We start from the raw sequence: 65,093 nt of genomic DNA on the forward strand, positions 1-65,093 counted from the left end.
CATGGGAGGTGTTCCCTAATGGCAGTGGTTTGGTCAGAGTTGAGCCTTATACTGTGGCTATAAGAAAGTCCTAATCTGTCTCCACTGGCAGAGCACATTCTTGATTCAATTTCCAGTAAGGCAGGCATATGGGTCATTGTTCCAGATCCTTGTAGATAAGGAAGCACAAAAAGTAAAAAAAAAAAAAAAAGCAACGCAAATGGAGAATTTCCATTTATGGCTTTGGTGACAAGTAATGGCCTCATCACTGCCCTATGTATAAACCATGCACTGTTTTTGTACCTTGTTTTTCATCCAGACCAGGCATAATTGTAAACACAGCGTTGTATCTATTTTGCAAAGATGTTCCTCATTAGTTATAGCTGGGGCAGCTGTGTAAAGAAAGGAAGAAAAAAAAGACACAGTTGTTTTTTATTGATCAGTACAAGGTGAACAGGAAATACTCCGAGGTGTTTATGAGGGTGAGTTACAAGTTATGAGGAGGCCTGGACCTGCAGAATACAGGACAGAGACAGACGCTCCGCCATTGAGCTCATGGCTCCTCACACATAAGCTAAAGTGTTTGTACCCAGCTATTTTAAGATCTAAAACCAGCTCCACAGACAGATTGCTTCCATATACTTACCCTGATGTGAAGGCTATTACAGTCCTGTTTCGGAAAATGTTCCCTTCAGAGCTCACAATATATAGCATAGCGCGCTATGCTGTACGATTTGATGATAGGCCTATTATAACCTTATTTTCTTTGTTACAAAATAAGGTATAGTGGAGTTATTGAATGGACAAATGTGGGCAATAGTGTGCGATTAAATATTACTACAGTTATTTCTCAGGCTACTCAGCAGCTCTCTCCCTTTTCTTTTCTTTTTTCATCCCAGTGATTTGCGGGAACTTGTAGACTCCTATGACGTGAAGGGGTCTTGGTACAAGTAGGTTCTCACACGGGGAGGCACGGGGGAGGTGGTAAACGTGCGTGTGTGTGTGGGGGGGGGGGAGGGGCATTGTAATTGAATTGTGAATCAACTGGCAAGTCAGTCCCAAACACCGCCCCTTTCAGCTGTCGTCGCACTCCGGCTCCGTGCGTTGCAACGCCCCTAGCCAGAGAGATAGAGGGGAAGGAGTGAGTGAGTGTGTGAGTGAGTGAGAAAGAACGAGGAAAAGAGGGAGTGTGTGTACATGTAGCGGAGAGGGAGAGAGGGAAAGAACAAGATAAGTTGGTAGTAAGAGAAACTGAATTGGGTTTTTTTGTGTGGAGGTGTGAGAGGACAGATTTCAATTAGAAATCAGCCAGTAGAATTGACCGGGGGCTCCAGGAGGAAGAGAAGATTTTCCCCTTTATATTGTGTTTTTTTGTGTGTGTGGAGCTGTTAGAATAAACGAGGGACGCGGCTTTATTAAGTCACACTGGTCCGATGATCATGACGGCAGCTGTCGATATGAAACCGACGTTAACAATCATAAAGGCTGAAAAAATGGACGGTGAGTAAATATGCAACTGTTTCTGCGAGAGCTTTGACAGCTAACACGATACTAACGTTACTCCTAAATGTTCCCTTGTAACATATCCAGCTGGTGGGTGGGGGGGATTACGTTGATGTTAACCACAGTGATGATACTAATTAGATGCGCTAAGTGTGGGACATAACGTTCTGAACGACGAACGTGTTGGTTGCTCAATATTGGACAACACGCAACCCTTGAGAAAGAAAATACTGGAAAATCACGCCGGAGGCTCTACAGTCATGAAATAGCCTATAAAACAAGAATGGGATTCGTACTCATGTTGAATGAGTCAGACTCTGACCGGCATGCCTTTGCAATGTAGGCTAGTCTACTATTAGATGTAGCGTTCTTGAAACAAGGGCCAGCAAGAAAGAACAGGAATTCTTACATTAGTAGACTTTTATCAGAAAAGTATTTAATGATGTCATGTGGGTAACATCAATTGACTCATGAAACTGTTTAGCTCGCAGCCTACAACTATTATTGTGACATGTTCAATGTTGTGATATTCTTTCATGTAGATTGGATACTTTCAGAGGCTATGCATGCTTTAAACTCATCATGGTGTAGTCTAATTGCCTTGTTTTCCCCTCCAAACTTACTTTTTCCCTTTAATCAGTTATATGTTGTCACATTCTGTTTTGGATGTGTGTTGGCCTCACATTGACCATTGACACACACTTTGACATTTGATACTGTAGCTTTGATGTACATGTTTCTTCTTAAATAACTGCTTTGGTGTCAGTTGGGGACCTCCATCCTCTCTCTCTCTCTGACCCTATACTCACTCACAGTGCAGTATACTGGGGGAGCCAGGGCATTGTGCCCAGCCGGCCGGCATTGGGAGACGGGCAGCAGCAGTGCCTAATCATTCCCCCTCTCCACCAACCCCTATACTGTCTCCTCTACCTCCCTCTCCTTCCTCTCCGACTCCCCCCTCCTCCGCAGTGGTTTGAAAACTGACTTTTCCAGAGGGAAGGAGAGGCAGGGCTGAGGTGATGAATCTGCAGTGCTGAGGCTTGCCTCTCTGACCCCATTGCCTGGAAGACTTGGCACGCTCCAGGGGTAGTCCATGGGCACGTACTGTACAGGGAAGCCCACACAACCGTAAGCTGTGTTTGTGTTTGGCTTTCAAAACCTTGTGTGTGGTTTCACTTCTCATTTTATTTTGTATTACACAGAGTGATTTTACACGCGGTGGCATGTTTTGGACGATTTGCATTTAGCAGCTATTTACGTGAACTAATCCCCCTGTGCTTTTGCAGCTCAGGTGGCATTGAGAGATGCACTTATGCATCATGGAAATGTGACACTAATTTGCTAGTGTTGACCCACTAAGGGGGCTGTGACTCACCACATTAACCACCTTCGCCTTGCTGTCAGTACCTGCAGAGGGCCTAGATTTGCACATACACATCTCGCAAAACTCGCACAAAAAAAGTGCTGACAGCTGCAGTTACGTTGCCAAAGCGTAGCACTATCTTGCAAAACCATTTTGCAATGCTCGCTCCTGCTTACGCTCACTTGGGCGCACTCGGGTCAAATCCAGGCTGCCAAGAAGCAGTTCACAAACTTCAACATATCTTTTCTCTCTCTCTCTCTCTCTCTCTCTCTCTCTCTCTCTCTCTCTCTCTCGCACAAACACACCGAAACACAGACACACACTGTTCACTATTTGGTAGAACCATGCTTACATGATATGTTTACTGCCGATGTCCATGGCTGTTCCTAATTCTAATAAGGCACAACAGTGATGTTCTATGTTGCAGGCATGTACATGACCATGACAGGCCATTTTTACTTACAACTTGCTGGAAGAGATTTAAGTGCTCCATACAAAGCCAGTATACATTTTTATTTTATGTGTTGCATTATGAAAGTATAGCAGCTGTCCCAGTGGACTTGGCTGTCCTGGCTTTCCACCAGCATACACAGAGCTATGGTATTGGGGGAACCATCTTTAGTTATTTTTTTCCTTTTCTCCAAACACCTGCGAGAACATGCATACATAATCCACCAACGGGCTTCAGTGGCTTCTAACCCACCTTACTATATATTGTTTGTTTTCCTTTGCCACAAAAGTGCAGCCAGTGTCAGCTTACCCAAAGCCGGTCCCTTCTCTCTCCAACAGAGGCCATTCCTATAGAAGCCCTCGCACACTGCCAGGGTCAGAGAGGTGCACCCAAAAAAGGCATCTAAAGTCCCATGCAGATTTTATTCTTCCGTTCGGTTATCGTATTCAAGGTCTGGTACGCCACAATTACTTGAATGTAACTCAGATTATTGTGGTTTCTTCCACTTGTTCACCGGTACAGGTTTTTGGGGGGTGTTCTTAGATTGTGAAATTGAGGGCATGAAAGCACAAGTGTCTTATTTTTTTCTCCTTCTCTTGCATTGCTTAAGTTCCTATTGAGTGTTAACATTAAACTCAAGTAACACTGTCCGGTGGTTTATCCAAGCATAGATTTAATATTCAAGAAAGTTGTCAATCATTTACAATACACAGAGTTTGCCTGTCCTTGACTTGATTGAGTCGACCCTCTTTCACTTTTCCTCCTCCGTTCATCAGGCCTGTGGGGTCAGGGTTCAGTGACTGACTGGAATGTTTGTGAGCATGCCCTGCTGGGTGGCATGCATGGAGGCATAGAAGGAGCATGAGTGGGAGGCTCGCTTTTATCTGATCAAAAACGCTGCTTGCTTGTTGTAGCTGGCAGGCCTCCTGATGCTTCTTGCTGAGAGCCCTTATAAGGTGTCTCCTTCCACGCCCCCGCCACGTACAGAATGCACACAAGCACACACAGGCCAATGCCAGAAAGGCTTCACTGACTTCCCTTTGCCTCACCATGTTGGTATATTGTGGAGAGGGGTCACTTGTGCTAGAACGGAGGGTGTTACATAAGCCTCTGGGTTTTTTCTTTTTTGCTTCGGTGTGTTTGTGTCAGCACTCCTTCAGTAGCGCACTCTAATATATGCCAATGTTTGAGGGTGTGCGTGGCTTGCCTGGCAGCTGTGCAAACACTGTTTGGGTGATCCAGGCTTTCACTTGATGTGGTCTGTCAATGGATCAGCCAAACAGAACAGGCCGGTCACTACTCAGTTTTCATTCATCTGGTGTGCACCTTCTTTACCAATCTGCGGACGATACGGTTTGCCAGATCAAAAAGACCTGATTAGTCCAGTCCAGTGTTCAGTGAATCACCCGTATGCCATTAGGGATGGGTTTGACCAGGCCATGTCTGTGCCTAGAGGGGCAACAGATACCGGCTTCCTTAATGGGCCTCCCTGTGCTGGTCAGGCATGTCAACAGACTGGGGCGGACACCAGTGAGGTAGCTGTCTGTCTTGTGATGTTCCCCCAATTAGCTTGTCTTTTTTTCACTGATGCCACTGTGTTACAGTCAATGAGATATTCCCCCCCATTCAGTCAGCGTTTCATTCATGGCTCCTTCATTCATTCAGCACGTCATCTGCTGTGTTGCCCATATAAACATAAAACCATTATACTGCGTGGGTCCTATCTCGGCGCTTCCCTTGTGACTACACACGCCTTAATCTCTGCTTATAAAGCTTAGTCATAAAGTAAGGCGTGTTAGCACTAGATACAGCGGGCTGCCAGATAGAAAGCATATGGCGGAGAGAGAGAGAAAGACAAAGGGTTCAAGAGGGTTGGAGGGATGGAGAGAGAGAGACCTTCCAAAAAGGTGTGGTCTGAATGATGGTAGTGAATAGTCCTAGATGTGCTCAAAAATAACTAGCAATCAAAATAATCAGAGTACCTATCCTTGTAAAAAAAAAAAAAACACCATCAACCAAAACAGAGGAAAATAAGTTCCCTGGTTGGAGAAAGTTGTTTACGTAACGTACAACTCTTTTTTTTCAATCATTAATCCACCCACTCGCACCATTCCTACTCTAGTCTTCCTCCACCTCTGTTCCATTTGTTTCTTCCTTTGTTTCCAATGTGTTTCTATTGGCCACATGAGCTTCTCTCGTGGCTCCTTGATGTGGTCTGAAATAGTGAGTTCCTGGTGAGTGCACGTTATCCCTTCCCCAGTCATTCCTTGTTTGTAATGCCTGAGTCACGGCACTAGACGCCTGCTGCACCACACGGCACTGGCTGTCTGCTTGGCTGGAGTACTGGTGTCTGCTACCAGAACAGTTAGGCCTCTCCTCTCCCCTTTCCTACATCATCACCACCACTCTGACTGAACCCTAACTGGCTTGACTGCTGCTCCTGCCCCAAAATGGCTCCAGAACCACCCACGCATCTCAACATGGTCCTGAGTGCTTTATAGCTTTTTTTTACTCTATTCTCTTGTTGCTGTTTCTGATTTTTTATGGTTTCACATTTTAGGAGCTGTGTTTCCCATAGTGGAATGGAAACTGGGCTATAGTTTAGAAAACACACACGGCTGCTTTGAGAATCAGTCCGCTGTCCTGAAAGGCAGGTTTGCAGGTCTGTTTCAAACCACAGACTTTTTCAGCTGTCCTCAATGAGGCCATGTCACTCATTCTTTTTTGTTCAGTGTATGTTCCAGATTTTTCTTCCCCTGTTTTTTATCTTTTGTCTGCCTTTTTCTGCACGCCACCTGTTTTTGGAGTCAGCAAACTGTTTTTGTAATCAAGCGAACAAATGGGTCACAGCAGCAGCCACAGACTTTGTGTGTATTAGACCTGTGTCATCGGAGTTGTACTGATTGATTTGGCCGGCCAAAGCAAATAATGATAAATAAGGGTGTGTTTGGCTGGCTCTCCTGTATAGGTGTGACTGTATGGCGATTATGAAGAATTTGGCGGATGACAGTCAAATGGGAGGCACTTGTGTTCTGGCAGACATGGAGTAGGATGAGGTGTACGTTTCCTAGGCTGCCTTTGGAGTTTGGCTATGAGAGTAAAATAATCTAGATTATTTTGTCTGCCCACATGTCCAGAACATAGTGAAAACTAGACTATGACAATGTTTGGGTTTTAGAAATGGAATTCAGTTGATGGAAAATTATCGTTTGGCTTCACATAAATTCACGCTGACTGTGATGATGGGTTTGCCACCTTGATAATGTTTCTTTTCTGCATAGTTACAAGGTAGCAATGACACATATTGAGTCATTTTGAGCAGGAATTTTAAAAGATATGGTCATTGCTTTCATCATGACCAGTCACATTATGAAGCAGCATGATATCCCCACGAAGGCCAGTCATTCATTGATGGAGTGAGTCACAGCCTGTCTGTGTGTGCGTATGTGTGCGTTAAAGAGAGAGAAATAGAAACGGACAGAGCGGGAAGATAGAGAAGAGAAGGTGAGTATTAGTACACACATCTGCAATGATATGCACATGTTTTGGAAATCACTTCCATCTCTTGTTGCAAAACACTGAGTTGTAACTTTCCAGTTACCAAGTTCCAATTTGACATCTTTTAATCAGCAAAGTCAGCCAAAACTGAGGTGTTTCACATCATCATTAAGAATAACACACATATCTTAAACAAGATAAAGGAAGAGAGATGTGGCCAGATGTTTGATGTGTAATGTTCCTAGTAGCCATGGAGCTTAAAATAGAAGGGTAATTCATCATCTCAGGCTGAAACCATTTTGCCACTTAGACCACGAGTCATTTTTTGGTCACATAAGAGGAAAACAAGAAAGCTGTGAGAAGCACATTAGCGATTGTAAAACAGAGGTGGAATGTGAGGCACGCAACATGAAAAACAGTGCGGTCTGTGGGGAATGTATTTATCAAGTATCCATCTGTCGCCCTTAGCTTGCCTTCAAACAAGCAACAAGCTCTTATAGAAGATGTGTGATGTGTAATTAGACCCAGCCACTACAACGCTTATTGCACAAAAAGAATGGTGAGAGTAGCATACAATTCCATCAATGTGTGTGTGTGGGTGTGAACGTGGGGGCTGTGTAACGTCCCGGCTGTGTAACGTCCCACGGAACTCACACTCATCCAAAGGAACTTGGTTGCGGAATGCATCAGTTTGGACTCAAAATGGGGCAGGCTCCATGTTTTGTGGAAAAAATGCAACATGGAGAGTAAACTGTTTGTCAGATATGTTGTGTGTTTGGTTTAAGGCCTAAACAGTTCCCCCAGAGCATCCCCTGTCTGTTTACAACATGGATGGAGCCTGGGAAGGCAGCTATAGCCTGGATACAGCTATGGTAACACCACCTGCACTCTCCACTACAGTGCACTCGCCTGTTTCCTCCTCATGCCGAGCACTGATGGATAAAACCAGGCAGTCAAATCCCTTTTTGGACTGAGTAGTGCTTTCATTATAAATATTTAACATATATGGACGTTGAGGAAAACTATAAAGTTTTGGGAGATTTGTCAGATCTTTAAGCCTTTTCCCTCAATATTATTCACGTTTTCCGTCTGAAAGGAATACAGAACTCGGAGATTGTGCAATAGGTTGTTGTGAGAACTGCATTGCTGTTGCTCAACCTTTTAATGCTTGAGACATACCTAAAAAAACACGCCTTTTTGCCCCAACTGTTAAAGATCACAGAGCAACAAAGCAGTTAAATGAGCAAACAAGTAGCCAAATCTTGCTGAAACGGCCTTCTCCTCTGTTTCCCTCGTTTCGCAAGAATTTCCATAGAGCTTTTAGCAAAGAAATATGCTTAGCGTCTGTGGGCGATGGCGCGTATCATCTCAAACTCGGAGGTAATGTCGTATCAAGCGCCCGAGACTTTGGCATAAACAGAAGAGTTAATGCGCTTTTACATCACAAGCTAATATGATTTGGGAGATGGAGGGAGTGGAAGAAAAAAAGACAGCAAGGCATGCTACGGGGGTATTAGTCTCACTTATTGTCTGCTCCAGTAGCCGCTATGTCTGTGGTGGTGATGATCCCGGACAACTTTAGCTCCACGGGCTAAAGACAGATGTCAGCAGTAGTGGTCTCGTCTTGTACAACTGCTGCTTTACACCACCGCAGGCTTGTGCTTCAGGAGGGCAGCCAGAAGCCAGTGGTGAAGGCCTAAGAATAAAACTAGTGTTTCAGCACCATTTCCCCAGGATTGTGGGATGGTCCTCCTTGTTTGCCTGATAGATATCTTCGTAAGGGTACAACTGTGCTGCGCTGGAGCAAGCTTATGGGTCTATAGGTCTGAGCTTGCTTCTTCAAATTCAAATTCAAACCACTTTGGCGCAATTTGTTTGAGCAGCAGGTTGTCTTATACACAGAACACATGACACACAAGAACAATTAAACAGATTGAACACCAAGGAGCTTAGATGTATGAAGAAATCTATGAATATATGAACATAGTGTTAACCCTCTGCGTGCGCGCATATCTTTATTAATATCTCCCTGAAGATGTGGCTGAAAAATAAAATTAAAACATCATCTCAAACTAGAGGTCCTCCTGTTTCCGGGGAATGTTCTCGTGATACTGTCAGTCCCTTACAGGCTTAGAAAACACCGTGAGAAGCAAGACCCAGAAGCTCCCCAGCTACCACTTAGCTTGTAAATTGTGCATAGAGTATATACATAGTGTGAAAGTGGTTTGTTATTATTGTTTTTATATGTACTTAATGGTTTGTTTGAAACATATTTTGTGATGCTTCCTCTTTTATTAGTATAGCCTACATCCCATGAATCATTATATGTGGTTCAAAGTCTTCATTCAGTCTAATTTCCAAATGTTTTTTGAAATAAGTAGCCAATTATTTATATACACAATGGTCTAGGACATAAGTAGACCTCAGAAAACAAAGGCCTAATGTGTTCTGAACATTTCCATATAAAACACTTTGGTATAATGTATCTTCTTGCACATTTGAAATAGGTATTTATAGAAGTATGTAAAATCGGAGAAAATACCCCTAGACCTCAGAGGGTACTATATAAGTTAAATGTATAAAACCACGCTCACGTTAGCCTGAGCCACGGCCTACACATCTCTTTCTGGTCCTTGGCTTTGAGATGGAAATCAAAACAGTGGAGTGGCTGTCTGAACAAGCAGCCCTCTCAAAGCCAGACTGCCACCCTGCCCTCCTCCTCTTGCTCCACTGTAGCCCCTCAGCCACCACTTTATCACCCAGTGGCGCTGAATGGGCCCCCTTCATGTCGACCAGGTTTATGACCCCGCGTTCTCAGACCAAGGGTCCAGATACGCATCTCCATCAAAGGAACTCTCAGATACCGCCGTCACCTCTGGTCTGCCCTAAAGAGGCGATTATAAGCCCCCCTGGCAAGTAGCCAAGACCTCCTCTCATTTTATTCCCTGCACTGTGTTGTGATCCCGATGATATGTACCTGTATGCATGTAGGGGTATTCAGGAAGGGTGTGTGAGTGTGTGTGTGAGGCCTTTGTGGTATAGTTCTGAAATGTTTGACCCTTACCTGAACCCACAACTCACCTCGCTTTCCTCAGGAAGTGGCAACTTAGCCCCAGGAAATTATTTGGCTGCAATTGAACCCCCACCCCCCCTCCCCCCCATACACTCAGCTAGAAGGGCATAGAGAAGGATGCATGGAATACAAAGTGCTTTGACACTGATATAAATAAATGACTCTGAATTTGACTGAAGTATTTCACGTCTTTTCTACAGCTTTGTATAGCTTTTACAATGTCATCCACACAGCCGCGTCTCTCACTTCCCCTCACCAACACACACCCACTCATTGGATACACTCTATAGAGCTATATATAGCTCAATGGCATGATAGAAAGCATATTGTCCCCTTATTTGCCGGGTCTGGTTGCCTGCTCCGCTCGTCTGGTTGCATCACTTCTACTGCGAGGAAGCTGCAGCCCGGCAGCTTTATGAATGAAGCGAGTCTCTAACAGAGGCTGGGAGATGGCACTGATCCCACTGTGATGTCACTCCTGATGGGACAACGGGGAAGAGAAGGGATCTTTATGACAGACCTTCCCATTCATTCTTCCGTCTCACTCTTTTTCTCCGCTGTGCCCACCCCCGGGTTCTCTTCTCTCTGTGATGGGCTCATGTTACAGGCTGGTGGTGAGTCATCCCCTCCCTCCATCCCTCCCTCCGCCTCTCAGTCTCTCCCCTCACCCACGAGAGATGCTCCATTGCTTATCGTCCCCTTCCCAGCCCAACCCTGCCCTGCCTGTCCCAGCCCCGTAGACTTTGGCCCATGCAGAGTCGCAAAAATCCCAATTTCACGCCAACGCTCTGGCTAACTGGCTAACTGGCTGTGTGTGTGTATATGTGTGTTTATTTGGTGTGTCAGTTAAATAACCAAATAGAGCCTTCTTCTTGGTATAATGTTGGATTCCAATCACAAGGGGCAGGGCAGTGGAGGTGCACAGTCTGTCGGAGAGATTCCCTAGGGGAACATATCATCATCCCACTAAGCAGCAGCAGCAGCAGCAGCAGTATGTCCATTACTCATATCATGGCAAGAGAAGGAGTGGCTGATCAATACCTTTTACTGTACATTCCAGACTAAACATTAGTCTCACTTTATCACTGGGATTCTTAGAATAGATGCGCTTATTATTCCTTGGGCGTCATTAATAGAAATCTGTTGAATTTTTCTACTTTTCACTCTAGGGCGCTTTTTATATTACTCCGAGTCCTATTTGGTGAAATGCAAAAGCCATAATGTTGCCATGTGATTTACACCCACTCCCACATATCGTGAGCTAAGTGGATGGGACTCATCTTGTGGACAGGCCCGCACCGTCTTAATGTGGAAAGTGATGACTTGTGGATGCTCTAACTCTCGGCACACACTGACCATTCTCTATGTAATGGGACTCGAAGGCATTGAAATCCTATCAGGACTTCATCATTTACTAGAGATCGTCTAGAGATCCGAGCTCGCCTCTCTCGCTAATGGATGCACGCTGTACATTAGCTTCTGCCGCAGATAACTTTCATATGGATCATTCACTATGGAAACTGACCTATTATCGTCACACGTCTGCCTTTCAGCCTTTCTTTGTATCTTAACATTTGTAAGAATTTGATTCGGTAAAAAGAAAAAAAAAACAATGTGAATACATATCACATACCATTAATAAAGTTGACTTGTATGACTTGTCTTTGTAAAAACTCTTGCACTGTCACCTAACAGTCTAAACGTAGAATACTTTTGCTTTGAGTTGCTGCCCAACGTCCCACTTTGAACTATAGAGACAATTAATTCAATATAAAAACAAAAGATATTATGTGAATTGTTTAGATTTTAATTTAACCCTAACCCTAACCCCATAACCATGGCTCACATATTTGCCTCTTTAGAGTGCCTATAATGGTGATTCTCATGCACAATGGTTTTGAGTGTCTTTCTTTGATGGAGGTTTTAGTGCTAAAGTGGGTTTGAGTCTGTGTCGGCAAGTACAGGCGGGGCCTGGCTGATAAAAGCGATGGAGAGGGAGTGGCGTTAACGGTTCGAAAGTGCAGACAAACTCCACTCGATCCAGCTTAAATAAACCGCTGCATTTGGCCCTCCGCCTTCACATCAAAGCGCAGACTGTCTGAGCCCCAGTCCCATCTCAGTTTGCAACACGGGTGTGTTTTCGCTTGCACTATCGACACCGCTTAAAAGAAAAACGAGCCCAGCAGAGGCTTACACAACCTTACCATCAGTAGCAACTTGTAAACAAAGATGGCACACACAGTTCTCATTTTCATTGTGAAACTGTGTGGTTTATTTTAATGTGTGAACTGAGCTGTCTCTGACAATAGTTTTAATAGAGGTCTTAGGTGAGAATTTAAAACCAGTGTTTATTCTCAGCTCCTCCACCTTTCCTTGTGCTTCTGACTTGAATGGAAATCTTTTCTGTTTGTTCACCAGTGTGACACGGAGCAATATTTTATTACAGTCCTAATTGAATCACATGAAGAAGCAAAGAGCTTTTGTCTGCCCTCTGTCTCTGGCCTGTTAGGAGGTTGATTTCTTTCGGGGAGAGAGAAAATAGAGGGAAAAAAAAGAGAGGCAAAGAAGAAAAAAAAAGAAACTGCAAGACCTAATTTTACAAACAGCCAGACAGACATTGGTTACATGGGCGAAGGAGGGACAGCTGCTGTGCATTCCAGACAAGGTCGGCACGTCAGCGAGTGGTGAAAACAAGCATGAACTGTATGTTGCCCTCAGTGTACTGCTGGCAGATAAAAACCACCAAGCAAGTGGAGATGCCAGAACATCTGGGGTTTGACCAATGGTGGTGCTGTGAGAGGAGTGACACAACTTTTCCTCGTTGCCAGTTAGTTTGCCTGCAGGCCAAGCCTTTTGTGATCTGTGTTATAGAGAATTGTATTGGCACGCAATATTGGAGACATGACAGACAAGAAGAATGAGCGTAAAGAGAATGACGTTCTGCCAAAATCCAATCCTGTTTGAACCACTCGATTGTGCACCTTAACATGTTGAAACCCCCTCCAAAGAAACCCTGATGTGATCCTTTGAAGTTTAGCCTTACGCAGTTAACCCACCCAAGTTGATTAGACAAGATAATGCTCTTACAGATCATGATATATGTCTGTCTTTGTTGTGTAGATGAGTGCGGGCCCTATGCAGATTGAATGATAGAGGCATATCAGTCAATTGGAACTCTATGGGGCCCTTTTTTCTGTCTTTTTTTACAAGTCATTTGTTGAGCTTTGTCTGGATTAGCTTGTAGCAGTCTATTCTAGCATAGTGTCAGTGGCCCGGGGGTCTTTCCCCTTTCTCCCCTTTTATCGTCCCCTCCTGCCATGCCCCCCTTTACCCCCATACTTCTGCAGCCTGGTCAATCTAATTAGATGAGTGCGAGTCATCAGGCACTGTTTAAAGCCATCAAAGAGAGCTCTGTTCCGCACTGGGTTGCCCACTGGCTGTGAGCGGAGAACAGTAGGCCTAGTGTGTGACTGAGCCCCCTTCAGACAGCCCCCCCCCCCCAAACCCCTAACGCTTTTAGCCACCCGCCAGCGACCACAGTGACATCATCACCCCATCCCTCGACCCCTTGACCTCTCAGAATGTTTGACCCCAATGCTTGGTCCGGTGACAGTAGGCCCACTGTGCAGGGGCAACATGGCAGGAGGGCTAGCAGGGGTCATGGTGTGCGCTGATGGGCACCAGGCGCTACTCTCCCACCCAGGATGTGCAGGGTAGGACTAGGAGAGAGTTTAGTGTTTGTAATATTGGTAAATAAACCTGTGTGTTTTTGTTATTCAGAGTGCCAGGTGAGGGGGATTTGCCTTAAGACCCTGCTGCCTGAAATACGAGTAACTGTAGACAATTGTATAGAGAGAAAAAAAAAAGTGTTTGGAAGTCACTTGGATGACCTTCCCAGTTCAAACAACTGCAATTGTATATATACAGTATATGTGCTATTCAGCCTATGCTGAAAGCATTCTCACAAGTGTATCCTTGGGAACGTGCTTGTGCTTGTGACGTGCAGTGCTTCCTCAGTTTTTTAAACAGCTCAGATCCGACAGTGTGACAGCTCCTGTTTAAATAGATTGGCTCTGATACGGAGGCAGTGTCTGTCTAGACGGGATGTAATTGTTGAGCCGTGTTGTTGATCATGATCTGATACTGAACTTTGTTGATTTTCTTGTGCGTTTGTGCATTTGTACGTGTGTGTGTGTGTGTGTGTAAACCTAACTGAACCACAATCACAAGTCTCCCTTTCCCACCATCCCCTCTCTGTCTCAATTAAATTTCCTATTCAGTAAGCTTTATCGGCATGAAATACAATAGGATGTTGTCGCGGCTTGGGTTGTCAATAATAATTAACGCAGTATGTACTATTAGCATACTAGTAATTGCAGTCCCAAATGAAATAGATATTGATATTTCTCAAAATAACATCATAATCAATGTTCTTTTTTTGTCATTTTGTGATTGGCAGATCCGGAGTGTGGAGACGTCCCACTGCTAACTCCAGGGAGTAAAGAGATGATGTCCCAGGCTCTGAAAGCCACATTCAGCGGCTTCACAAAGGAACAGCAGCGGCTGGGGATTCCCAAAGGTAGGACTGATAGACATGTGTGCAGTCTTATTAGAACCCGTTGACATTTCCATTGGGCGGAAATTAAATTGTATCAGTTTTGAGCCCTTAAGAAAGCAGTCACATGTCAGGCATGCACACTCATTAGATCAGTTCACATCCGGGCTTTGCTTTAAATCATTTAGTGAAGGCATCTTTAGGAAGGATCCACACAGAAACCCAGTTATTCCTGAAATGGCCTGACATTGCATTATATACATTTCAGTCCTGTGTCAGACTGCAGCATCTAGGGAGTGCAGACAAATAGACAGTGAAATCATAGTATTTGCAGACTATGATTCTAGCTTGTGATTACACCTGCTGTTTGCATGCACCGCTGCCTCCCTGTTTGCTGTTGGTAGACTTGTTATGGTTGTAGATATATTAACCACAGTGGCGGTTTTGATAGTTAACCCGCCTAACCAAATAGCTAAGTTTTCTCACAGTGAAACCAGAGCAACATACACAATGTGCAGATGTTCACAGTGCTGGAAATTAAAGAAGATACAATCTAATCTGAATAGTCACAGGTTGTGATGAATGCGTAGTGCACTCACATCAGTCTGAATACACGGGCATGTGACATTTTCAAATTGTACAAATTACTATGTACACAACAGATAATATTACAATCACTAATTGTCATCATCTTCAGATCCCAGACAGTGGACGGAAAACAATGTTGTGCAGTGGCTGGCGTGGACAGTGAACGAGTTCAGTCTGAAGAATGTTGACTTTGACAAATTCCGCATGAACGGAGCGGGCCTGTGTGCCATGGGGAAGGAGCGCTTCCTGGACTTAGCGCCCGACTTTGTGGGCGACATCCTTTGGGAACATTTAGAAATGCTTCAGAAAGGTAAGGCCACATTGGTCTGAGGACACGTCAATATACTGATTGCATTTGTATGCGTTTTGTTAGATGTTCAGACAGAGATTTGAGGCTAAGCGACTTTTTATCTGATGTGTACATTACTTGAAAAGAAATTTGCACAACACAGGGTGATATCACTGCTTGCACCGATTCAGGACAATGTTGGCATTTTCTATAGTAACCGGAGCCAAACAGGATGACACAATTTAGCCCCGGGTCATTAATTTTTGATAACGCTGGATGCAGTTACATGATACAAGAAATCAATGAAGAGGTCACTGACACTGGTTCTCTATCTATTTTTCATGAAGAAGATACAAAGCATTACCCCAGCAATGGACTGACCTCCAACTTCCAGGAATCACGTTATACCTCAGACTACTTTGTCAGTAAGTACTCATCACTATCACGGCCAGTCACTGTGTAATAGCATGAGATGCCTACCTGAGGTATGAATGGAAGTGGAAAAACATATTTTTTTTTACCATTTCATAAATGTTCTTTTATCCTCATATGTGTTTTTCCATATACATTTTAAACAGTATATACACTATTGGGGATTTAATTTTGCCCTAAACGGGTGAGAAACCATACACTGACTATATGGTAACTTCATTGACCTTGATTTGCAACATACAAATGATAAATGTGAAAAAGTTCTAAAGTTAAGTACAAATAGTCTTGTTATATCCTCTAATAACAATGTAGGGTTGAAAGTTAGCATTTCCATGTATTTCAATGAGTGCCCAATAAAGGATTGATATGAGACTTTTTGGATATTGGGATACAAACTTTGATTTTATCCAAGAAAATACAATGTTTGGATATTGATCGAAGTAAAAAGCATTAAACTATGACCACATATTGGAAATAATAATAATTTATTACGTCCATCATACACACTCAGGGATGTGTTTTGTTATGGACTCACTATTCTCACACACAGTTGGAACCAGTTCAGCACAAAACGGATAATGATTCCACTCTCCTATACGATTGATCTTCCTCTTATGTTTTTTTTACTCCTTAAACTAACCCTTCTCTTCCTTCTGATTCTTCTCTCCACACTCGCTTCTGTGTGTGTGTGTGTGTGTGTGCAGGCTACGGCGTTGAGCATGCTCAGTGCGTCCCTCCCTCTGAATACTCGGAGCCCGGCTTCATCACAGAGTCCTACCAGACCCTCCATCCCATCAGCTCGGAGGAATTGCTGACGCTAAAGTACGAGAGCGATTACCCCGCCGTCATCCTACGCGACACACCCCTCAACCCGCTGCAGGGGGACTACTTCTCCATCAAGCAGGAGGTGGTATCCCCCGACAACATGTGTGTGGGACGCCTCAGCAGAGGTGAGGGGGAGGGGGGGGGGGGGGGGGGCGGTCACACACTCTGAGGGAATATAGTGGAGATTTAAGCACACTTTAAAGGGGCAGTCAGCGATTCTGGACAACACTTGTTGTCAAAATCAGTGAATATCTCCTCACGATCCACTATATGTTTGTACTGTGTGTCTGCTGAAACCAAATCTGGTATCAATACACAGCCTAAGCTTTGTAAACTGGAATGTAAAAGTAGGGTATGTAGATGAACGGTGCCCACCGTAGCTAGCAACATACAAGTTTACATAGCCTAGGCTGTGTATTAACTCTGGATTGTATTGCAACACACACACACACACACACACACACACACACACACACACACACACACACACACACACACACACACACACACACACACACACACACACACACACACACACACACACACACACAGTAAGTACAGGTAGCGGATTGTGAGGGGATTTGCCAAACTGTGATTTTGACAACATGCATTCTCCAGAATCACTGACTCCACCTTTAAGCATAGTTTTGATAAATGTGTCCGCATGTGTGTATGCAAGAGTGCGTGTTAGTGTTTTCTGTGGGTGTTGTGCATGCGTGTGATTGTGCTGAAGCTACCAGAATGGTGTCATGCCACAGCGGTGTGTGTGCATGTATTAGATGAGAAGAAAAGCAGGCACTCTGGTTGGTTTGTGGTTCGAGCAAACCCATCTCATACACTCTAGACTGGGTTGGAAAAAAACAAGAAAGCCCTATTGTTTTTGTCAGGGTGAAACACGAATCAAAGCCACAATGTTCTCTTGCCGCCTGTCCTTTATGTAAAACATATCATGTGGTGTAACCTTAACGTTTTTTGTTTCTCCTTTCCTCGACTCTTCTTCTGGGTAAGGAGATAGAGGTGTCATCCTCCGTTAGTAAGCGTGGGGGGTTTTCTCATGAAACTGTTTGCTTTTCTCAATGCGCAGCCTTGTTTTCTCTCTCCCAGTGATAGTTTACAGAGGATTTAGCAGCGTGGTTTACATTTGTAGCCATAAAGCTAGGATTTTGTTCTCACAAATCCCCAGCTGTGTAAATGAATAGCATGCAACCATGTACACTATTCTAGCCTCCTACCCCACGCTCTAAGCATTTGCCTGCAAGGTATGAGATCCAATCCCCCCCCCTTTGCATCACACATACCAAGCTTTTTATCCGCGCGCTGTCCCGTCCCAACGTGGGAAAGTATTTTGTAGCACGGCTGATGTGCCACATGTGGCTTCAATTTCAGCAACTGAAGATTTGCGGCATCAATCGAGGCGCTGCATTATCTGTCATTTGATAATGACTCCCCCATTTTGAGACTCCTCTTATCTTTCCCCGAGGTCAAAAATAGCAAGGCAATTTGTGTGATTGTCTTCCATTTAAAATCAAACCCAAATGGTGGTTGTAAAAGGGAAATGAGGTGTGAAATGGAGAGAGATGTGGCACAGTACAGAAGAACTATATAGCTCAGTGAGTATAAACATAAGGGGTTGTTTACGTCGCTTTCATGAATATTGCTCCTGCAAGTCAAGGGCCTCAGAAAAGTTACTATAAAGATTAACATTCTGATGCATTGAAGAAGCACCTTGAACTAGGGTTGGGCCGTATGTCAGTATATACTGTGCAACAGTAGACATGTTGCGACTGGTAGCAATGCCGTTTATACAGCGGAGAAAAAACAAGTACCACTAAAAGATGAAGGATGCAAAACAGCTGCCTACTATTAAAGCCAAAGATGCTTATGGCACATCCACCAATTTAAAAAAAAACAAATAACTAAACCTTAAGCTCCCTAAATTGTATTTGCCAATCTACTGTATATTTTCTCTAACGCATTTGTGTGGTGCTTTTATATTACACTGATTATGAAAACCAGTTAAGTGATATGCACCTGCTAACCTAAAAAAAACGTCAATCTTTAAAAAATTGTGTTTATTTGTCTTAGCTATAGCTATACAGCGTTAAATGATTACTATACATTTGAACACTAGTTTATTTATTTATTTCATATCATCCTTTTTTTTTCCTTCCACAGGTAAACTGGGCGGCCAGGACTCCTTTGAGAGCATCGAGAGCTTCGAGAGCTGCGACCGCTTGACCCAGTCCTGGAGCAGCCAGTCGTCGTTCAGCAGCCTGCAGCGGGTCCCTTCGTACGACAGCTTTGACTCTGAAGATTACCCCACCGCCCTGCACGGCCACAAGCCCAAGGGCACATTCAAAGACTATGTGAGGGAGCGCTCAGACCTCAGCAAGGATAAACCCGTCATCCCGGCAGCCGCACTGGCAGGCTACACAGGTGAGACATCCACAGGTCACAGTTCATATGGTATCGCTTTGTACTTGTTTGCTTTGTGCCACCTCTACAAAGTGCACTGGCATTCTTTCTTTTTTTTTTTTTTTTAAATAGGCTGCATGATTCATAGATTTTTTTTTTTAATGCACATACACACACATAACAAACACCGAAAAAAGGAATTGTGCTGTATCATTTTAATTACCTTTTTCCAAATGTCATGGGAGTCACAGGCATTATAGTTACAGAATGTATTGTTATTAACTATACAAGAGGTAGGATACAGATAGATAATAATGTTGCTGTTTGAATATTCTTGAACGTGTCTTTATGCCACCAGCAAGTTTAAATATCTCGATGTTGACATTCACTTTTCTACATTATGAAAACAAATAGCACAGTCTTGAATTTATTTCAATTGCCATAAAAAACCAAAACAAGACATCAAAATCTCAATTGAAAATGTTAACAAGTATTTTTCAATTAATATTTTGGTCAATGACTCTGCAAATGAAACTCAAATATTATTTGCAAGACTATTATCTTCTCTTTTTCTAATGTGTGACATATTCTCCAAAAATTCAGACTTGTGTGCCATCAACCAGTTCTATAAGGGATGGCATTCAGTGCAGCTGTTACACACTTGTTGATGCTCTGCAAAAGCATGGGTGCCTTAATGCACCACTTTTAGACCAAAAGAGAGAGAGAGAGAAAGAAAAAAACAGCACCTTTTACCCTGTCTGGCAGACGGAGTCATGCACATTACAGGAAACAAAATAGATTTTGTTTGTATCTTTTTTCTTTTTCTCCCTCTTCTTTTCTTTTTGTATCTCTCTCTCTCTCTCTCTCTCTCTCTCTCTGTCTCTCTCTCTCTCTCTCTCTCTCTCTCTCTCACACTCTTTTGTTCACTTCTTCACTTCTCATCTATCTCCTTGTTATCTGCAGCCCGCATCTCAACCTATTTTTTCCAGGTCGTCCTAGCAACGCTGGTGAAATATAGAAATGATGTCTGCCCCTGCACATAACACCAGAGTAAAAATTATCGCGTGCGCCATCTTCACATTTGTACACGCTCAAAAAGAGCCTATTTTTGTATGTTATACAAGTTCAATGAGATATTTGGAGATATATGCAAGCTCTTCCAGTGCAAATGCACTATTTTAGCATCTGTCATGGTTTTTGGTCTGAAAAGGGTGCATGACATATCTGCTACTGTTGATACTTTAAACACACACCCGGATGTGTATGTTAACACTGAGCCTTAAATGCTGCTTCAATGGTTATACAAACCAAGGCACATAGGAAACTGATTCAGATAACTTTTGACAACTGTCTCTTTATGTTAAAGTGTATTTCAACAAATGAACATGCTTCGAAATCATGCATTGCAAAACAATAAAATCCATAATAAACCTTTGCCGTTAGAGGGTTGAGTTCCAGTTGAGTTTTTATGACTGCTGAACAGTTACAGTGTAGACAGTGAATCACCTCTTAACGCTCTTGTGTGGACCTTCTCAGCTGTGTTTAAATTATAGTCACAAGGCTGCCAGATTGCCAGCATTTAAAAAAAGGGGGATCTCCAAGAATATTTCTCAATGTCATTAACAATGCATACATGAGCTATGAACCGACTGTCCCAAACTTGGTATGCACAAGATAATTGGTCATCCGTATGGTTATTATTTCTAAAGGCACTTGTAGAACAATGAGTCATTCATTCGTAATGATCTTGGAAAAAGATGTCATAATGTACATGTAATCACATACTAAAGGGTAGGACACAGTCTGAAAGCCCCTCTAGTGACAGAAGTGGAATGAAATTAGAAACTTAAAAATCAATCAATCAAAATGAATACGGTACACTAGCCGATGTCGTCAGATGTAAATAGAGCTCCCGGAACGAGCAGATAAACATTTTGGATAACTGTGGATGACGTCTGACCATGTATCAGTTATCACAAGAGGATAGATGACTCCAAAATGAGCGCATGTGTGGAAGTGTGGCAAGTGTTTTCCAGCCTAATGCATAGTAAAGTATTCTCACAGAGGGGAATGCTTTTACACAATGGCGAAAAGGGGCAAGATGGGGGGAAGATGAAAAAAATAAAAACATCACGCTAAGATACCACAATTTTCCTGAAGGAGAACTTGTCCGGCAGTGGCTGTTGTTAGTGAGCAGCAGTGAGGAGAGTGCAGTGCTTCAAAGATTTGTAGTGTGTGTTTGTGTGCGTATGTGTGGGTGGATGAAGGAGAGGAAGAAAGAAAGAGAGAAAGAGAGAGAAACCTTTAAAAAAAAAAAAAAAAAAGAAAAAAAAAAAGATTCAAACCTCAAAATAAAAACAGGCTTTTTGTAAAATTCCAAATTGATATTTATGACTACTCGACAACTTGCTCTGCTCGGTTTCCTGTCCCAGGCACCGGGTTTACAGGTGACACTCGAAGTGAGGACAGGGAGCCCGATAAAATGCAGAGAGATAAGTGAGACAACTCGACTCGTCAACTCCTGTGGTTTCCTGTGACAAGTTGCTTTTTGCACCTCTATCTACTTTACACAGTATCACTGATCGGCCTTAAAAAATAAGTAACTCTTAATCCGTGTTGTGGTGCTTTGTTTTGTCTTTCCTCCCTCTCCCTGCCTCAAAAGCATAACAATCTAATTAATAATATTGGCAATATTTTTTCTTTTTTTAAGTCATTCATCAAGTTAAAACACTGTGCATTAGCACTAACCATACCCCTTCTCCCTAGCTGCATCCACAATCAACGCCCGGCTTTCTTGCTAAAGCTACACATGCTCGAGACTCATTTAGCGTGCCACGGGTCAGATACTTAAAGCTGCTGTGAATGCCAGCCCCCCACCCTTTCGCTACACTGTATGCTTTTTTCAATGAGGCCCATTGTGCATGGAGACTTGTAACATATTTTTGGAAACTTATTATTTTTTTTTTTGTCAAACGGTCGCCTACATTCTGGCGTGAGAGCACAGGGGGTGGAGGGGCTGGTAAATGGGCACTATATATCGCCCTTATGTGGGCTCGCTGTTACAGTAGCAGCAGACGTTTGGAATGCGAGTCAAAGCTTTTCTGTCTGAAAGAGACCCAGTGTTTTGCACGGCCACTTATTTTCCAAAGTCGGGCTGGCTGTTGTCATGCACCTTCTGCGATCCCTAGCAGGAGGGAAAAGAGCGCTTGCACCATTTCAAGTGTTCAGCCCACACGTCTGCGTCCCTGAAAGCGTGTGTTTGTGTTGTGTATATAAGGGTACGTTTGGTCTTTTCTGAGGCACTCGAGAGGGGTAACAGACTTTTTGCTCGTCTTCAGTTTTGCTGAGGCGTCGTGTGCTGCATAGGCAGGTGTGATATCGACATGGAAGCCTCAAAAAAGTGGGTGGGTTATAGTGTGTATAGCTGAAAAACCACCAGATTAAAGTGTACTGCAATGAATCTAGTTCAGAGATAAGATGAAACTTTTTTTCTTGGTTATCTTTGTTCTGCTGCTTTCCCTCTATTTTTCCACGACATGTAATGTAATACGCTCTTGTACTAGCGCTGGCGTTCCATTTTTACCGGTTATTACATTACTCTTTATTCATCATCTCTATCGTAACACTTCAGATGACTTAGCAACCGCTATCTTTCTCTCTCACACACACATACACACACACACACACACACACACACACACACACACACACACACACACACACACACACACACACACACACACACACACACACACACACACACACAGTCTGTATTCAAGTCCCTAAGATGTGCTCCCGAAGCCTAAAGGCAGGCCCCCTTTAATTTTAAACTAGTGATTTCATCAGCATGGAACTCATACAGACACAGGCTCGGTATTCACATGCTGCAGACACAGGGTAACTTGCAGACAAGAGAAGATGTGATGAATGGGACTGTATTTTAGGCGCACATTTGGTTCCATTGCTGTGTTTCAGTCTGACCCAGATAAGAATGTTTACTTTGTCCCTCTTCAGACATAAGTGAATAATTGGCATGCCTATTTAACATTTACACACATAACAGAAGTTTACAGTGTAACAACAATGTATTTCTCCTTTGGACCAGGATTTGACTTCTTTATGCATCCTTTGAGTTTATTAAGAGTATTTAAATGTTGCCCTTTCATGCATTGTGTCACACTGGAAAATCTTCCTCTTCCACTTACTACACTCAGGTTTCATTTGGCATCATCGTACAATGATGAAGTGTATTGTTATTGTATGTGATACAGTGTGTTGGATCATTGAATTATGTAGGACAAGAGTATATCAATTGAGGCTGTACCCTGAGTCTGGATACTAATTACATTTCCCCCTGGAAGTCACACTTTATCTTATTTAAATCCACACACCAACCATTGTCCAAACCAGCAACAATGTCAATTGACAATTCTCAGTGTAAACGCCTATATACACGTACAGTGTATCTTATTTTAATGGAAACTGTCTGTCCCTTCCCCGTGTGTTTCTTAGGCAGCGGCCCCATCCAGCTGTGGCAGTTTCTACTGGAGCTGCTGACCGACAAGTCGTGCCAGTCCTTCATCAGCTGGACAGGCGACGGCTGGGAGTTCAAGCTTTCTGACCCAGATGAGGTGAGAGGTCGCGGCCCTGCCGGTCACTGCTACACAGGCTGGGAGGTCCTAAGCAGTTAGCCAGATGAACAAGATGTCTTCTGACTTTTGTGAAAACGTGTTGCATGTCTTGTTAAGCTCCATCAATCTTTTATTTATTTTTTTTGGAAGGGTTAGCTAGCTGTGCTGATTTGGCATTAGTAGAGTTTAGTTTTCAAGTGTTGCACTTAAAGTCGGAGTCAGTGTTTCTGGAGAACGCTTGTTGTCAAAATCACTTTTTTCATCAAGAACAGTGAATATCCAGTAATCCAGTGTTAATACACAGCCTAGGCTTTGTAAACTGGTATGCAAACAAAAAGGGGCCAACCGTAGCTAGCAACATGCCCGCTTACGGAGCCTAGGCTGTGCATTTACACTGGATTTTTTTTCAGCACACACACATACGTACAGGTAGTGTATTGCATGGAGATATTCACTGATTTTGACAAAAAGTGATTTTGACAAACAAGCGTTCCCCAGATTCTTTGACTCCACCTTCACAATACAGTAGTTTATGAATCATCCTGACCCTCTTATCCCTTCCTGTTGTTTTAAGGTTGCTCGGAGGTGGGGCAAGAGGAAAAACAAGCCCAAGATGAACTATGAGAAGCTGAGCCGCGGCCTACGCTACTACTACGACAAGAATATCATCCACAAGACATCAGGGAAACGCTACGTCTACCGCTTTGTCTGTGACTTAAAAAGCCTGCTGGGGTACACGCCCGAGGAGCTTCATGCAATGTTGGACGTAAAGCCCGATACGGACGAGTGAAAAGCAAAGAAAGGAACAAAGGAAGTGAAGACGAAAGTCAAGGTGCCACATGGACTGTGGCTCATTTAAAGTGGTCTTAACTGTTTGATAGAGTCGGAAAACCAGTATTGTTTTTTTTGGGGGGGACCAAAATGTTTGTAATGACTATGGTCTTTGTCTATTTCAAGCTCCTGTCTCTCGGACCATGTCTTAAAAAAGAAAGGCACATGCCAAAAGCCTGTATTCATACCCTGTTGCATTTGAGATGTGTGTGTGTTTGTGCGTGTGAGTGTGTGTGAGAGCGTGCATATGTGTTATGTGTACCGATATTATTTAGCAGCTCAAGGCAGATGGAGTGCAATCGTAGAGATTTCAGGTTCCGATCTATCTATGTAGCAAAAACGTGGAGACCAGAGGACCGCGACAGAAAGTCTGAAAGAGAACCTAAAAAAAAGTGAACATTTCAAAATGATCAATTACATTGTTGGGTTAAGCAGAGAGCGGGTGGAAAGTTAAGAAAAGAAAAAAAAGCGGTTTCCAAAATGTAAAAACTGAACTAAGAAAGGTGTAATGTCATATTTCCGTACATGCTCACTGTTTCTCTGTGGCAAAGAGATAGCTTTCAGCTTGGACCAAAAACTGTTGTTTCTGATTTGTTTGAGGAGCGTATGCTTGTGCCAGTATTATGTTATTGATGTCTTGTACACCCAATGTAAATCGACCAGGCATATATTGGAAAACCTTTTTTTTTTCTTCTGTTGTCAATGAAGGTATTGCAGTGGAACCAAACATTTAGATTGCCACGTTTAACTGTTCTGTATCTCTTGGAGCCTTTGACTGAAATGTGCTGATTCGTTATCAGACAACACTATAGACATGCCGGCCCCGCTGTGCGTTTGTAGGGTGTGAGGACCCGCTGAGATTACTCATAGCAAGAGTGTCTGATAGACAGACAACTGAAAGTAGCCGTTGCTTTTGAAACTGATGCTTTCACCCTTTACGTACATGTTTGCTACCTTGTTAGAGACACATATTGTGACTGAAACTTGTGCATTTTTTTTTATTTTTTTTTGCATACACCACCAGTATTAGCAAACTGTAGACAATCTTATGTGGGGAAATTCAGGAGTCTTTGGTAAGAAGAGTTGTGTAATGTGCAGATTAGATGCATAATTTGTCGGTTCACTGTCCATGTTCGTGTTGCTTTAGAAGTCTTGTTTTTCAGTCTTGTCTTTTTTTTTTGCCCATATGATAAAATCACAAGTGAAGCCGTTGAAGTGATTTTACAAAATCCTAAGAATGTCATAATTTTTTATTTTTTTTTCTATTTTATATCATGCAGTACATTTTGGTCGTAAAAGAAGCAGCTGCAGTATAGTGTGAAGGTACAATGCAGGCAGAAGGGACAGGCAGTAGTGAATACAAGAAATGACGAGAGAGAGAGTAGCAAGTTGTCTGGGATAGACGAAAGGGACATAGAGAAGGTAGAGAAAGACTGACAGAAATGATGCAAGTTGGCGCTGCTTTGAGGTTCACATTACAAGGCTAGTGTGGTGCACTAGTGCTTTCAACTGAAACCTCATCGGGAATAGCGACATTTAGGACTAGTAGCATAGACATTTGTATTTCATTTTTAACTTGTGTATGAGTTCACCTACAGTATATGTGTGCAGTTTTGCTCAGAACATACATGCATAAAGAGTTACTGGTTCCGCTTGAGCAAATTGGCAGCAGTTTCCTTTCCGAACAGTGGGAACAGTGGCGGTACACTGGCCTTATGGGAAATGCCAAAGTGGAATAATCATCTTAGAATACAATGTTATTGTTTACAGTGGCTGAATGTTACCCATACGAATGACAAAATAGCTTTTTTGAGATGTCTATTTGTACAGATTGTATTTCATAATGCTTTATTGAGACCCAGATTAACACAAATAAGCAAGAGACTAAAGCAGGAATAATAACCAAAACCCATGTGAGGTCTTTGGCCACAGTGCTTACGGGGATCGTCCTCAATGTTGGAAGACAGGGACCGAGTATTCTTTCATGTTTTTATGTTGACTTTTCTTTTATCTTTTCTATTTGTTGGAAAGCACACAGCTTTAGGACACAGAGAAACACCTTTGCTGATTCGGGTTTTCCCACTGACTGTAGAAAAGAGATGTTTGAAATGATTGGTTGGTAACAAAGCTGGCCCACTTTCGTCAAGCGCTGTCTCACAAACCCTAACCCAAAAAATACAACAGATTCATTAGTAATAAGCTGCACTGTACTTTTTTTTTCCTGCATGTTAATGTCTTATTTTGTACGGGCTTTGTTTTCTGTTGTCAGTGTTTTATGTTAGAGAGAGAGCTTTACAGATTTTGTCAGTACCCTGGAAAAAGTTTGTCTTTATTTCCCCCATTAGTATGGTTGGTTCCATAAGATTAATGTGCTAAAGGAAAAAAAAACATTGTTACGTAAATTGTTAATATTTTGAAAATAATTTTGTCAGGAAATATAATATTATTAGATGTCACAGATTACAATCTACTGCAGGTCTTCTTGAGTATTAATGAACCTTAGTCGGGCAAGTGTATACACACCAGTAGTTTGTGGCATATACATATCTCAGAATGGATTAAGAAGGAAAACCTTTTTTTTTGTTTTGGATGTTGTTGTTTTTTTTGTATATTTTATAGTGTCTCTGTATTTTTGTTATGAGATCATTTTTATTGTATTTAGTTCACAAACATTTTGAATATTTTTCAATAATTTATATTTTATAAAGGACAAGAGACGCAGACAGCTGGTGCTTTCATGGGAATTTAAAGGTAGCGCAGGACAAATAATGTAGCGATTTTTTTTTTTTTTTTTTTTTATACAGACCTGTCTGCTCGAGAGAGAAAAAGGCTGATGCTGGCCCATCAATGATTTCTGCTGGAAAGGTTTTATAAACTGTAGCTTCTATTTCTAATATGTACTTAATGTACTTAAAAAATGTTATAAAATATATGTGAACAAAGATTTCATGATTGTGTGTGGTGTTTTTACATGAATATTATGCAACATAACATTGACATACAATAGCACTATATACTAATATCCTATACTACAATTTACACTATGCTTGTTTTGCTGTGCGTTTTAAGTGGTATGAAGATTACCGTTTCAGGAAATTCGACAGTTTTGTATGACAGCATAGTGCTATTTTATACTTATTTTACAGGAAATCTTGTGGTCTCAAGTGTAATGTTGACTTATTCAACTCAGTGTTCCTAAAGTATTGCCTGTTTGTTTGGCTGTGATAGATGTTAAAGTGGTGCAGAGTAGAGTCCATGTCTACAGTGGCAGTCAAACAAATCTGTCTATTGTTCAAATCACCACACTCTGGACCTTCAAAGGGAACTTGGGTTCCCTTTGAAATACATGCGGGCGATGGTGTGTCCCAGTTTTAACGAGTCTGTCCCATGTGCACTGATGAGGTGACGTCAAAACAGACCAGGGCCCATTCATGGGCCTGTAACCCCAGGCTCATATAAATTCCACTGCAGATAGAAAACATCTATCTAGTTATGGCCCGCTGCCCCAAACAGCACAGCTGTTTGGCCCTGCTGCAGCAGTTTAGCACTAAGGCCAAAACACAGGTCCAGTAGGCTGTTTTTCAGTTTAAGAAAAATGTCAACGTGAAAAAGAAACACAATGTACCTGCGAATGTCTTTAACACATACACAGTTTTGGAAATGTTTAGAATTTAGATAGAGGACTAATGTTCCACAATGTACAAAGCAACGTAAAACATGACAATTATACTGATCAAGTAAGACACAAACTATATAAATCACATGAAACAGAATGTATGCACATGGCTGGTTTTACATACTTCACATGCAACCCCATAGCATACACAATAGAGCTGTCTCCTGTCAACAACAAGAAAAAGAAACGAGCCATATTCCCGTGTTGGACCTGTTGCTGGTGTTCTTGGCAGAGGGCAGACTGAGGTTACCCAGGTGGTTCTTCTCCCTTTACTCTGACTGGGCTAATGATCCAAACCAGACATGATCGCTGCTGGGCAGCTTTTCAAATACTTGCCCTGGACAGTGCACCTTCCAGCAGGCTCTGGAACCAAATCCAAACCATTATGATACCACTCATACCTGCTTGTTCCACATCCAAAACCTAGACACAAAGCTGGCTCACACAGATACACTTAAAGCCCCCCCCCCTCTTCCCCCTCACAACCCACCCCCTGTGTGCATCAGTCAAAGAGAGCTTGCTCCACTGATTTAAAGCTGTGCTCAAAAGTGAAAGACAGACGAGAGAGACATGAAGAGTAGAGGATGTCTGCGCAAAACCGACCTGAGACCTGTCACACCTGGCTGTCGCAAAAAAAAAAAGAAATTGTCGGATGATTTCTGTCTCCCCTGACGAAAGCTATCACCTCCTGTCGTCAGCAGCTTACAGCTCTCTCTATGCTGGAATGCGGCCCGTTTGTCAGATTTCAAACCTAAATATTTATCTTAAGGGTCTTACCAAGCTGCATCTGTCTCCTGCATGTAGGCCTACTCTTAACATGACGAGAAAGACAAAGAAGGAGGTCAAATGATTTACCGGTATAACTGTAATGTCACCATTGCAATACACATTTAAACTTATGTGAAGAAAGTGTATAAGGTTGAATCAATGAGTCTTCATGAATGGATCTTTCTTAGTCTGTTGCATTGAAGGATGAGTGCTGCGCATAGGAGAGGATTTTGTGCATGCAGATGATCGTTTGTTACGCATGTGTCTGTTCAACTCATTTTATGCAGAACCCACTATCCCATTGGCAGTGCATGCACGGTTTGCTGTTTACCCAGTGCTGTGTATGCTTTCTAGCCATTTATTTTTCACGATCACTTCCCCAGTGCCGCTCAGAGTCGGCACCAGCGCTAGCATTTATAGTTTAATTTGGTTTATGGAAACATGACGGGAGAGATTGGGCTTGCATTTCTTAGTATACTGTGTTCCTAAGTTATCAATGCCACTGAGGTATAGGAAGCCAAATGCATTATGGGGTCGCTTGTTTATGCCTTGGGTCAAATTGCACTTGTATTTACCTTTTTATGGGACAAAATAAAAGATCAACAATGACAGGGTTTTGAAATCAAACAGTATGTATTTTAGGTAACGTGCACACGACATCTATGCTTCGGATCAAGTCTTAATTAGTAGCATAACATTCAAATGAAATAATGGACAGTACTGTGGCTGTGCAAAATTAAATATTAAAGTGCTTAATTGAATACACGTGGCAGCTAGCAGCACGAAGCTCTGACATTAATTTGTATAATACATTCAGTAAATCTCTCCTCGTATCACTTAAACCAGTCACAGTCACCACGACTGGTGAATGGTACTGAAGGAAAGGGCTTTTTGTGGTGAAACAGTGCATGTACACCATCAATCTCCGATGATGGTTACATGAAATCCTCCATGTGAGAATGTTTCCAGTGCGCGTGTCTGTCTTTTAATTGAAAAGATCAGTGAAGGAAAACTGGTATTTGAATGACACTGAATTAAAGCCTGACCAGCCACCCGCTGGCTTTCTAAGGAAAAAATGTTGTATAGCGTTTTTAATATCAAGGACATTAATAGTTGTAAGAATCTAGCATGAGAGGGCACAATATAAAAAAGTCTGGACGACATTATTGCAAAAAACTTCAGTCGTGATCCTCTAATAGTCTCTATTCTTTTTGATTTAAGACTTAATGGATGTTCTGCTATAAAGGGGGATGAAACACTACTATATCTATCCCCACTGCACTAAATTAAGATCCTCTTCATAGAGAATCCCTGTGACGCACAGGAGACCAACTCAGTGGTTCCATTACGTAGAAAAGTTGTGAAATATGACCAGTTTCTTTTCCCAGGGGGCCATGTAGCCCAACCTAAGACACACACAGATGCCTGGGGATATATCCATGTTCTATTGTCCTTCATGGTCGGGCTGACTTGAGCCAGAGATAGATCTTAAAGTGTATTCGCAAATATGACCCTTCTCATGGAAGGGGCAGAGCGAGAGAGTTTATGGTGTCTTCTTAATGTCCTCTGTGATGTTACACAAGCATGAACATGTTCCTTGGGCCAGGCTACTGATGCAACAGAATGTAAAGTGTTATCAGAAGTTCAATGATATTTTGGTAACATGGAACTTGATCATACCCTTGATTGACAATATGATAATGAAAAGTAATGGTTCTTCCACTTTGTGGTTGTATTGATAGTTTCTGTTGTCATATTGGTGAAACAAAATGTGAATAGTGTGCAGATCCAAAATCAAATGGGTACAGATGTAGGACAAACAATAGCATTACAATAAAAAATGCAACCAGGTCAAAACATTGCGTTAATTAAAGTTGTGGAAGTTGTGTGTGTGTCTGTTGCTGCTGCTAAAAATATCTCAAATGAGATGCCCCGACTTTGGCAGACAATCTGTCTTTTTACTTATCATGCACGACAGAGAGCGGTATCTAAGAGCTTTTTCCACACACTGCAACAAAAATAATCAATCAAATCAGATAGCTGCATAAAAAGTCGTTAAAAAAGCCAGCCAAGCTTTTCAGGGATGTTTTGCTCTCTAGCGTTAGTGACTTTGGACACGCTTTAGTTTGGTACCAAAAGTCTTGGCACTGTTCTTCTTTCCTCCCACAAACATCAGCTGTTTGTCATCAAGATGAAAAAAAACAAGTGACAGAGAAGCACTGGAATTTAAACACACTGGTGCAAAAGTTCTGAATAGGATTTAGACTCTTTTTCCTTTGTAATCCATTGCGAGCAATGACACAAGTTCTGTATGGTCTAGTGTCTTCAGTGGCATACATACAGTATATTAACATTCTTATTCATCACAACACAAATGAAAGATAATAGAGGCTGTTTGACTATTCCCTGGCTGCCACAGAGAAAACTGTATCTTCTTAGCTCCATAGCACCTATGGGGTCTCAAGGTTGCTCACACTGCCAATGCCTCCCCCGTTTCTCCCCTCCTCTCATTCATTGAATTGGTGTGTCTGAGATGTGTTGAACCACATGTCTTGGCAGGTGCGCTGACTGTATTATCCAGGCTTTGCGAAGGGCAGATTCCAGGCCGTCCCCTGCTTTGCCTGGCAATTTGCATTTTTATTGCCGTTGTCGCATCCTCAGTTAATACACCATTGACTCCTGGAGCCACCCCTGGACCTAACGGCGTCACCTTGCTATCCCACCTGAAATGAGACTGGCTCACTGCTCCCCCCTCCCCCTCCTCCCCGAATCTGCATTGGCTGAAAGCTCAGGTATACCAGTCGACCTGGCATTCTAGAGACGGAAATGGAAGTGTCCTCTCATGTTAATGTGGACTTTCCATTAGGAAAGATGATTGATTTGTGCTGTGGCCGATGCCGTGAATAGGCAATAGACTGGCACAATGAAAAGAGTGAGATGGGGCTTTGTGTGCAGGTGAGGCCGGGTGTGTGAACCAGAGTGTGACTGAATCAGGGTGCTGATGGTGGAGGGAGGGAAAGAGGGGAGAGGTGAGAGGGGAGGAGAGGGGTTTTGGGCAATGGAGGGAAGGAGATAGAGAGATGAGAAATGGAATGAAAGGTTGAATACGGGAGGGTGAAGGTTAAGGGGTGTAAAGGAGAAAAAGTGGAGTGTTCAGAAGTGTGAAGGGATGGGGAGATGGCAAAGGTGTGGAGGCTCTCCACTGCATTCATTTCAATCAAAAGTCTCCAACCTAGATGAAAGACGACAGCCACAAAGAGAGAGGGTTTTAAATTGTCTTTATTTTCTTACAAATATTACGAGAAAGTGTCTTTTGTTAAGCAATTGAATAACTAACTACTGTAACCATTTGAAAGCCTGAGATGAATAGGTCTATATATATACTGTATATATACCGGGCATACAGAAACATTATCACAGTGTTTGTACATGCACTAAAAGAGAGAAAGAGAGAGAGAGAGAGAGAGAGAGAGAGAGAGAGAGAGTTCAGCTGGACTAAAACAGGTTTTGGTCACTGTCCAGTTGAACAAGCAAATGTTTTTGCTTTACTTTCACCGTGAGTCAACTGGGATTCAGAAACTTTCCCAGGACATCTGCTCCCGACGCCCACGTTTGAATCTCCGTCCAATAGGAGTGTGTCTTCCAGCCCTAAGAGCAGTGAGTTCTGCTCAGCCATTGGCTGCCCAGGCCATGGCCCAGAAAGAGAAGGCTGAGCCCTGAGAATTTTCCGAAACATTTTCTCCTCTGTCTTGGCTGTTGCCAACATCTGCTTCAAATCAAATTTAGTGAAAAGGCTGCTTCTCTTTCTCCCTGCTGTCTAGGTTACACACACACACACGCATACACACACTCACACAAATGTACACACACGCACACACACACACACACACACACACACACACACACACACACACACACACACACACACACACACACACACACACACACACACACATACACACACACGCACGCAAGCACACAGACACACATCCACACGCACCCAAGCACACAAACACACACACACAGAAACACACACACACGTACAATAAATACACATACATAGACACACACTTAAAAAACACAGCATTTTTTTCTATAGCTTTCGTGTCGGACAAGTTTACATTTAAAGTGACATTCAACATGCATTATGTATATTATCTTACATATACAACTGTATTCAATGCTTTTGTTTGTGTCCTTTTACATGACAGACTTAACACGCATGGAAGTATAAACATTTGACCGCAGGGAATTATACATTCTGATTCATGAATGGATTCATGAATCAGATCTGACTGGGCTAACTGGGAGTAAAAAAGGGCAGGAATGGGTGAAGAGAGAAAATATTTTCACAGGAACACACACTCAAGCACACATTGGACATCCTTGTAACTGCTGCCCGCAGCACTTCATCCCACCCTTTCCATGAGAAAATAGTACCAAGGGTCAACTTCCATGACCACAAGCGTCAGTTTCTGTGATTCTTTTTTTTCCCTCTAACTTTACTTTATTTCTTTCTCTAATTCACAGCTCCAAACAGAGACCTCCTGTGTGGCCATTACTTTTTGCTTCTGTTGCGTGACTTTCAACTGCAACACGTCAACAAACTGCAGAAAAGCCTGCTTATTATAGCAGGTACTTTCCACAGATATTCAAAAATAAGCGGTGGGTGATTCATTTTAGCCGAAAAAGAAACACACAGTGTAAGCGAAATGATACTCCGGTTCTTGGCAATAGCTGTCTATTATCAGTAAGGCTGACAGTGTTGTTTCTGCCAGCAAACTGCTTAATAAGCTTTGGCCCCCACCAGCTAAACAATCATGGGACAAATAACTCGGAGGTTAGAAGGTTGGTCAAGTTCTGTGTAAGAGGGGGCATTTCTCACAGACAGCAATAAGTAAAACAAGAAAAGTGCCAGCTATTCTAAAAAAATATATGATGCAACACTACTCAGGATATTTTGAACTGCACATCACCCCTAACTATTATAAATACTCGACAACTATCAGTGGTGTCTAAAGCCACACTCTAAACCTATTGCTAATTAACTAATTGGGGCTTCCAGACCACATAAAGATAATACCAGTGGCTGCTTTTTAGATGGATTTTGAGCTTCCTCCCCATTGACCTTTGACCTTTAACACCACTGGCTTTGTGGCCCTGCTCCTGCTGGGCAAAGGGCCTGATTTACAGTGCATTAGTGCTGACTGGTCTTCAAGAGTAATCCTAGGTCAGACCCAGTAAATAAATCTGTGGTGTGCCACTCCAGGAGACCGTAAGACCAACCTAGATCTTGTTGCTGCTAAAAAAAAAAAAAAAAAAATGTTTCTTTCTTTTTTTTTATTTGTTTCTCTTCTGTCCTTCCCTGCAAAACCATTTTTTAAAGGCAGTTTACGGCGCTGTCGGCAACGACACACTTATATATAAAAAATATATACAACAATAAATACACATAATTTACAGAGTCCAAGCATACTATGTCATTAAATGTTGAAATTAAACCACTTGTTGTGAGAGAGGAGATGGTTACAAACTGTTCAATAAAAGATGTGCTAAGATCAACAATGCATTTATAGAGAATACATTCCAATAAAGCTCATTTCACAGTTGTGGAAGGAGAGATGTCACATCACAGCTGACTGCCTGCTCCATATAATTGCATATAATTGTATCATTTACAAATCATGTTTCAGTCAGCCTTTTCCAATGACTGTCAGTTTTCTCTTTAGCTTGCCTTACAATAACTCACTGGCAATTATTTTAGCCCGTAGCAGACGTTTTGTAAGTGAATGCAAAGAGGTTGACGATGGAGTATAAATAGGGAAGGGAAAGAGGAAAGATATAGGTTAACAGAAGTCAGTGAATGTCATCGGATATAAATCAGCTATCGAGGACTTCCACATAATACCTTCATTTGTAAAAACAATATTTTAGTTCAAGCCTTTTATCCCAAGAATTTTACATTCCAAAAGATACTATGTGACATTTTTCTAGTAAGTTATTTATTTTTACAACCATTGGTACAGCTTTCATTTTTCATCTGTTAGTTATAACAATTGTAGAATGTGTGTCGATGTGAGCATTTCCGCTATTTGTTTGACAATTTGGCCCTATTTAGCCTTCAGTCTGGGTGTGCTTTTGTCTGCAGGCTGTCTGCTCCACTGCCAACCTTCTGTTACACTTGTTTCTTCTGACACATCTCACTGGGCCTAGCACAGCAATCATGCAACACACACACACACACACACACACACACACACACACACACACACACACACACACACACACACACACACACACACACACACACACACACACACACAAAAAAACATTAAATGTGGTCATGCAAATATGCTTTAATTAGAGGTAGAGCGGAGGAGGCTGTGGAAAGCCAAATCTCAGCACCTGCTGTCCCAGTCTTTGCAGCGAGTCATGAGAACTGGCTGATGATGTGCTTTGTGATACGTTGCATGCTCTGTTTTGGCTTCACCTTGGTGAGGAGGTGGCTGAGTAATTGCCTCATAAAGATGAGCTCAGATCGTGATTTGAACAAAAATGAATTGGAACGTTACCATGGGAGGCTTGAAATAAATAAATAACAGTTTGGGTTTGTAATCGAAATTCCGTGTTCTTTGAGTGCTTTGGAAAAAATCCAGTGGAACTCTTTCTGATTAGAAAAAATCTAGAGAGCAGCTAAATAGCTTGTCCCCATGAGGAATGTAAGCACAGCCCCTTTCTGCAAAGAACCGCAGTGAGTGGAGTAAGCTGTTCAGACCTTTGGCACTTCAGAGGTTAAGGTTTTGTGGGAAAGGACAGAAACACCCCGGGTTTGTGTGAAAGCATATGTATACAACATGAATGAGCTATTTTTGTTGCAATAACACAGAGAGTACATTTGCCCCGATCTTAAGCTAGGAGCTATAATAGCATAGAACAGATGCAGGCAGAGAGAGAAGTGAGTATAGGGCAGATCCCCTGGTACTCAGGGAGAAGGCCGCTGAGACCAAGGGAGTCACCATGGAAGTCTAAAGGTCAGGAGAGGGGCATTTTGATAGAATGATGACTGAACACAAAGGTAGAATTGAATTCAAATACATACTTTGTACTGTATGTACTACACAAGTGAATACTTTGGAGCTTTTGAATTATTATTTTTTTTAATTTGTTTTTGCCATGTTAGTGGAACGGCTTTAGGGTGACAAAGTTGGTCTTTATAACTACTACATTGATCGCTAAAGCTGAGGTTGCCAACATGTTTAGCTAAAATGGCGAATAGGGTAAATAATGACCCTGGTTAACATCAGAGTCTCAGCATTACGACTGTACACATGATGTCAGCATGTTGATGTTAGTATTTAGCTCCAAGCACCAGTCTCAGAGAAATGCAAGCGTATACTCCTAATCTTGTTTCTTACTGTTTATTGGTTAAGCTTTTTATGGGCATGAGTACAGTTTTTTCTTTTTATATAATAATCGAGAAAATTAAGTCAGGCCGGCTTTTGTTGAACCGTAAAAAGAAAACTTTCCCAAGCTGATAATGCCTGTGATGAATTATAAGTTGTGCCAAAGCATGGGCGGTCTGATTGTGTTCCAGTGGGTGACTCGTTACAATGGAAAAAAACGTAATCCTTTGAAATTTGAGTCAGCCTTTTGACTTAATCTCACCAAAGCAGCTGTACTGTCCTGGTACCTGCGGTTTGTCACAGAGCTCACCTGTGCAGCACCATGGTCAGTTCCACCACCGCTCTCCCAACACACTATTATGAACCTGACTTACAGCAGCTACTGGCCTGAGCTGTGCAGATCAGACTGTAGAAAAGACATGGTTCAGTGGCATCAGACTCAAGTACTAATGCTTCTATTTCTTTGGAAATGTAATTGTGTTTGGCAGCTGAAAGAAACCAAAGTAAATGAGGTACAAAAAGCAGCCAGTCTGAGATTGTATAACAAAAACAGAGATTCCCTGGGAATCCTGGGTAGAATACTTTTTTTTTTATCAAGTTTGTGCTAAACTAACTCTGGGAAAAACCAGAGAGTGAGGTAATGATATAATGTTGACTGTGTTTGGTTTTCATTTGTCAACAATAGCAATCATTTAGATTCAATTGCATGAATGGTCTCCCATAGTGGATGTGTGTGTGTGTGTGTGTGTGTGTGTGTGTGTGTGTGTGTGTGTGTGTGTGTGTGTGTGTGTGTGTGTGTGTGTGTGCGCTGTGTGTTGATTACACAACAATCGTGGGACAAGAAGTTTTTTCCATCTCAAAAATCAAGGTCTCGCCATGACCTTTCCAAAAGTTGTCTCACTGCCTTTGCACTCCTTTCCTTTTTAGAGACATAAAGATAATGCAATTCTTATAAAAATGATTACATCCACCCGGTATAAGTCACCATCATCTCAAAACATGATTTTTGATGCAAAGTACATGCCTATGTTTCTTGTGCCAAGCAGGCCCCAGGAACGCCCGCTACAGTACATGCTATATCAGGAAGTACTTAAAGGTCTGGCTGTGTTAGTGTGCTTTCTTCAGAATATCTACTGTGTTTGTTAGAATAATACTCATTCTAATTCAAGACACAATGAGTGATTTTGTCTTGAGGTGCCATCCAAGTATATGTTTAGTGGTTTCAGCAGAATATGTATCCCTTAATAATGACCACAGGACAACATCATGGGCTGTAAATAACCTGAAAACCCATATAGTCAACAGCATCTCACCTCTGTTTACATGAACTGGCTGAAAACAAATCTAATCATGTGTTTCTTGTGAGGTTTTCCCACAATAAAACAATATACAGTATTTGCTCATATCCCCTTATTCTTTCACTGTGTGAGAGTACAAAGTCATATGAGGATGTGCTAAGGAGCTCTTGTTCACAAAACCACAAACCATTCCCCCTAAGCTCCACCCCGTAATCACACACACACACACACACACACACACACACACACACACACACACACACACACACACACACACACACACACACACACACACACACACGCACGCACACACTGTTGCAAATCCTTGCTTATTGCTGACTCCCCCCCACCCATAATCTGACAGTGCATGCATCTCAAGAGGGGAAAAAAGGAAGCCAAAAAAAAGATATGTAAGTTCTCTCCGGCCTGAGTGCGTCCCCGTCTTAAGTATCAACAGGGCTCTGCTTGTGACTTAACGTTAATGTAAAGCAGATACAGGTTGGTCTGGCGCCAGCTGATCACTGCTTCGCTGAGACAATGAAGCCTAAAGATGACAGGAGAGAATATAACGCCATGTTTTAGATGGAGGAGGAATGGAGGGAGGACAGTGGCCGTTCACACGCTGTGCTCCTCAGGTCACAGAGTTTCCCATGCAAAGATCCGCTGCTCCCTCGCATATGGGCGCTGACTCAGTGCAATCGGTTGGCTTGCAAATGAATAAGACTATCAGCTGCTAAGAGATGGGGTGTGCTTGTGAACATATAGCAGTCATGATTTATGCTGCTTCAATTAAGAAAAAAATCATTGGACTTGGAACTTCAGGGGTGTTTTTGCTCTGCTTGTTCTCCTCTTCTCCCATCATGAAAGCATTGAGACAGAGGAGGTGTAAGCTGTGGAACCATATCAATTCCCATGGCAAGAACTTGCTGCTGGAGATATTCAATAACTTTTAAAAATAAGAAGGTCAATGATCGCTCTGTATGTTCGTCTTCCCCTCACATTTTGGCACTCTTACCCATCTGCAGTCGTGTAAAGTTGTTTCTATCTGTGCGTATGTGTTTGCGTGCGTGTGCGTGTGCTCAGCTTGTTCTAGGATTTGACACTACACAGGCCTCGCTGCTCTTTATCAGTTTAACACACAGGGACTAGCCAAAGATTACTCACCGAGCCACCATGCAGTCCCTCTCGCTACACACACACACACACACATGGAGATTGTGTAATTCTCAAATTTAAGCAGCTGGATAGGAGTCATTACATGTAGAGTAGTTTCTTTATAGTGGTAATGATTATAACAGTCGCTTGTTGCATAAGTGGGAACAAACCAAAAAAAAAATCCCCAAAAGAAACAATAGTGAGACAAAAAAAAATAAATGAAGAGATTTGAGCCGAGGATTAAAAACAACTGTTGGGAAGCTGTGTCAATCAATAGCCCTCTCTCTCGTGACTGTTTCAGTGCAAAGCCCAACAGATGTTTACACAGATCGTTTTAAGTGGTAACAAGAAGTCACGACTCACTGGCTCAGTTCAACCTCGCTGACTCCCATCGCAACTTGTGTGGCACATTCTGTTTGGGGTCTGTCTGTCGAGTCAAGGTGAAACAACATCGCAAAAAAAGAAAAAGAAAAAAAAGACATTACACTCATGAAGCAAGCTGTATCTTTAACAAGCTTGGCCTCGCTTGGTGTGTTCTTCGCTGCTGCCGAGAGAGAGAGGGGCCGTAACTACTTCTGTGACAGGTTTTTTTGGAGAGTCTGGGCCGGCTGCCTGAACAGCGCGCTCAGTGGGACACCCTCCCAGGCTTTTCCCACATCACTTGGGGCCGAAGGGACCAGTGGCCGAGGCGAGAGGTGGGCTCTTATGGTTCCACATGCAAAATCTTTCTGCTGCTGGGGCTGTGGCTGGGAAAGGCTATGGCCCACTGTTCTCACCATCTCCCCCCTGCTGTAGTCACTAACCCCGCAGAGAGAGAGAGACAGAGAGAGAGAGATGGACAGAGAGGGGAAGAGATACCCAAGGCAAAACTGTGGTCAAGGGAATCAGCTGACTTAGCTTAGCTATATTTTGGGGACTGCTTGTCAGGTGATATCAAATTGAAACAAAGCAGATCAGAATAGTTCCTGGCAAAAGAAAGTGACACTGGCTGCTATTGAATTTTTTGGGGATTTTTTTTTTTTATTGTGATCATGGAGAGATAGCAACATAATTATGTTAAAATCAATGTTTAAGAAAGTTAGTTTCCTCAATCAAATAAATACAATTGTGTAAAAAAAAAAAAAAAAATGGGACAAGCTGAATACAAATCTGGTATTTCATTATCTATGTTCATTGTCTGTTTACCTCAGATTTGCAATGCACTAACATTGCTTCTGCTATAGGGCTGGTTGCCTTCTGTATTTACACTATATCTATTTATAACTGTTTCTATGTATCTCTGATCATATTCAACCCTTCGACATATTGTGTCTTTTAAGACTACATTGCAAACATGAATGTTCCTTATACTACATATATCACATTCATTTAACTGTATATACTTTTTATTTATTTATGTCCATAGTGTATATTCCACAGTTATTTAACTGGCATATCATGGCTGCTTTATTATATCTTCACTGTACATGTTCTGTATGTTGTTTTGTATGTGCCACTGTAACATCCTTTCCTTCTATAGTTACCAATTGGTTTATTCTACATATAGGGGAGAACGGGGTAATGTGAGACACTTTTTACATTTGCTCCCCTCTAAGGGAGCTAAAATTATTTATCAGTCAAATTTACACATTTCCCATTAATTCACGATGTTTCCTAGAAAAGGGCATTAGCAGAATTTATTCATGAATAAGGGCAGTGAAAATATGATTGTTTAAAAAAAGGTTGTCTTGTGTCTCAGTTTACCCCAGCTGTGGGGTAAACTGAGACAGACCAGATAAATCAAGGGGGTAAACTGATCCACTTACTTTTTCCACTCTGAAACTACCATAACAACACATGTTGTAACAGTTAGAACCCTGACAGATAGATTAAAAACCAAATATTCCAAAACTAATGTCGGACTAGAAACAGAATCATGGGGTCTGGTCAATTAAGAAAATTTTTTCTAAACACTTGAAAGTAACTGATCAAATACACCATATAATTCATATTCAATAATTAACATTCAAATGACAGATAGAACCAGTTAGATTAAAACACAGCCTGGGACTCAGAACACAGGACTAGACCCAGCTGTCATTTTCCATCTTTTGAGTCTTTGATTAACATTTTTCTACATTTGTTTTATTGGGATCATTCATTGAATAAAGACATATTACTTAGAGTCTATTGATGTTAAAGGTCACTTTCCTGTCCCCCACATGCAAATATGTGTTCCAATGCCTAGATACAGGGGGTGTCTCACATTACCCGATGGCTCACATTCCCCCGTTCTCCCCTACTGTACATACATCAATCTATCATTACATGCAATACAACTGCACTTAGTTTCATCGTCACTTAATGTGTGCAATGACGATCACGCTGTGTCATCCAAGACAATCTGATAGTACTAGTTTGTGATCAATGACATGACTCAATGCTTTAAACCATGTACAACTCCAGTTAAAGTTGTAAATACTTGTGAAAAATCCACAGGGACCAGTGCATAATCTTGAAATACGCCTGAAAGTAAAAAATCAACGGGTGTGCAAAGTAAATAAAGCCACAACAGCACTTTCAGTTTCTGAACACTCAGTCAGCCCTCCCATTAGTGGTTGGCAGTGGTAGCACAGATAAGGCCTGGTGAACATGGAGGGATGGCTCTGTTTTTAGGGTCATCGACCAGGCAACCATTAGCAACTTGCTTTACAAGTTGTAAACATGGTGCATAATGGGGTAGTCACACATGCATATCAGCACACACATGCATACCTCCATCCACACATACACACACACACACACACACACACACACACACACACACACACACACACACACACACACACACACACACACACACACACACACACACACACACAATTTGCTGATTTGACAAACCTCTCTGGTCTCCTTTTGGCTGCTATCCTCAACAGTGCTCTCTCTCTCTCTTTCTCTCTCTCTCTCTCACACACACACACACACACACACACACACACGCGCGCACGCTCCCTCGCTAAAAGAAGCAAATACAGGAAACCACTTTTATCAGAAACTCCTCCCCAGAAGTGACTTTTTGCTGCATTTGCAAAGCTGAATGCTTTCCCGCTGCTTGAACTGAAATATCAGTGCTGTGACTCCCCAGCACCACAATCCTCCCCGAACCAACTGTTCTGCAGAAGAAAACAAACCTGTGTTTTGTTTCCATCGAATTCATCGTTCACACACACACACACACACACACACACACACACACACACCTACACACACACACACACACACACACACACACACACACACACACACACACACACACACACACACACACACACACACACTTCTCTATTACAGTAGATAGTTAAATTATTTAGAAATGTGGAAACATATGGCTGTGGGAACATGGAGCTTTGGGAACATAGACCCGCTCCCGAAAAAACAGGGCCCACAATATAGATATTTGTCCATAAGAATGAATATTTTTGACAAAACTATCACGTATTGACCAGTTAAGCTTTCTATTATGTGTTCATGTGTTAACTCGTTTTAACTCACATTATAACATGATACGTTCTTATCACAGTATAACAAAATCAATCATTATCGCCTCATACCATGAGACTTATAGTTTGCTCAGCGCCAGTGACTGCACTCAGCCCTTCAGGAGTCCCTTCTTTGTTGTAAAAAATCCACACACACACTCCAAACCCCTACTGATTTCTTATATGAAGCTTGCCAGGGCAAAGATCCCGTTGCAATTTTCAGAATGCAGATTGATCCTATTTTGGCTGAGGCCAGATGTCTCAAAACCAGTTTAGGCTTTTCAATGAAATTACATAACACACTATTCATGTTGTCGCGTAGTTCACACCTTGTTAAATATAATAAGGACAACCTTTACAGAAGGACGTCCACTCGAAATTAATTAATTAGAGTTGTGAGTTAATGTTTACAAAAGGGTGATGAATAATGATTACTGTGTTGATAGCAGTGGCTTTGATGTTGAAGAGAGGTTGTACAGCTGGGGCTGGACCTGTGTGAGCAACTGTTGAAATTTCCAACAGGTTTTAAATCATTATTAGACATCAGCTGGGCTTGATCACACATGCACGCCAATGCAATGTTAGTGCTGACACAGAACTTCTTCTGCAAGGCGAAGATACAAATGAAAGACAAACATGAGAGTACAAGATGGTCTCATCTGATAAATCTCATGCTTTTGTTATTCTGAGTTGGTTTAAAGCTATAGTGCGTAACTTTCTGTTATATTTAAGCCATCGCCAAACGAGTTGACACAAACTTCATTAAGCCTTTCAGCTCCACAAAACTCTCTATATTTTCAGTATTGTTGCGTTTACAAACTGGTGTCGCCCCCTGACATTGGCACGGGAGCTCAACAAAAAAATCCCAAGAAGCGCCCAATAAATCTTTCAGTTGTTGATTCTTACTGCTAAGAGAAAAACCTGGACGTACAGCAGAAGGTACAATCCAATGCGCGACCACAGAAACCTTTCCGCATGTAGTGTACATGTGCTGACAGTGTTGATGTTATTACTCAGAATACTTCATCGGGGCAACAGAAGTTATGCACTATAGCTTTAAATAAATACAAAGATTGTTTCACACAAAAGGCCTCACTGCAGCTCTGTATTGCCAAATGACATATGTGTGTTATGAATTAGATGATTCTCCTAATGCTTATGCAAACGATCATTCTGGGAGCAACGGGACACATATGGACGCGAGTGCAGCAGAGATAAGAGTCATCCCCGGGGTCTGCGTGTAGAAGCAGTTTATAAATCACAACATGCAGGCCAGGAAGACATTAATGCAGAGCATCTGTGGGTGTCATCGGGGGAGGGAGGGTGATCTATGTATTTCTGAGCCATGTTTTTTTTATTTACCTGTGAATGAATAAAGAGATGATTTATAAATTCACCTCCTGTGTTCCCCACTATTTCTCTCTCTCCCTCTCTCTCTCTCTCTCTCTCTCTCTCTCTCTCTCTCTCTCTCTCTCTTCTGGGGAATTAATCTGCTGTCTGACACATGCACCGCGGCAGACAGGGAGGCAGACAGCCGGGGAGATAGGCAGAAAGATGATGGAGAACTCTGTGTGTGTGTGTGTGTGTGTGTGTGTGTGTGTGTGTGTGTGTGTGTGTGTGTGTGTGTGTGTGTGTGTGTGTGTGTGTGTGGAGGGGGGTAGTGGTAAAGGGTGGCACGAGTCAAATTGGAAACATATCCCTTCAACATGTCCTATCTGGAGCATTTGCTATCTGTGAAAAGAGGCACAAGGGGCGCGTGACCCCCACGGTTCAAAGGCTCAACTCAAATTCGGTGATGAAACCGTGGCCAACTCCTCCTTACCGGCCTGCCGAGCCAACTGCAAAAAAAATTCCTCTTTCCGAACACCTGCAACCCATCCACAGGACAGAGATGAAGGGTGAAAGAAGCCCTAGGTGGGGGGGGGGGGGGCACAGAAGGCTTCCTGCTGCCTCACTGACATTTGTTATTATTATTATTATTTATTTGAGCAGTCACGACGGGAATACATTTCAAGTGAAACAAAAAAAAAAAGATTATTTTAAAATTAAGATAAGATTGTGGGTTCGGTATCAAGGACAAATGTGGGGGCTTGGCCTCCACAGCCCAATCCTTTACCTCCCTAACACCTTTGAAGAAGAAGGAGTGGTGGTGTGCCTATAAGGCCCATCACCCTGCAGCCTCTATTTTTAACTGGGCCCAGGTGGGATTGGATCCAGATGGGGCACCTGATCACCCCTCAGTCTCTCTCTCCCTCTGTCTCTCTCTCTGTGTCTCTCCTCCGGACTGGATTTATCTCACCCTTTTCGAAGCCAGCCACACTTCATCCCCCCATAGACATGAACAGTGAAGCGCTGGGAATCGAATCAAGCGGTGACACATTGTCTTCATGTGTGCATATGAAAGGAGCGTGATCCCTATATAATGATATGGAAATACAATAACTGGTTGACAAGTGTAAATGTCCTAGATCATGCTTTACCATGCGAAACAAGATATCACCGATGACACCGCGGGGACACGACATTACAGACTATCTTCTCTCTATAACTGGCAACAATAATAATTGTGGCATTTAAATAGCTTGGGGGTTTTGAGGGGTTATGATTCTGTAAAAAAAAGTACAGTGGGAACATACAATTGAATTCAGTCCAAGAAAGAACAAAAAAAAACTGCTTTGTGGTAACTGCAGCTTGACTGCATTATGGGCCCATTCATTTTAAGTGTTAGGGCAAGAGGGGGGTCGTGTCTCGTGATCCAATGGCAGGGTAGAATACCCCAGACCCTCTGGGTTAACCTAACAGGAAACCTGGAGGATACACCCTATTAGGACTGTACTTCCTGCTACTTTGAGGCATGTACAATTTATGAGCCCAGAGGTACGGTGCACCACTGCTGATCTGATGGATTTCCTCTCTCCTTCTCCAAAAAAAAGGCCTGAGCCGGAGCATTTTTATGAAAGAAAAATGATGAGAAAAAAAAGGAAGATAAGGTGAATAAAGGAACCATCTGCGGGGTATACTCTGCGAAAAAAAGCCTTGTGCCAAAAGGTCTGGAAAGAATCACACATCTTGGCAGTACATCCTATAAATGTGCTCTGATCCTTATAATTCAAATGAAACGTTTGGAGGATATTAAATAGATCCCAGTGCCTGAAAAGCCAGTTTAGATCACTGCCAGTGGTGTGAGTACAGTAACTCACCGAGAATAGACACTTACTAGAAATAACTCAAAATTGATAACAGATTTACATAGAGGGGCTTTAGACAGGTTCCAATTTCCTTTGCTACGTTTATAACTTGTACCACGTCTTTGTCATATTGAACCACAAACACTAGGCCTATACGTACAGGATACTTCTTGTTCAAAAGTACAGTATTCTGTCAGTACTTTTCCACGTAGTAGAACTATGTTGTTGATGTGTCTATTTTCTCTGGAATTGGCTTCAAGTAATCTGACAGGAACAGTGACATAACTGCAACTTCACAGTGACGCAATATTGGAAAACCACAATGCCACACACACACACACACACACACACACACACACACACAACCAAACACCTTAAAACTCTGGATTATTACACTGCTTTAAGCATTTGAGTGGACCATATCCTGGCAAAATGGTATAGAGCCAATTGTTTTGTCACTGGATAATTTCAAGCAGCTTTCTTCTTTTGTCATTGCGTGCATTCTGCACAAAAAATTGTTTGTGATCTACAGAGGTAAAAAAAAATTAACCACTGTCTCTGTGTGAGGTTAGGCAGGATTCTGGCTTAGTTTGTGTGTGTGTGTGTGTGTGGGTGAAGAGAAGTGGCACTTACGCATTTGCCAAACCATCAAACAAAGTGCCTGCGATCTGTCTGCCGGCTTCACACACTCATTTCATGATGTAATACGTGCTACAGACATCACCTAGTCTTTGCAGCGCTGCAGCCCTGCGTGACAGACACCTTGTGCTGTGCATTCCAGCAGATGTGATTTTCCGAAACACAGTACAAGTTAACTCGGTTATGTTTTACGTACAAGAAACAGCTTGGTTGTGGGAATTTCGAAAAGGTGTGTGCTCTCTGGGGGAACAAATAGGATCAAATTGAATTTGCTACAAATGGATAAAATGCATGTTATTATGTAAGAATGCTAATAATGTTGATTAAATGTCAAACTTGATTATAGCCTGTTCCTTCACTCCGCAAATGTTGGATCAGGGAGCAGGATTGAAAGACCAACAAAAAAGGTGTACAAATAAGTAAAGCACAGTAGGTATGGGGTAAGGGTGAGATACAGAGTGGTTTAGCAATGAGGAGGGTTAAGGTAGAGATTTGGAGAATAAGTGTATCAGGAAGAGGAGGATTACAGATGGGCAGGCAGTCTCCACTGCTGTCAGAGATGATAGAGTAACTCAGAATTTTGTAAAAAAAAAATCTGATGACAATCTCCTTGACACGATATGATATGTGCATTTGAATGTATCAATAGACTACCACGTAGGTCAACAATAAAGCAAGAACCTGAAGAAAACACATGCTAATTGCATGGATGAAGGATGTTTTTGTTGCTTTTATGGTCATTTTGCAATTTTCTGAATATGTGCTTGCATGTCATGAAGGCCCAGACATGCCATTCAGTATATTTCTCATATGATAACCACACTTCTTAAATTAAACTGTTGTTTGTGGGGCTTGCCACAACAATATACAGACTAAAGACCATGTGTTGCACAATGGAGAATGTAGACGCAAATACAGCGGAACCAAACCTAATCAAAAGGCATGTTTCTTAAACCAACATTAACTGTTTTGAGGCCACTTGGGGCTGCGATACACCAGCTGTAAATTCAACACAGAGACAGTTGCATTTTCACTAATCCAGCAGACACAGAGCAACATTACCATACATGTGGAGTTGTGTTTCAGGCCACCTGGCAAATCTAAGTCCAATATTAATTCTCCTTTTAACTTTTCTTTTTGGTCTCCACCAACTCCAGTGGGACTTATCCAGAAATATCATCTAAACGCTCTGCTACGTGCAGCAGCTAGCCACTCACTTTGTCTGTCTGCCGTTTGGTGCTGGGGAACTAGTGCATGCTGAAAGTTCTGTGTGCTTTTTATTGCTGAAAATAGCCTTCTTCTGTCGCCAAAAACAATTACGATGAGAGCAGTAAAATAACCAGTAATCATCAAACCAAAACCACAAGCTAAAAGACTTTGTGAATCTCTGTAGACATCACTACAGCAGACACCTTTCACATACAAACAAGAGATACATTATCAATGAAAAAAATACTCATACATTTTAATTCATTATCAGAATTCTCAAACTGATTCTCGATACTATATCTTACTTCAAACAGTTTCACCAGATTCTTGCTGTCCTTAATTATCGGGCCATGTCCAGTTTCTCTACACACTCGTATAACCCAAACTGCTGATGCAATTAGGCTCCAGTGACTCACAAAGTAACAAGACTGTGTACGTGACGTGTCTAGACTCAGGAAAATTGTTGTTGAACCTATCAAATATTACATCAGATATAAAAGTAGCGATGGAGTTATTGTTCCTATTTCAGTCTGGAAATACATTTAGTGGAAAGGTGACTTTGGCTGCCGTCCAAACTATCTGTTTAAACAAAACAAAGGACATTATTAGGTTCTGAATGAGTGAATGGAGTCACGTAGGCCTGTTATGGCCAGAAGGCAGTTTGCTGATTATCACATTTGATTGACTAATTTAGCTGCACCTCATTGCAGCAGATACAAAAAAAGTACACTTACATAATGTCCATCGGATAAGAACGTTCTCAATGACAAGCCTTTCCATTTTCGCCCTCTTGAAGGCCAAAGTACTTGCCCTATGTCAGAAATAGCTTGCCTCTCCCACTAACAGAAGATGACATTTGGAATATGATTTAGCCTTGTCGCCAAGTTACTATCAGCATGGGGGCCTTAGGTAAACACATTTGATGGGACCCAAAGGTCTAGCACCAACACTGGGGCCGGGAGGACCAGGCAAGTGTGCAGGCCCCGCTTGGCCCCGGACTAAGAATCAGCAGAAGCCAAGCAGGAAACATCTGGAAGACCCAGTGCAAACAGATGTCGGAATAAGATAAGGGCCCGCTGGTTAGAGTTCAGCCTCCCAACTCTGTATGATGAGGCTTTGCAACATCCAGGTGGGTCTTAGCCTTGGTCTCTAGCAGCTCAAAGGTCCAAATAATCAAACTGCAGACTTTTTTTTTCCTTCTCACACTAGCATCTGGTGGAGGCTGTGAATGTTGTCAGTAACTTGTGTCCCATTGTTCTTGCTCTCATTTTGATCCATTGTCAGCCAGACTCTCATGAGACTCCCTTTATACAATGTTTTTCGCCTCTCCAGGTCACCATTTACATCATTTCCGGCCATAGTTGTTACATCGTCTGGGCCACAGAGTGAAGTATGCATCAATGGCCGGCCATTAATTCATATTGCCCACGCTTCAGCTCATTGTTAAAGCTGGAGATTGTTTGATATTGAACTGAAGTGTCAACTGCATTGTGTATCTGCAATCGCTCAATCAAAACATCTAAGGCCATAGTGTACGGGGAAAAAAAGAAGAAAAAAAGGACTGGCACAAAACTGTGAGTGCATTTGCTTGTATTTTTGAGTTTAAGCTCTACAGTGTCATTGTGTTCCAGTTTTTTAACCCTTCGCCTAGCCATTGCCAGCAAAACAAATACTCACTCCTCCCTGCTGATTACTTTGTTTGAGGAAAAATACAACAGATGGGGAAAATAACAGAGATAAATTATGAAGAAAACTATGTCATACACACAGCTGAGTAGAAGCCACATGGGAGGGTTGGTTCCTGTTTAACTATAAAAAGGTCTCCCTTGGGACACGAGATCTGAAGTGGAACTCACAGATTGTTCTGCAATCAGAGGCAACTGCACACACACCCAGCCTGCATCTTCATAAAGTGATAAATAATGGGTCCTTGGTGGCAGCCAAAAGTTACAGAGAAGTTAATCGGAGTAAGAATGTGAATTGATAATTCCATGTGGATGATAAAAGCAATTATGTTATAAAGTTAGCATTGGGATCTGTAGCTAATGGTTTTGACTCAATCGAACAACACTGATAATGTTTCTAAGTAGAATCAGGCATTTCTAGCCTGTTAAAGTTGAATGAACAAGTAGATGTGAAGCCATGTCAGTAAAGGTCAATGGATTACAGTTGCTGTTCTTAATGGAGGGATGTATTCATGTCAACAGTAGATCTAACTGTGTTAACCCATGTGTGTGTTGTGATTCAATTCATTGAATACATGGTTGACATGTTGTCACAATGGGAACAACTTGCCTTGAAGGAAACAATGCTTAAAATGTTTTGGAAATAGTGCATATTTAGTAAAATGCAATTGATATCGCAACAACATGCAGTTTCCCATATGGGCTGTTCATATCCAACCACTATAGGAAGATGGTAGACCCATCAAGGGTTGGTGGTTCTATTTTTGATCTCCTCATGTCAATGCGGCGAAGGGGCGTTTGAGCGAGACACTGACCCAGTGTTTGTGTATGTGTATGCAAAATAAAAGGAAATTAATTATTATTAATGCAGGATACTTCACTTTGGTCCAACAGGATAATGCGACAATACTTTAGGACACTTCTCAGAACATCCAGACATGACTCAGATTTCCCCCCCACTTCACACTGCCTCGACTACACCCTTTTACCCGCAGTAATTAAGAGGACTTACCAGACTACCCTTGGGATGGCCACTGGGTCCAACGCACAAACAGGAAGTAGAGAAGAGGTCAGTGAATGAAAGGAGGAAGTGCTGGCAAACAGCAACAATACAAGCAGAGGAAACCCCCTCCATTATAAATAGGAACAGACCCCCGCAGTGCGCTGTTCGGGGTCAGGACTGTAGGGATAGCAGACAATAGGGGAGCAAGGCTGCTGGCTGACCAGTGGAGGTGTGATGTGTCTGTGTGACTGAGATAGTAGAACGTCAAGGAGGTCATGGGAGACACAAGCAAAGTGCTCGCAAAAACAAGACCGAAGTGCATGACGATTCAAGCCCTCCACTGAAGGACGCAAACAGTCGGTGAGCGGAGTGAACTGATCTAAAGATTTTCAAAGGGCTGTTTATAAAAGCATAATCAACTGTCTATTCCGTAATGATTAGAATGTGTTTTGAATCTATGTGTTTCCGAGTGTAAAGGGTCATCCCGCTCTTTACCTTAAGGACAACTGTTAAGCTGTGAAATGATTTATCTCCACCCAGTTCCAATGGAGCATCATCACTACCACTGCCAGACACTTCCCAAAAGGAAATCCTCAGCAAGGCCAGACACAACAGTATCATTTTTATCACACTGTACCATCTGCTGTGCTGTTTTGCCCAGGTTGAGTCAGACTTAGTGCGAGTTGAAGTGGGCATGGTCTCCACATTTTTCTTCGCTGACCAGTCAAGATGACAGGGGCGCTAGTCACATGTTGTTTGCTTCTCTTTGGCTGAACGCAATCAATGATTTATCTGGATAATTTGTGCCAATCAAGTATATTATATGTGTGCATCAGAGCCAACGTTGAAATACTTTGATTTTGATAAATGCGATACAGCATTGTATGACATCTATTTAATTTGGTCAGGATGCCATAGCTCAACAGGTATTTCAAACAATAGTTTTCCTTTTTAATTTTGTAGCCGATTTATTGAACCTTAAACCTTGAATGTATTACCTTAAAATAATACAAGCACCAAACTAAAAGGTATAAGCAATACATTCATATAGTTCACGTTCAAAAAGGGGTAGGAAGAAGTTGAAAACCTTTCTGGTCCTACCCCTCTTATATTTTATACATTTTCATATTTCCATCCTATATATTCCGTTTTCCTGAATATTAAGTGCATATCTTTAAAAGTGGACTGATTAAAGCTGGGGTATGTGATTTCTGATTGGTCAAAGTTAACATGAGCTGTACACTTTGACCAATCAGAGCGAGGGACTGTCCATTCACTTTGGCACGACTTTGTTGGTGAGCGTGTCAGGGAGGGACCATAGGGGAGGGACCAAAGAGAACAAGTGGAGCGGTTGAGGTATTTGGATTCGAATCTCTATCCCAACTGCCATTTTCTCCCCAAATACTCCACCCCAGCTTTAAAGGTGCTGTAAGCGGAATGGTTCTTTTAGCTAACTTCCTGTCAGTTACTGCAGTTAGCAGTCCCCTTGCTCGTCCCTACGTCACCACATTAATGCACTGCGGTCTTCAAACAGCGAGTTATCTAGCACCATCTCAGATAATTAATTGTGATAAAACAAGATAAAAACCATCAAAACAGGCATTGGAAGGATTTTTACCTGCTCTGCCATTGTAGGCGCATACACATTCACCCATATGTCCTCTGGCGTGCACTGGCAGTGAGACCATGAGTGAGACGGGTGTCGGTTTGTAGCCTTCTCTCTTGTGATTGGATATTAATTTTGGGATCCGACAAAAAGTTTATTTGCCGATTACATGCAGAGCAGCTGACTGAGAGATCGGCTTTATGAAACGCGCACATTATGTAAGTGATCACTGAATGAATAAAGAGCGATTAATATTAACATAAATAAATCGCTTACTTCACCTTTAACTGGAAGCTGCAAAATCACACCTGCTGTGGCACAAAGAAGGACTGCCATCTTGAGAGGCATGTTCTCAGATAGAAAATGACAAGTGTAATTTTGACAAAAAGAGCGGCAGGTCTTTAGGTTTCAACGGATCAAACATCAATTAACACGCTTGGATTGTTTTTGACAAGGTTTCAATGTGGTATATGAGCAGATAATGGTTAGAGAGACGATGGAAATTTCACTTAGCCCGAACACCGACACACTGTCAAAAAGATAAATTGTCGGGTCGGGAGAAGGGCTGAAACAAAAGCTGAATATTTAGTTGACAAGCATGCATATATTTGAATGATTAGAAGTTCACTTGCCGCTTGTGCAATCCATCATTTTGTGAGGAGGGAAACAAGATTTACGGTGGACGGGTGACTTTAGTTGACACGTCGGAATCAAGTAAACATGGCTGACGACTCCCTTCAGACAGCCAGGTCAGTGTTGATTATCAGGATCGTAAAAATATTGAATTATTTTTCAAAAGGCATGCATTTGAGATATGAGTGTGTCCTATTATAGGATGACAGAAAATGCTAAAGCCTATTTTAACAATGTGCACAATCAGTGATATATAACACCATGGTATCCCTATAGGCGCAAACTATAGGCATTGCACGCCAACGAGAAAGAATCCCAAAGAGCTTGCCAAATTCTCCAAGGAGTTGGCTATAAGCTATGGGGAGTATGTAACATGGAGGGCTTAGGGCAGCGTCCGAGGCCTTTTCACCTTGGAGCTGTTAACAGTCAGGTCTGTGATCCCTAGGCCCCTGTTTAAAGACCCCCTTGGGTTTAGGACTGTAACCAGAGAGTTGGAATAACAGAGAGAGAGGAACGCACCACGCAGCGGAGCCTCATGTGGCGTGGTGGGCTCGACCCCTACTCCCTTCCTAGGGCCTGGACAGAGGTCACAGGGTAAGAGAACTTTTTTTCTTTTTTCTCCTTCTATCTCTCTTTCTCCCCCTCTCTCTCTCCCTCAAACATAGATCAGCCAGGCAGGAGGTCAAAGGGAGTTGGGCTCCCAAGGGACTGCGCTGGGTGGACACAGTGGCTAAGGTCAAAAGACCCCCCCCCCCCCTCCCGGTTGCAAGACGTTTATCACTGAATGCCTTCAGTGTGAAAAGGGACCAGCAAGAGTGAGGTATATGTGTGCATGTTGATTTGTATGTCAGCATGCATGTGTGTGTGTGTGTGTGTGTGTATTACTCTAATGAGTGTCAGAATTACGTCAAAAGCAGCTCTTTGGCTGTGTGCTTGTATGGGCCTCTCTGCTGCTTCTGGTTTTTGAGTTCACTGCTCTTAATAGAAGGTTGTATGACCGTGCGATACCTGAAGAATTTGGAATGACCTTTTTTAATATCAAAATATTTTATTACGCCCTCAGCACTTTTAAGGATGTGCAGCACTGTGTAGGCTCAGATGGAAAGTCTACCCTAGCCACTGTCTGCAGTCCTCTTCACTGCACATGGTTTAAAATGTTGAGCTGTGCAAAACCCATTAGCTTCTCCTTCACACAACATAAGGAACACTGTCCATGCACATTTGAGATTGTGTGTGTGTGTCTGTGTATGTCTGTGTGTCTTGCAGGACCTTTCTGATATGCTGGAACAATATAGACCCAGTGGGCATCCTATAATACAGTAGGTGTTAACATTCAACTGGTCTAGCCTTATGTCAGAGCCAAACACTAAATGACTTCTATGGTGCACTCAGTTGGGACTTCCTGATGACCTGAAATGTCACACTTATTATATCCACATATTTTATTTATATAATTCTTTGAAATTAATTTACCGTTAACTGACTAAATGTTCCTTATTTTGTTGTGCACTAAATGCTCAACGGGCATTACTGTTGATTAAAAACAAATCTAAAATATAAAAACTGAATACACACGCATGCATTAGTTATTGATAAAAGATAAAAGAACAAAAAGTCTCTGCAAAAAAAATCACCAGCACACCCATCTTCTTAAGGTATCCTTTGACCTAGTTGATTGATATGTGTTCAATCTCTATGCGGTCTTGGTCTGGTCCTGCGAACATTCAGTATGTAGTTTGCAAATCTCTGGAAGGTCAAATGATCAGTTATATTTAAAGCAATATGTGGATTTTGGACTGTAACGAGGCTGCATAGTCTGTTTTTCACGATATTTGATTTGATTTGACCTATTGTTGAAATGAATACTGTGTGGACATATTTTGGTTTCATTTCACACCTCAAGGGTTGGTGTTTGTGAAGTCTAATCAGACCTCAGCTTAGAGCCTTAAGCGTCAACTTAGTAAAATGGAGGAATGGAAAAATTGAAAGGTCAGGTTGAGTGGCGGTTTATTCAGAGCACTTTGGTAACCTGATTTTTTTCCCCTCTTGCCTGATTTGCCTATGTGAACCGAACAGAGGTATAAAGAACCTCAATTTTTTTTTATTAACACCTTCAAGGGGGGTTGGTAAACAAATGCTATGGATCCCATGGGTGCCGAGCTCAGAGCCTTATTTGCTACTGCTTGTCTCAGCTTGCGGCTGTGTATTTTTGTCCCTCTGAAGATGCAAAGAAAGGTAGCATGGTAGGACACACATCAGCACAGACACGCACACACACGTGCACACACACACACGCACGCACACACACACACACACACACACACACACACAAACAAACAAAAGCACTTAAGCACACAGCGCCATGCAACAAAGCAACCAAAAATAACAGGCACCTGTTGCTCAAACCACAATGTGTACAATGAAGCTAAATTAGAGCGTTTCCTTGGCAACAGTAATTTCAATCACAAACCACAGCAGCGGCCTAGAAAACAAGAACTCTTAAACAATGCTGCTATGTGAGTCACTACTGAACATGGACAAATGTGTGTGCATGCCATGCAAAAATCCCTCCAATTTAATTTAAGTTGATGTACAGTCAAATATTGAATGATGTTTAAATGGGAGACTTCCAAGACTCCCCGACTGTTTGAGGGCAAGAGGAGACCACATTAACCATTAGTGGTTGGAAATGATCGCAAAGTTGATGGCAGGGATTTCACTGAAGTGCGCCAAATACAAGGCCTCCCTGCTATTGACTCCTACAGCAACCAGTTTTAACTGTTTGTCACTGAATAGATTATGGCGTTCATGTGTCGTATGGGCTCCTCTAGTGGTCACAACCTGAACTTCACTAAGTTGATATATTCTTAACATCTACAGTGTTACTGTCAGTGTCCTGCAATACTGTAACAACTATGAAAATATGATAATTAATTTGATATTGTACATATGAAAAATATTTACTAATGTTAGTATTTATTTAGTTTAGTATGTATTTGCATCAGGCTTGGCATTTTAGCTTGGCTTGGTTTGCTGTGTTTAAGTCATATATACTGTATATTAAAGAGGTTTTTAGTTAGGATGAATAGTTTGTAGTGAATGTTGAGAAATAAAGACACATTTCACAGTGTATACATCATGACACATACACTGATCAAGTAACTCCAGGCTCATATAAAACTATCATCACTGAGTGATTTGACCCACTATTCAAACCATGAATGGAGGGAGGCTAAAAAGACTTACGCAATTAGATGACTTTCACTGCATTGTGCCAAAGGGGGTTGTGAGTCAATATTAAGAGGCTGCCCCTAATGTTTTGTACACATATGTGTTCATGTGAACTGAAGTGGGGGTGTGTGAATACAAGGAGGAGGCGGTGGTCTGAGGGAGCCTCGCTTTCTTCACTAAAGAAAAACATAATTGGAAGCACATGTGTTGCACAGTGCAAAACTTTAGGGTTGTTCGGGGGGATTGGGGGGGTGGGTGTGTGTGTGTGTGTGTGTGTGTGTGGGGGGGGGGGTGTATGGGTTTGTAATGTGAATGAGGGTGTTACTGATGGGAGAAAGAAAGAGGGGAGGAGGGGGGAGAACCAAATCTGTTTGTAGGGGGGCGGGAGCTGGGGGTCTGGTGGTTCGGAGGGCATGAGAATGTAAACCTCGACGTAAGTGAGGCGATTTACTGAAGCCTGGGAATACAAAGTGTGTGGGAGCAGGGAGGGCGAGGTGGGGTGGATAGTGTGAGTGGACTCAATTTAAACCATATTATCCAATAAACAAAGTGCTGTCATAAATAAAGAAATGTCCTCTTTCCATGTTTTTCTCCCCCCTGCTCCCTTGTCACCACGGTGATGCATGCACGGGCCGGCTATCTATCAACTGTCGCTCAAAGCTGCCTGACATTGGTTAATAATACACAGATGGCTCAAATATCACCAACACAATTGTACACCAGCCTTTCTGTCATGCTTCTTTTTTTTTTTTGCTTTTATCAATGTTATCCAAGTGTGTGTATGGGCCCACAGCATTAAGTTGGAGGAATATAATTCATAGATGATGGGATAACATGGATTTATGTTGTAATCATGTTAGTAATACAAAACCCATAGTTATATTGAAAACTCCCATTATTCTCCTTTACAAATGGACCACTCAACATGCATGGAGTCTTCCTGTTTAAAAGAAATAAATAGATGAAGCTACTGTACTATGGTCTTCTCATTTGAACTGTTTTATTTCAGCCTTTAACCCCCCATCACTGCAACAAGAGACCAACATGAGAACAAAAGGCCATGGGACGGAGCATGTATTTACCTCCCCTCTGTGGCTCACTGACGATTTATACACTTTCATAAAAACTGGGCCCAAAACGTCTGGCTTGGGGGCCTTTTACTGATATCCCATCCTCGTGTTTGGATCGCTGCCAGGAAAATAATGTCTGACAAAAAAAAAGAGAAGAAAATTGGACACTTTTTGTTTTATTTGTTGCTATAAACCACAAAGGACAGGCAGGTGAAACAAGAAGAAGAGGAAGAAGAAAAGCGGAAAGGCGGTGAAAGAGGAGTGATGTGACCTGGGAGGGGAGGGAGGGTAAAATGAGAATAAAAAGAAGGAAATGGAGGACAAGGAAGAGGAGGATGGGATTGGGAGTAGGTATGGGACATTAAGGTCTTGGGAGGCTCAGATGGACACCCTATAAGGCCCTTACAACCAACGTTACATCTCTTTTTTCTCCACCTCTACTTACCTACACCCCCCCCCCCCCTCATCTGATCTGCTCCGGCAGCACCTGAATTCTGGGTCTCATCAGAGCTACCTGCCAGGGATTAACCAGAACCTGTTACCTCTCAGTGTCAGATGACTGGGCTCCCTCTCGCTCCCTTTCTCTCTCTCACCCGCGCCACCACACACACACACACACACACACACACTCACTCACTCACTCACACACACACACACACACACACACACACACACACACACACACACACACACACACACACACACACACACACACACACACACACACACACACACACACACACACACACACACACACACACACACACACACACACACACACACACACACACACACACACACACACACACACACACACACACACAGTGATCGGCTGTAATAGGAACCAGCTGGGCTTTCAAGGCTGTGCAGCAGGCTAGACAGGCCCATTCATAACCCTCTAGTGAGTTTTAATGAAGGTGGGTTCTGGTGCAGCGGCAGTGTGGAAGGAGTGGGGGAATAATGAAAGAGGGGGAGACGGTTGACTCCCTCTCTCCCTCTCTCTCTCTCTCTCTCTCTCTCTCTCTCTCTCTCTCTCTCTCTCTCTCTCTCTCTCTCTCTCTCTCTCTCTCTCTCTCTCTCTCATGTGAATGAATGTACTGTACCCCAAGGTAGTATGGGGGAAAAGTTCAACTTTTCTATGGGGCTAAAAAATTGTAATGGGTGGATTGTGCGCAAATCTTTTTACGAAACACATTCCGGTAGACAAGGAGAGTGTTGTGGTGAGGTTCACAAACCAGACCCATAAATACCGGAGTAATATAGGTGTCAGTAACATTCACAGTCCTATATGGGCCAACAATGTTCAGCCGGTACCCCACACCACAGGATATCTCTCTGACAACTGCACTTTTGGGGACTGTAGACATACATTCAACAACATGCACATTTATAGCATGTATTATAGTGTTAACTATCCCTCTGTCCTAACCAATAAGAAGTCATTCTGCAGATTTTTATTTTAAGGGGGCATGGGTCAAATGTGAGCTGACAACATCAATTCCAGATATCTCTCTCTGAGGTCACTTAAAAAAGGCAACATTTGAAAGGAAAGATGGGTGTCTTGAGTGAAGAGTGCATTTGGGATCCATTAGAACGACACGTGCAAATCCATAACGGATGCCAAATGCTACGTGGTGTTTGTGGAGATTTGATGCACCTTCTTAATTTGCATGTCACAGAGGAGTTTTTTTTTTCAGCCAGTGGTCACCGCTGTTTTTTCGCGAGATGGGTGGATGGGTCTCCTGTGTAACCTGAGCTGGTGAAGTAACGGTGAGGCAACAGCCCTTTACACCCTGAGGTCAGACTGATGTGAACGCCAATTAACCAGGCTCTGGCACACATTCCTTTTTTCTCTTCTCAACAACACAGATGCACAGGAAAAAAAAATCAAAACATCGAGGTAGGTTATATTAAGACCTATTATTGAATATGTTTGTGAACATAAGAGAAACACTATTTGATTTAACGTTGCATAGTTTGAAGTTTGATTTATGTTTTCTCAATGTATACAAACACAACATCTCTATGAAAGTAACATGGACATGGACCATTTTAATACAGTGTATCTGGTCTCACTGCGGATTACTCCTGTGAGGTGTTGGGGAGGCTAAAGGGTGTGATCATGTTTCATTGAAATTGGGTGATCCAACGCAAAAACAGCTCAATAACCTCATTAGACACAGCATGCCCCCCCCCCCCCCCCCCCCGACTTTGCCGCACAGACATGCACATAAGCTGCTCCAAAACACACACCCGCCAATCCAGATGCACGCATGTTTTTTCGGTGGGCAGATGGAGAGGAATCAAGGGTATATACGTCACAAACCTCCCACGCTCTTCACTTCAGCCCTGGTGGCCACACAGGCTTTGATATCCCCCACATAATAACCGTGTGGTGTCTCAGTTAACCCCAGGAATGTTCATATGAAACAAATAGCACAACACATGATTACATTATGCAGTGTCTTGCTGGCGTACCGTAATGATCCAGGAAATATTGCAGTCATGTAGAAGCTTGATCCAATCTTGCTTTCACCTCCAGAAAACCGCTTTGGATTAAACCTATAGCATGTGCGCGCATTAGCTTCCCTTTTTATGAAAAACTAAAATAAGCTTTAGTGATGCTTACAGAGTTGCAAACATGAACGACTTAGCAGGAGACCAAAGGGTAGAGCTACTGTATGTGTGTATTTCTCTCCATCACCTTTATGGTGAGCCAAATAGATCAAATAAATGAAGAGAAATAAAAATAAATTATATAGCGTGCTGTTTGTGTTTTTTTTTTCAATAAAGTCCAGTGGGGCAGACAGATTTTGAATTCAGAAAGGACAGAATGGCAATCATGGCCTCAATTCAATGTTTATTTTGCTAAATGAATGTCCAACAACAACCCCTGCTCATCCATCGTATCTTGCACACGTACTGCAAACTACTGCATACCCCAAGCTAGCATGGGTGTGGTGACATTATGTATATTCTTGTCACACAGGAGGGCCAATGGGTTTTGTGTATGCTGAGATTTCAGCTTGGAGGGGTGTGGGGGGGGGGTGGACAGAAGAGGTCATCCGGAGTTGAAAAGAAGATGGCTCCCTTGTTCTGCCGGGCTTTCCTCTCTGTGATGGCCATCTGCATACATAAGGGGGCTGAATCACAAACCAGTGCGCTCCGTTCGGGTCCGGCCGAGGGCCAAGAATGCAGGAGCTGCTGGGTGGCGTGCTGTGTGATTTCCTGTCTGAGGGGTCTTCTTGTAGTGGTAACGTGATCCCGCCCCCCTCGCTCCAAAAATAACCAGTGTCCCTGCAAGAGACTAGAGCAGTGCAAAAAGGCTTGTGGGGGCACTAATGCAGCCTGGCCCTTAGCTTCCTTCCTCCGAGGATGCTGGGAGGAGCATGGAGCTGATAGCATTAAGGCTTTTAAAGTGAGTTGTACTGTCAGCAGCTGGGGAAAGGCACAGGACAAGTCCACTGGAATTTGTGTAAAACAGGTGATACTTATATCCAAAGGGTCCCAGTCATGTTGCAGTTCCAATAATAAAAGCCATGCAACCAAGACCACAAGCCACTATTTGCTATTTTCTGCCATGTTGTTTTGATGTTGAGTTCTTCTAACCATAATATATCTGAATGTTGTTCAGCAGCAGAGTTTCAGACAGGAAAAGGGAGGAGGAAAGAAAATCACAATCAATAATCTCTCTCAAGACTTTACATGAAACTGACATATACCTCTGTGTTTATTTTCAAGAAGAACGTCAGATTTGGGCGCTGTGGTTTCGCAGTTGCTCTGCTCTGTGTGACCTCAGTGTGCACCGGCGTTCACAAAGGCAGTTTGATAACAAGTCAACACTTTTTATCGTTGCATTCATAGAGAGAGAGAGAGAGAGAGAGAGAGAGAGAGAGAGAGAGAGAGAGAGAGAGAGAGAGAGAGAGAGAGAGAGAGAGAGAAGAAAAAAAGAGAGAGAATTAGTGATGGATTTTATCGTAGAGAACTGCTGGCGCTCAGGGGACGGGGGGTATGGGAATTGTATCAAAGATCCTAAGTGAGGGTAAGGAGGGAGACAGATAGCACACTTTGAAATATCTGACCCTAATAGGCCGATTATTTCCATGAGGGGCTTAGACTCTCCACAAACAGAGCGGCATATTTGTGCAGGTTTGTCTGTGTTGTTTCAGAGAGCCCAGGCTACACTCCTGGTAGGGGACATTTTTTTGACTGGGTCATTATGCAGCAATTTGGGTGGCTGGGCCAGCATTTTTCACAGCACCTCTCAAAACCGCAGGACAAGAGATAGCAAAGAGAGTTTGAGACAAAAAAAAAAAGCCAGTATGCTGGTTCCCCCCCTTTGAAGAAGATCCGCAGTAGAAGCATGGAGGAGGTACAAACTGAGTACCTTAGAAGCTTATATTGGTGTAAGTAAGGTTTTTTTTTTTTTTTGGGGGTGGGGGGGGGTAGAATGTAGAGTGAGGAAAAAGCTTAGTGGATGGTGAAAAAGAAAGGGAACCAATAATTAAATAAATCTGTCCACAGCTTTTTAGTTTAATGAACGTGGAACTGATATATTTTCCGTGTGGCTGGGGCAGAATAGAGTGCGCTCTGTTTCGGTGCAAGGCATGCCACGCTTGGCAACCAGGTGTCGGACAGACGAGATGAAACGGTTAAAAGTGAGACCGAGTGCAGTGGAAATGGCTTTGCTTCAACAATTTGTGGCCTATTTTTCTTCTTCTTCATTATTTTTCACTGCTTTGCCAGGGGAAATAGACTTGCCGCTGCAATCACAAACACTCGGCTTTACTGTCTCGGTTCACATCATAGTCACAACAGCCAGCTTTTGTTTTTGTCAAATATACTTGAAGTGCTGTCAAACATCAGGTTTACTTGCAGTCACACTCTTCTATGCGTACCTTGTTTCTTGAAACCTCAAACGCGTCCTGATATAGATACTATAACAAATAATCAAGTTCGGCATGTCAGATGTAGTGAAATTCAGAAATCACTTAGAATTCATCTTGAAACCTACCGTGCAAGATATTGCGCCGACAGAAGAGAGAGAGAGAGAGATAAAAAAGAGGGCAAAGGAGGGAGGGAGATGGAGGAGAGCATTAGTGGAGAAGAAAGAAGCACAAACAAACAGAGAGGGGAAAAAATATCATAAACAGATCTGCTGAGACTATCAAGCAATGTAAATATGAAAAATGCCAAGCTCAAGTACACAAACCCTTACAAGAATTACACCACCCTCCCCACCACCACCTTTGTACCGAGTAACCTCTCTTAATGAAGACAAGTGAGAACGAGCTCTCGGCGGGGGCCTTGGGGGACGCCAATAAGTACGGTCAGTTCTCGGAGTATTTTAATGTTCTGCCCTCCCTTTGTCCTACCCATCATGCACCACAGCATCTGTCTCAATACAGAGTGTCCACTGTGAACCGTTGAAGGGAGGTAGACCTTTATGAAAATACTTGATCAGGAACATCATGAGCCACATAGAAGGCCAGAGATTTAGAACAACCCCAAATGCAATGTTGACGGATACGTTTTCCAGTAAGGTCCTACTATCCGTTGATAGAGTGATTGTGCAGAAGATACCTAGAAGATACCTCATTTGACACATATGTATGTTCATATAGCAATGAAAGAAAACCGACAAGAACAAACACTCATGTATGATATTATCCACCTTGATAACAGTTTTAAAACCATCTCATATTTGCCATATTTGAGTGGCTCTTAACTGCTTGTGTTTTGAATCAACGCCACACATGAAATGAACTCCAGCACCTCATGGAGTGATCAGAAAAAGCTTTGGCCAGAAGAAAGGACACACAGAACTATGAATGTCTGTCCACAGTCTGTCACAGAGAAGATTGCTTCTCACACATTGAGCGAAGAAAGGTGATGTACACTCTTGAGGAGGACACATAAGGACCATTATGTTCTGTCATTTGGCAGAAAGCGGTAATAAAAAGGTCTCAAGAGGCCAACACAACAATCCCAAAGATTTGAGAGAGAGAAAGTATATTATGACAAGGTTGAAAGGTGTCTCTTAAACCCCTGTTACTCCCCTTGTCATCCACTTTGTTGCACACAATCAAGATGGCTCAACCAGAATATTTGCTTGTTGCTCAAATGAAGGCACGCTCCAAACTGACATATTGTTTCAATGCAGTAACGTGCGCATGCAACCCCAAATACGGCTGGCAGACTTTCAAATATGCCTTGGAGTCGAAAGCAAATGGTGGTTTGGCACTCATCGGGAGAGAGACAATTTCCAACCAGTGAATCAAACAAGCACAAATTGGACAAATTAGGCAGAGTGTGATCGACTTAAGTTCATGGCTTGTCTTTGGCATGTGGCTCTGGCTCTGAGACCAAGTGAGAGCATGTTTGGTATTTTGCTATGGCTTACTGCTGCCCTCTGCCCATGAACGACAGTCACTGCAGGCGAGACAAAAACAGGCGCAGTAGCAAAAGCTTTCAGACTATTTAAGAAGAAATAAAACTGTAAAAAAGAAAACGACATGTCCCATCAAAAATAATTCCCGGAATACCATTTCATCTGTGACATTCATCTCCCTTCCTTTTTGTCAGCCTGTGAGTCTGCTTTCAGGAATGCGAGTGAGTGCAGACGCAGCACTTTGGCTGTCCCAATGTGTGTTTCATTTGGGCCCTGCGTCTCCCCGACACACATGTGGCTCAAATATGTGGCCCAGCGCTCCAAGAGAAACAGACTGTGGATCCAGCCGAAAAGGTCCTGATGTGCACCTCGCTCGCTTTGCTGGAACGTGCCACACTGACACCACGGCTGCAGTCAGACAGGGCCACGTGTTAAAAAAAAAAGACTCAACACACATTCTTCAGAAGCTCTGTCACTGGCCCCTTCTGCCCATGAGTCTACACACTGAATCAGCCGGTGTTAGACCAAAAACAACAAAAAAGCACAGCCTAATTATCACACAAAGGAAATGTTAACAGCTCAAGATTTGGTGCAACCATTTAAATCCATCTTTAATGCCATGTGGTGTAAAGATCACACCGAATCAAAGAAAAACAAACTAACACTGCAAACTGAAACAACAGCACCCTTAGCACACACTCACAACCAACAATGGAACCAATATGAACTATACATGTGGACCATTTCTATATGTACAATCACTGCTTTATATCTGGTAGATAATGCACTCAGTTATCAAGATAATTCGAATGGTCCAAATGAAGTTACCGTGTCAAATTACTTTTTTTTAAATTAGAATATTCTCCTGGTCAGTTGACATGGCAGATCAATAGGTATTACACATACAACATCTTTTCAAATGGTTCCTTATGATTGCACACACATTGTATTATCGATTTGGGTCCACAGGCACTGAGCTATAAGTCACAAGCATAATAGAACATTTTCTTTGTAGTTTATAAATAAATATTTTCAAAGGATAACTAATTTTCTCCTCAAAATCGGTTAAGTAGGGTTGTTACCGCTCTATAGTGGTGCTGTCTGGAGGCATTCTCAGGTCATCTGTAACGGTTTCATCCAGAGGGAGACATAAAGGAGGGAGTGAAATCCCAAAGATCTGGATGTGGCGTGACTTTGGGAGGAATTCTGATAAGAGTCACTTGCAACGGCCAGAATCACTAGACAGTCTGTCTGTAAATATTAGACCCACTTAGTATGGTATGTTTGCATCCGTGTGTGTGTGTGTGTGTGTGTGTGTGTGTGTGTGTGTGTGTGTGTGTGTGTGTGTGTGTGTGTGTGTGTGTGTGTGTGTGTGTGTGTGTGTGTGTCTGTCTGTCTGTGTCAGTGTCAGTGTGAGCAAGATTAGCAATGCTGTGTAGAGCGACATGCAAAAGTGGATGCTGTATTTAGATTTGTGAACTCTAAACTAAATTGTGTATTTGCGAGTGTATAATATACAACCCCCCCCTCGAAAGCATTTCTGTTTGTGTTTTCACCTTGTTTATAGCTGAGGGAATGAGAAAATCATGTTCAATCTAAGACTTTGTAGAAATCCAACCCCAACACAGATCATTAAAAAAGTTTCCTTTGAAAAGTTAGGTGAGGAAAACAAGCCCCAAACAACCTGTGATGTCTTCAGTGAACTATGTGCAACCAACTGCAAGCGATAGGAAAACACACACACACACACACACACACACACACACACACACACACAGACATGATTTAACCCACCATGACAACAAACATCCACCCTGCAGTGAGGTCTCTGAACAGGAGCAAGCAATAGCCAGGACTGCTGTGCTGTTTGCCACTGAACCTCAGACTTGTTTTGGTTTAAGCAAGACAAATAACAAAAAAACGACTCATACCAATTGCATTTAATCATACATGATGTATCAATGTAAAGGAAATGTTAGGAGTGACTTGATGACTATCTCAGATCTGAGTTATACAGCTCATCGCTGTCTGTGTGTCTGAGAGACCTCTCCAGACCTACAGTACAACTCCAGGTTAAACTGTCTACCATAGCCTACACATGTGGGAATTATACTTTTGCATGGAATTTCGCTTTTAGGAAGTGTATTCCATTAAATAAAAAAATGTGAAAGACAGCCATAAAAGAGA

General features: G+C 42.4%; 1 protein-coding gene across 1 annotated transcript; it reads left to right on the forward strand.

Moving 5' to 3' along the window:
* Window positions 1-1,158: 1,158 nt before the first annotated feature.
* On the forward strand, window positions 1,159-27,320 carry ets1 (v-ets avian erythroblastosis virus E26 oncogene homolog 1). The gene is made up of 8 exons (XM_080053470.1): window positions 1,159-1,479; window positions 14,327-14,446; window positions 15,120-15,320; window positions 15,647-15,724; window positions 16,436-16,681; window positions 18,732-18,992; window positions 23,484-23,602; window positions 24,177-27,320. Exons 1-8 carry the CDS (start codon window positions 1,413-1,415, stop codon window positions 24,390-24,392), a joined length of 1,308 nt encoding a protein of 435 aa, XP_079909596.1. The 5' UTR covers window positions 1,159-1,412; the 3' UTR covers window positions 24,393-27,320.
* The last annotated feature ends 37,773 nt before the right edge of the window (window positions 27,321-65,093 follow it).

This window comes from Ammodytes marinus (genome assembly GCF_949987685.1).
Source record: "Ammodytes marinus genome assembly, chromosome: 3".
Lineage (NCBI taxonomy): Eukaryota > Metazoa > Chordata > Actinopteri > Uranoscopiformes > Ammodytidae > Ammodytes > Ammodytes marinus.

Bases quoted from the DNA above. Each gene is read 5' to 3' on its own strand.
- ets1 (XM_080053470.1), top strand. From the start codon at position 1,413: ATGATCATGACGGCAGCTGTCGATATGAAACCGACGTTAACAATCATA. The intron at 1,480-14,326 runs GTGAGTAAATAT...TGTGATTGGCAG, and splicing joins AAAGGCTGAAAAAATGGACG to ATCCGGAGTGTGGAGACGTC. The intron at 18,993-23,483 runs GTGAGACATCCA...TGTGTTTCTTAG, and splicing joins CGCACTGGCAGGCTACACAG to GCAGCGGCCCCATCCAGCTG.